Source organism: Molothrus aeneus, chromosome 2 (genome assembly GCF_037042795.1).
Source record: "Molothrus aeneus isolate 106 chromosome 2, BPBGC_Maene_1.0, whole genome shotgun sequence".
NCBI classification, from domain to species: domain Eukaryota; kingdom Metazoa; phylum Chordata; class Aves; order Passeriformes; family Icteridae; genus Molothrus; species Molothrus aeneus.
The window spans coordinates 98,803,126-98,868,978 of record NC_089647.1 but is presented as its reverse complement, the minus strand read 5'-3'; the positions used below and the strand labels follow the sequence as shown (position 1 = coordinate 98,868,978).

General features: G+C 38.9%; 1 protein-coding gene across 1 annotated transcript; it reads right to left on the bottom strand.

The window, feature by feature from the left end:
- Positions 1–5,740: 5,740 nt before the first annotated feature.
- Positions 5,741–32,212, bottom strand: EGFL6 (EGF like domain multiple 6). The gene is made up of 10 exons (XM_066571794.1): positions 32,041–32,212; positions 29,747–29,839; positions 26,843–26,962; positions 25,886–26,005; positions 25,071–25,205; positions 23,228–23,350; positions 16,331–16,657; positions 8,779–8,865; positions 7,131–7,396; positions 5,741–5,965 (listed from the first exon to the last, which is right to left on the bottom strand). The coding sequence occupies exons 1-10, from the start codon at positions 32,210–32,212 to the stop codon at positions 5,870–5,872; spliced, it is 1,539 nt and encodes a 512-aa protein (XP_066427891.1). The 3' UTR covers positions 5,741–5,869.
- Positions 32,213–65,853: the final 33,641 nt, after the last annotated feature.

Below are 65,853 nucleotides of genomic sequence, written 5' to 3'. Positions count from 1 at the left end.
AAGTAGATTGATTATTTTTTCTAATTCCATTACTTGTGGTGACCCACAGTTAATTTCCATTTCCCATTTGCTTGCACAGTCACTCAGTATCACAAGATTCTTTGCAGCCACCTTTCAATTTAACTCTCTTGAACCGTAAAGGCAAACATTATTATCTTGCTATTCACACCTTCACATGCATTTTCAATAGTGCACATACTTGAGCCAGTCTACAAGTGCCCCCTTGCCTCTACAAAGGGTGACTATTCTAAAATCCTGGCAATTTCAAAGAAGACAAAGAAAATTAGGACTCCCGTATATTTACATCCTGGGCAGGAAGGTGATGCTAATGATTAACTCACTGTAAGTGAGCATGTGCCTTTCTTGAGTATTTCTACAGTATCTGTTCTAGCATTTTTAAAATCAGCTGTTAACATTACTTAGTTTAGAATAAAATTAATGCTTGAGGGGAGGATAGTTTTTTTCTGTGTGATTTTGAAATGTATTGTTTCTGATTATTTTATGGGATCTATTTCTAAAAGTTTTTATCATTATTTTGTACCATTTTATCCTGTTTATGATTTTTGGTTTTTTATTGTATTGTATAATTGTAAATTGAGTCATTTTTTCAAGGGGGAAGGCAAATCCTTGTGCAGTACACAAAAATACCATGAATTAAGATATCAAATATAGCAAGAAAATATAATACTGCAGTGAGTCAAAGCATGGAGATTACAACAACTGTAATAACCTGCAGTGAATCAAACCCCAGGGATTTAACATTAAACTGCTATCAACATGAAATCAAAGCCAGACTCTCGCTGATTGCTTTATCCACCATCAGTCAGATTTACTGAGTGCTCCCCAGAGGTATCCAGTTCAGCAAACAGATTTTGGGCATCAAAGTTAAGCACTGTACAGCAGCAGAAAGCAATGGAGCAGGGTGATCTGCTCTGGACAAAGAGTTCAAGTGGCTGAATGAGCTGCTAACTTTGCTACTGTCTTTCTGAAGAGCAAACAGCAGAAAAATAAACATGTCACCTCCTCTGCACAACAAAAAAGTGGCACTTCTGCATGTGAACTGCCTCCAGGGAGTGATTCTTGGAGCATTTTGACTCCCAAGCTCTTCATGGGAATCATTTGAGAGAGAGCTGGAGCTTGGGCCCTGTCAGAACATACCTGAGGAGCTATTTAGTGCTCCTGCAAACCATCCTAGGTGTTGGAGAAGCACCATCTTTTTATGGAAGTAAAAGGAAGCATATGAAACAAAAGAATTAAATGCTGTTTTAGAGCGTGTCTAGAGACATGCTGTTTCCTTTAACTCAGACCTTATTTCTATCAGAATTAAATACAATAATTGTTTATCATATATTGTATTATTTTACATAATATTTAACATTTACATAATGTTTAACTTTGAAGTATTTCCCTTTCATTTTAGATGAATTAATCAAACACTCTAAATGTGTGATTGAAGTTAGCTTTTATCTGAGGACCTCAAAGGATCACTTTTTAAATGATTTCTCAAATCTGTTGAAAGAGAAGTTTCTGCTCAGGAGTATATCTGAAATAGAAATTGCTATAAGGCAATACAGAAATATTGAGAAATTGAGAGCTTTTCAGAGTATCAGGCTATTAAAAAAAATCACTGAATCACAGAAGGCTGAATATTCCCCAGCTTAGTATTTCCCAAATAAAAAATTAATAATCAGTTTTCTCAACAGTTGTATAATATATCCTTCCTGAAGATCAGGGGAGGGTCCAAGAGACTGTATGTCTAATTTTGTTGAACCTTTAAAGTCAGGTATTTGAGAGGCGATTAATTATTCAAATTAGAAATTATTTTCTATTAAAAATCTTTCACTGCAATGAGCTTTAGTGTAACATGTGACCAAGTTAATTACTCACACTTCATTGCTATTTACCTTTTCATTAATATATTGTCATGAGTTACAATACCTCCAATACAGGCAGTTGTATGAATCTATCATTAACAATATACCAATTATGAAGTAAATATGAGCAGCAGTTATTGAAAACCTCTCTTCATTATCTTGATCTTTTTGATCCTGAAAAATTGCATTTGGGAATAATTTTTTAATATATAAAATAACATCTAATAGCTGGAAAATGTTTTAAGTTCCTTTCAACTGCAGGTTAAAAGATAACCATCTTTTGGGAACATGCCTCAGCATTTCCATGTATTCACCGTGGTCAAAATGAAATGCCTCTGTTAGTTCTTTTGGCAGATGAAGAAAAGTGATTCAAACCTTTTGTTACAACATTCAAGATTAAGTGATCACATCTGTTGAGTAGCTTTTGAAGGATGCAGTATAGATTTGGGCAATTAGCTAGAAGCTCTTTTTTTTCATTAACTTGCAAGCAGGGTAGTCTCTAAAGTGTGTTATCAGACTTGACAGTTACAAATGATATTATCAAAGTTCAAGCCACTTGATTACAGCATAACTTTAACTTGCTCAAATACTCCCAGTGCAGTTTCCTTGCTGTCTAAAATAATCAAGCAGATAATGGATTTCACAGTAATGGAAAACTGTCAGGAACATTTTGAGGCATTAATGACTATAGGCATAATATCTCCTTTTACTGTTTTCATCTGAAGGAGAAATATGTAGGTTTTGCCCTTAGCAGTTCCATCTTCAGGATGAATGTTGCAAACAGTACCAGTTAATTTGCTGATGCACTGATGTGGTTTATATGACTGTCTGAACAGAATGGATTTATTTTGTTGCTTCCGCAGAAGCTATATTTGAATTTATCCACAACAAAAAAAAGCTTTCAGTTTTTCTATTCAGATCTTATTATGCTAGAATTATGCTAAGATGCAAGCTATCTTGTGAATGATAATCCATTGCAAACAAATGGAAAACCACTTCTGCATCTACTACAGAAAGCCTTATGGCAGTTATTGTAGTTAGTTGGTACTGATCTGTGCAAATAATATTCTTATTCCATGAAATACAAAATCTTTTTGACTTGACTTTTGGATGGAATTCTACCACTAAATTATTGGTCCCAGTGATAATTCATGGTGGGCTACGATTCAACAAACAACAAATAAATATTAACTCCATATTCATTGTGTTAACTCTCTGTTGTTTGTGTATTGAGCAAATACCCTTTAGATATCATGCCTTCCACAGGCAGTGTTTATCTTTCTATGCCCAGTAACTGCCCATGCAAGAAATGCCCAGATGCTCTTTTTTAGGTGGACTCAGTTGCTCCACATATATGCATCATTTGCACTTCAAACACTGCAACACTCAAGACTGTAATGATTCTTAGGCTTCTTAGTATTTAGAGGTGCTACATAAGTTATTGCTGTTTGAAGCTAGACACAGAATTTTACTTCAGTAAAATTGAACCTTCATTTTTTTCATCTTCAGTAAGAATAGTTCAACTTCAGTCAGACAAGGAGGAGTGAATCCAGAAAAATATTTGTTTCACTTTTCTGCCTCAGTGTGACCAGGATATTCAGGCATCCTGACATAATCACAGTCAGCATTCAATACGATATTGAAGGAACTTTGCCCTCATTTTGAAGTTACCAGTCTTTGCTCTTAAAATAAATAGAGTTTGCTTTACCCAAGTCCTTTTTCTGCAATTTCCACAGCAAGTCCAAAGACACGAGGAAACAGATTCTCATGTCAAAGCTGAAGTCCGTGTACACTTCCAAGAGCATCTGTTTTGTAACACAAACCAGTTCTCACAAAAAGCTGCATTTCCTGGTTGCATAGCCATTGTAAACTTTCCAGTTATTTCAGTTCTGCCTATCCTTTCCTCAGCTGTGTGCACAGCACAAAAATACTGTATTTCAACAAGAAATCTCTCAAGCATACCTTGCTTCATGTGTGTAATTCAAGGTATTCGAACTGGCGTAGTGTTTTTGTTAAGAAAACTCAGGTTCATAAAGGCTGAATTCTTCAAAATTCTTCAGTGTTAGTGTACAAAATTCTATTCAGTCATTTTGGATGTACCCTTCTTCATACAAAAACTAAAATAAGAGGGTCACTAATAATACGCAGTGAGCAGTCAGCCTGGAAGGGGATACACAGAAATAATCAAGAGGAAAATGTATGCACGTGTATTGAACCAGGGCTTTTCCATGGGCTTCTCTGTTCCCTTAGAATCCAGACCATTAGGTACATTCCACAGAGATGACAAGACAAAAATAATGTTCTTATCTTTCACAGTATTGTCATTTGACTTCTTTTCAGAAAAAATGTAACCTGGATTCTGGTCCTTCAAATGTGTATGTGTCCATTGACATGCACTTGTGAGCATGGACAAGCATGGCAGTGGGTGGCAGTTCCTGCTCTGTGGGAGAAAGTTCTGCTCACCTTCCTGCTCCTGGGGATAGTGGATAATCCCCATCCTTTTTGTTGATGTTTAAAGGGTCATGAAGGAACTCAAACAAAGATTATGTTTTTCAGTTGTGTAAGAGGAGACTTAGTATGTGGCCACTAGGTCATACTGTCTCCTGGACAATGAAAATCATTCTTTCTCACCTCTAATGGGGTAAAGTAGGCCTGCAATCCAGCAGGAGCCTTTTGTTCAGTACATAATGTGAAGCTTCCTAAACATTAATAATGGGCCATTCTTTTTGCTCTTGTATTTCTGTGCCAATTGGTAACATCATCTGTTAATGGTGAACATTAAATGCTTATAAACTATAAAGGGATCATTTCTTTTCACTGATTTGTGTGACTCAAAGACATTGATGACAATCAAGGTATTTTACATACTTTATTGGTAATGAAAATAAATCTCAAAGACATGAATCCACTTACAACTTTCTTAGCTCAGAACGGAAATGAAGGTCTTCACTTTCTTCCTAGTTGTTCAATAGATTGAATATTTACCTCAAGCCTAATATAAATTATTTGTCAATAGAATTACTTTTTTAAAGTTTGGGGCTCAACATGCTCCAAAGATCACTGGGAACTGGTGTAAGCAGCCTGCAGGATCTGTAGGACCCACTGGTCACTACTGCAGCAACTTCTGCAACATTTCTGTGTCACAAGGAAAGAGAGAACCTTTCAAACAAACTCATCCAGACTCAGATGGGTAACAAAATTTGGGAGGAAGGGTGTGCTACTGCAGGACATCCAAGATAAGAAGAAAACAAAGCCAGCTCAGCACAGCTCAGCAATAATACAATAGTAAACACTTAAGGCCACCAGGCTGCCCAAGATAAGAAGCCAGCTCAGCACAAGTCAGCAATAGTGGAGTATTAAACACTGAATATATACTAGACAAGTAGAATATATCAAGATTAGCAACATATAAATACTGGTCATCATTTCTGCTTGTTGTCCTGACTTGTGGATTTACCTAGCACTCATCTTTGCACAAGTATTTAAATAAACAAACACCCTGGCTCTGTGTGTGATTGCCTTACTGCACACAGGGTGAGGCATACTGATTTTTAGAACAACATACCCACTAAGAAGTTAATTATGTCACCAGAAGCAGTAACATGTTCTTAAACACTGCTTTATGTTCTTACGGAGTAGATGAAATGAAACAGAAGAGTAATGAATAGCCTCAAGAAGATTTTGAAGAAAAAACAGCATGTAGAATTGTAAAAAAGCTTGACAAATAATACTTCAGAAACCCTGACCTTGAATTATAAAATACAGTAGTATTACACTCAATGCATGTATTAAAATTAGAAGAACTCACAAAAAAGTGTGATCTGCATCTTGCACATCAGTTTTTTTGTTTGCATTGTTGCATTAGATTCAAGGCACAAATTGATAGGTTTGTTTTGGTTTTGTTTCTGTTTTTTAATTAAAAAAGAATACAAAAAATACACTACTAATAAAGTGTGAAAAATAGGATTAAATCTGATATACTTCAATGTCCATTATCAGGCATCTTCTGGGCATGGACCAGAAATTAGTATAACATTGTCCACTCCAATTTCTCCAGTTTTACCCTTCCCACGTTCTGATTCAAAAGTGACCTGTCATAAGAAAATATATTTATTAAGGGTGGAAATGTAGTTTATTCAACCATTTAGCAACTCCTAATTAGTTATAATGCTATAAATGAAGAATATTTTATTACAACACAGGACTTAATTACTCGAATCTTTGCCATTTTTAAAGCTTTTGTACATTATTTGAACTAGATTAAAATCCACTGCACAGATTTACAATGCCAGATGGATTACTTTAATAAGATTATTTACTTTTATTGTAAAAAAATGCAAATTGAGTGAAATCCTCTTATAATAATGTAGTTTTATCACAGCATGTGATGTTCATGCATTTCATTTATTCAAGATATTACAACTGCTCATTTTTGATCTATTTGGATCCTCAGGTTTTGTGTGCATAGTCTATATATATTTACACACTCTTGTATGTATTGAATATAGTATGTATACTATATATAAAGAGGAGGGTTGTTTTTATGAATAGAATGTTTGGGTTTTTTATTTTATATTCTGATTCTCATTTATTTAAGAGCTTTTCTACATCATTCCAGCTGTGCAAAGGACCTTGAAAAGGGCTTGCATTTCCTTTATGTTCCCTGTATTCAATTATACAGTAGAAGCCTTTACACAGCACTGAAAATGTTCCATTACACAAATGCAAAGCAGGCCCCAGAATTTCGAGGAGGAAGTCCTGATTGAGGCAGTTTCTGGCATATATCAGTGCACAGTGTTCCCTGTTGGTACTCCCTGCTCCTATGGTGATGGCCCCCCTTTGATTATACATGATGTCTCCTTTTGCTAGAATGGTCTGATTTAGTGTGGTTTGAGAGCAACCTCTTCTATGAAATGAAAAATTTTCATTTTTCTAGGCATGCATGTAGGCTTCTGTTGAATGAGATATTAAGGGCAGATTTTGATTACTTGTGTTAATTTATGACGTGATGCAGTATTTTTACAAAATGACAGAATTACTGGCATCAGTATTCTAACCAATTGGGGTGATTCAGTTCTGAAATTACAATCAGGTGATAACTTTAATGCCCCCTAAAATGTGGGCTCCTGTTTCCTATTTCAGATAAGCCTTTTGGTTGCTGATGCCTATAAAACAGTTAGTGGAACATTTGAGAATTAGGAAATCAAACCAGCATGTTGGTTATGGTAATTGGCTAATAAACTGTGGTATACTTACACTGTTGGTTGTTTCAGCCCCCTGAAATATCTCTATTTTTCCAGTTCTCCACTTTTCATCTTTTCCTTTGTTCTCTTCCCAGACAGGAGCACTTTTTTTGTTTGCCAGGAACACTCGAAGCTTTCCTACTTTCTCACCAGCAAGCCGATAACTGAAAATCAGGCAGTAGCTGCTCTTTGGTCTGAGGTCAGTGAGGAGAAGATTTAAACGCCCCATATCATTCTTGTGCCCCACAAAAGCTGGAACTGCCATGTAGTAGCCATCACCTTGTAAAAAGAAAATAATTTTTAAAAAATTATCTTTAATGCACTAGTGTTATTTATTAGCAATTTGAATACATTTGCTAAGAAAATAAGGGGAAGCTGAAAGTAGTTTACTTGAATAATTTAAAATCACATTGGAGAAAAGCAGCAGGAAGTGTACTTAGCAAGAAATAAACTTCTAGGTTTGGAAGTCAGATCAGTTTACAGAGGAGATGAGTTCATATTTCACTGGCAATTACAGTCATTCTTCCTTGCACTATCCTCTGAAGGCAAAACCATCTGTTTTCCAAATGCAAGTCTGAAACATGCTGCTGTGCCTCTGTGGTCAGATTATTTCAGTACTTGAGCTAGCTCAATGTTCTCTCCACTGTCCTCTGCATTAATGACAAATTCACAAGGGAACTGACAGCTTATTTCCAAGTCCTGAAAGACCAATGAAGTGACAAACACACACAAAGTCTTAAAGGAATAAAACATCTGGGGCCATAAATGAAGTCACAATCAGTATATGTTAAGTTCAGGGAGACAGGATAAGGCCAGGGTAAGGTTTACTTGGGAGTGACAGCACAGAGAAGGGATTTAGGGAATTATGTGGAGCAGGAGAGGAAGGTTTAGTGAAGAAAGACTTAACATGGAAAGACTCTTAAAGAAGAGGAAGAGAATGTGTGTGTGGTAACTGTAAGCAGCCTGCAGGATCTGTAGGATCCACTGGTCACTACTGCAGCAACTTCTGCAACATTTCTGTGTCACAGGGAAAGACAGATCCTTTCAAACAAACTCATCCAGCCCCACCTTTTTATGTGCACCCACTCAGCAGTCCCACATTGCTCTCATGGTGCTGTTTCTGAGGTTTCAGCAGGCTCCCATTGGTATCTGTTCATGTATTGGTTGTTCAATAGGCCCCTTGCCCTTGGCTTATTCTGAGTTTGTCTTGCAGAGTTTGAGATTTCTGAGCAGTTATCCAAGTGATATTTAAGCCATGTGGGTGACTACATTGCCACATCCATCTAAATGACAGATGTGTGATTAAATGTCCTACCAATCTTGGAGAGACACAACAAGTAGTTAATAAGGTTTGCATTGCCTTGTAGTTTGCAATTCTGAACAGTAATGTTCTAATAATTTCTCTTAATTAATTTTTCTCAATAATTTTCTTACTATTTTGATTTATTTGTGTTGAAATATATTGCTGATTACTATTTTCAGTTGGACATTTCAAAGAAACAATATCCACTCCTAGCATCCTCTGCCTCTTTTCTTCTATTCTAAAGATAACCCACTGATAGAAAAGAAAAATCCTGGATTCTGTTTCCCCTCACCCCTTTTTTTTTGGATGGGGTAGTCCATCAAATCAAAGCCTGTCTAGATGGCAGCTATCTGAATACCTCTGTCTCGATCAGCAGGATTCCAGTCAAAGTCATCATCAGCATCTTGTTTCCAGTCACAAACTCCTCGACTGAAGCTGCAATCAACTGAAAAAAAAAAATGGCAGAGATAATAGGAGCACTTAGGGGCATATCCTAAGTACTGTTAAAACATTTTGCTCTTTATTCATACAGTTATTAATGTACAGATCATTCTAAAATTATAATCTGAATTCAGATAGTGTTGACCGAGATGCAACTGCAAAAAATCAAAACATTATGTAGTAATTATTTCTTTAGCTCAGTGTCTTTTTACTCACACCTGCACATGAGTTTATATGCTGTGACTTCTGTTTATCAATGGCCTGCAAATCCCCAAGTATAGGTGGAGCTGTTAGTGTTGAACTCGAGCATCAGGAATTGTTTGAGATCTGCCAGCTTTAGAGCTCTCCATTCTCCATTTGTTACACTGCTATAGTTGCAATCAGCTCAAGTTCCAGTTCTATGCTTTGAGAGAAACTGGTTTCCTATGAGAAGAATCCCTTACATCAGCACCTGATAATCCAACTACATGGAGCTGGGAATAGCCCAGATCAGTTGACCTTCAGAAAAGGGTGAAAAGGGTGTCAGCCAGAGCACACTACAGCCTTCATGACTGTGCAGATGAAAATCATCACACACACAAAGGGACACTGTGCAATGCAAGCATGACAGATCAGATTAAGAGTAATACATCAGCCTCTGAATTTCCTCAGAAAGAAGCATCCTTCTTGTTATTTTAATGTATTTTATCATGAGACAGAGACATGCAGTACATGGCATTTAGAGAGCTTTGTTGTCTAAATCCATTGTTTCTGAGACTACTGCTTTCTAAATTGGAAAAAAATGTCAACCAGCACATGTGTATATTGTTTGTGTGCTATGCAACATGTTTTCATTTTACAGACAATAGGAGCTACTTTATTTTTTCATGACTATGAAATTATTCAAGTGAAATTCAATTGCAAGTCAAGTTCTAATGCAGGGAAACTTTCTATGCATGGGTTATAAACAGTAAAATATGCTTGGAAAAGGACACGTTGGAACTGGTAGCATAGTTTGGCCAGATACTGTCTCTAATGTGTTGACAAAATCTTTGGTTTATATTAAAGGCTTTTAAACTAGTTCTGGCTTGGCTAACACAGGTTGTCACAAATAGATACAATACACAGGAAAATAAATACTGTATGATAAAAGTAAGCCACCTTCTTGCTCTGGTCTCGACACTGGAATTTTCCTCTGTGCCAGATGAGGGCCAAAGGCAGCTGCTTCTTTTACCTTGGGAGCTAGGGAAAACAACTTGTCAAGTACTGAGTCATCACAGGAACAGAAAATGGAACTTTATTCCTTTATACCAGATGACATAATTTATTTAAATAAGTCAATATATGTATTTTCCACTCCACCACCAAAGCCATATTCCTAACAGCAATTAGATACTCAGAATTTAAAAAAAATTGCTTAAATTGCTGTTTTCCACAGCACTGAGCCTTCTAACCCATAAGCACTGGAGCTACAGCTCCACTGAATTACAGATTCACAAGGTCATAAAATGGTGATCTTTCCTCAGAAGCCTGATCTGCTTTCTTGCTATAATGATCAAATGAAACTGAACTCTACCAGACAGCAGAGACAGAGACAGTGACTTGGCAGCAGTTTGCCAACAGCTGTAAAAGTTAGTAAAAGTTAGGGCATCAAAGGCCCACAGATCTGCAGTCAGGGCAGTGATAGCTAGTGCTGACTGGAAGAGTTGGTAAAGCAGCACCAATGAATGTTAGGGGTGTTCTCTAAGACACTGGCCTGAAAGAGGTGGTTACTCAGGAAGCATTATTTCTCAGCCTCAGAGACCAAGGGAAATGCTCTCCTGTCTGGTGAGATAGAAGATTCCATATTCTTGTTTATGCCAAGTAATCTCTAGATTATTATAAGTCTTTTAAAATTCTATTATTATGTTTGTTTTATTTTAAGTGATTAATAGATAAGTGTACTCACTAAAAAAACAATCATGAGTCTCAACTTCTTTATGCATACCCTGTGTAAGTAACTAATCACATGAAATAAGGGAAGGATCTGCTTTCACTGGTATTCTGTCATTTGCAAACACATAAGCAGGTGATACCTGTGATATATTCATGACCACCTATGAAAACAGGAGGAGTTTGAAAGTGCTATTTTAGAGGAGTGAGGGAGAAGCCTTTGGATTACTGCTTACAGAATGTATTAGCCTGAAACAACTGAAGTTCACTTTTCAGCCCCATCCTGTGGGCAGCTGTGCTAAGAAAAGCTATGAAAATTACTTTTCCCTACTCAGCATTGCATCACATATGCATATGCCAAAAATTTTAAAAGTCATTATTTTCACATGGATGCACATTTGTTCAGAGGGGAGGTTTGTTTCCCATGAGTTTGACTGAGCCAGGGCTTTCCATTTAAATACTCCAATATGCTCACACATACTCAGTTTTAAGAATATACTCAGAAGCAACTGTAATCCAGAGGGTCCTAGCACCATAAAGGCTATGCCATCCACTGTCACTCTGGTTTTTTAAGATTTTCTAAGCCTTGTGATGTTGACATTCTTGTAGTGAACTTTCTCACACACTTTCTGTAAATAACTCATTGTTTTGCATTCCTTTATGGAGGAAGAAAAAGTTGATAGACTGCTAGTTTGACCAGTGTCATTGGAGAGGTGTCACTGTCACCCTCCAATCTGCTGTCACTTTTAGAAAACTATAAATGTTAGAGGCAGAAAATTAACTTCCCTTTCTTCCTTCACCTTGAGAACGGTGGTGAGCTTGTGTTCTTTTGTGTCCTATAGCGACAATCCACTTAACCTTTCTTCTTCTCCAAAACTGTCAAAAATTGCTCTGTGTACACCTGTGACAACACACACTAACAAAGAGGCCCAGAGGCACTTCCAGAAGTGCTGAATTGGAGAAGATTCATGCAATCTCATGAGTTTCTGATGAATTGCCAGGAGCATGTCGTCTCTTGTTGTCCTTGCAGCTTCCCCCTAACCCAGTCCATTGCTTAGATCACCTGGATAATATTCATACTTAGGCAAGGATTAATATACATATTTCTCCAAATTAATTTTTGTTTACATATACACATTTAGGAGTAGGCACATCCAGATTGGTGTTAAGTTCACTCTCAAGCCATAAACTTGGCCTTGTACTTGGTGAAAGAGGCTTAGGCTGTGAAAACCTTTGCCAAAACGAAGACAGCTATTAAAATATGATCAGTTCTGGAAAGAGTGATTTAACAGAAGACAACAGCTGCCAGAATGATTTATTTGTTAAGTTATTGAATTACACTTGAATTCACTTGAGAGAGATATGTGCAGGTGTAGCCATGTGCTATGAAGAACTGTTATGGACAGAAAAAGAGTCCAGTTTTGTTTCCAAATCTATTTTTGTTTTCAGTCAGGCATTACAATCAGGTTTGCACTCGCTGAAAGATATCAGCTGCATATTATGAGAAACTGCAAGCTTCAGCTTACAGAAAGGTTTCAAATAAACCTTACTGCTTGGAAAGTGCCTATATTTTAAACAGATCATCCTCATGCACAGCCAGGATCCAAAGTTTACTCCCTCATAAGTAATAGGCAGGAGTCATAATTAGTCTTTTTAGCTCTTCTGCTATCAAGTGGTCTTGTAGAAAGGCAGGTCTCCTCTCATGGTCCCTAAGAACAAGATCTCACCAACAAAAGCACACATATGTCCCACTCTAGGCACAGCAGAGTCCATCCTTCCTTCTGTACTGCAGATGCCCTCCCATCAACTTATATGCAGCAACAGTTGATATGTAATCTCTACATACAAACCCCTTCATATCATGGTGCCACATGTTCTTAACCACTGATGTCATCAAACCCATTAAAAACATCAAAAACCAGAAAAACAGAGTGAGCACTGTGAAAAAAAATCAAGCAGAATAAAAGACGTAGTAAATTTAAGATGAGCTTTCTATATATATGGTATACCACTAGGTTGGACTCACAGGAATATCCCATTTCTCTGCTACCACATCCTGCTCTGAAAGAATTACATTTGCCAGAAATCTGACATGTATAGCTATGAACTAAGCTGTGGTCTGAGCATTAATAGCTCACAGAGTGGTGTAATTACCAGAAAAGAATGAGAGCAAACATCATGATTAACTGAGGGAATTCTCTTGTTCAGCATCAAGAGCTGTGAAGCCATAAGGGAAAGAGTCCACTTTTAGTATTGCCAAATACTAATCCCTCTTTATCATTCTTGATGCTACCAAAGGAAGTGTCTCTGTATAATAAAATGGCTACATGATACTACAGGAGCTCTAAGCATGATGTGAATTTCATAAACTGATGAAGTACAGAATCTAGAATTTAGTTGCAGTTGGCAATATCATTCTGAATTACCAATGACAGCCAAAAAGCAATAAAATGTTAGAAACTGTCAGAATTAAGGTTGTGCTTAATTATTTCAGTGGAGCTTGAGTGTAGCATCTCTGCAATCCTTGCTTATATAACCAAGTACTTTGGCCCAGCTCTCTGTGTTATCTCCCATATGCAGAAAGCGCACTTCTCATGTAATAAAGAGCTTTCCAACACTATGTTTACTCTCATTTTTATGATTAATTTTGATAATAATGAATAAATAATTAATGATGAATATTCACATCAATAAATAATTAATCTATCAATAAATAAATACTCTTATTTATTAGACTGCACCTTTCACAAGAGGACAGATCCTTCCTTCACACTGGACAAGGCAAGAATCCCATAGAAAATAGTAATTTGAAGTAATTTCAAACTGTATCATAAGATACAAAAATATAAGAAAAAATCTAACTTTTCATTGATGACCTTAATTTTGACATTTCTTACATGTTGTGGGCTTCACTTTGCTGTCTTTAACTATTGTGTGGGTTTTTAAAAAAAAAATTGGTAAATACCAATTCTCACGAAGGTTCAGTATTTTGGTAGTTGGGGCTATTTTAATAATTTCCATGTTGATATATTTCCCTTTTTTCCTACAATATTTTTCTATGGCTCCCTGTGTATGTAGCATGTAGTATAGTTACTATGATAAAATAATACATCAATTTAAAGAGACTTTTCTATTTTTTCCTAATTAACTACTCTTCCTGGAAGACAAACAATACCAATATTAATAATGCAAAAGGCAGATGCTATGTGAATACTTGAGGGGATTATATGGAGGAATTTAATGTTGTAGTGAAGGAATCTGCTGAATAGACATCAGCAAAGAAAGGAAAAAATGTACAAATTTATGAGCTGTAAATTTGAGCTAACGATGTTCTCTGAAGGATCACTCAATATCATTAAAATTGAAAGTGTTTTTAAAGCCAAATATTAAAGCAATTAAGCGCCTGAATCATGACTGAATTTTTATGATAACAAGGATGAAGTACAGCACATGGAAATTTAAAAGGAAGGAAAACACACTTAAGCAATGTAGCCTTAAATGAAAATGGCACAATTCTTTAAGTCCTTGAATCACAGCTGGTGTCAAACAAGAAAGCCACAGATAATACAGAGTTCAAAAACTTAATGAAACTACATCTTGGGCATGCTGCTATCTCTGCATGAAGTAGCACACCAACTTTCTGCCAGAATCCCTGTGCAAAATAAAATCTCTCTAACAAATTCAACATATTAATCTCTGAGATCTATAAGGCAAAATTCTGGCCAGGCCAGACGTGACTGGAACAAAGGCAGTATAGGCAAAAATACAGATAAAACACAGTGCTTTAATATTTTTAAGCAGTAATATTAATTGTTACTTCTGTCAGCTGTAGTGGTAATTTTTGTAGAAACAAGTAGACTCTGCCTCTCTGCCTAGCCCAGGTATATAGTGTTCAAATGTCTTGGTTTGGTTGGGAAGGTCTTTGGAAAAAATCTCACCAATCATCACAACAACAATATATAATTTGGATTTTCCTATAGACAGAGGATTTTTCCTGTGTGGCCTCACTCAAATTGAAATCTGGAAAATTAGTGCATTCCAGCTAGTAGCATAGAGTACTCAGCTGGAAGGTTGAATAATCCCCCCTTCACAATTGCATCAGGTCCCATAGCTTAGTACAGGAGACCAAGTTCTCCCTGCATCATCAGGCAGAGAGAGCAGAGCCCTTTGTCCTTCTAACCAAAACCCAGGGTGACCCTAGCCTAGGGGCAGTGTTCCTGGCACTCCTTCCTGACCTGTCCAAGCAGGCCAAAAAAGACACCCATTGACATGTCTGAGTTCCATCCATCCACCCATCCATCCATCCGTCCATCCGTCCATCCATCCGTCCATCCACCCATCCACCCATCCATCCATCCATCCATCCACCCATCCATCCATCCACCCATCCATCCATCCATCCATCCATCCATCCATCCATCCATCCATCCATCCATCCATCCATCCATCCATCCATCCATCCATCCACCCATCCATCCATCCATCCATCCATCTGTCCAGTGTGTCCTCGTTTGTCTTGTAATGGGAAGTGCAAAACTTGCCTTTTACTGCAAAGCATCTTCCTAAGCAGTCATCCCAAATCCATAATGTTGCATGGGGCTTTTCTGTCCCTTTCCATCTGCTTTTGTTGGACTTTATATTGTTCCTGTCAGTCTACCTTTACAGCCAGACACCTTTAATAGCAGTGCTGCCCTTCAATTAATGGGTCATTCTCCCCATTTTGGTATCTTCAGCAAACTTGAAAAATGCCATTAGCACTCACTGTTAATATTTGTAGGAAGGGAGGAGATTGGTGAACAAAGTCCTGATTGTCTTCTGTTTATCAGCTCTCTAGCATAATTTGAGGAAGCAATATTAGTCTATATCCTTAACTTAAACTGAAACAGGCCAATTTCCACTGAAAACAAAAAAAGAAGGCAATTTTAGGAGAATGCCTTTGGCAAGGAAGCTTGTATTCTCCACTGTATTAAGTGAATAATTACATTTTTTCCTGGCTGTCTTACAGAATTACAGTATTACAGACCATTTTTTCCAGAAGACTTTAAAATTATCCTTCCTTTAAAAAATATATACTTATCTCTCCTTCCAGGTTAAATAGCAATAAACTGCATGTTAATTTAATTTTCTCATTTTATTATCATAATTTTAATTGCTGTGGGATAGTATTTATTATTTTGCTATACTTTGGAAAGAGAAAAATGTAATGAATTAAATACTGACAGTGTGTGTTCTTCATTGTAATTATTTTTGCCACTACCTTGAAGAATGTTTGACTGAGACAACTGTACCAAAAACCGGTTATAATAATAGAATTGCTTGGGTTGGAAGGGACCTTAAAGATCATCTAGTTCCAATATGCTGTACAATTCCTTGCTGTGTTTTTCAATCTTCAAATGTATTTTCAAAAGCATTAACTAGAACCTAACCATCCTATGATTCTATGATTCATTTTCTACAAGTAAATTCTGATAAAGTGTCTGTCAGGTTTTGTGATGATTTTTTAGTGTTTAGACATATTTACATTGAAGTCAGACATTTTAAAAAACAAACAAACTTACAAAAGACATCCCCTCTAAGGCTTCGCTCATCAATTTGATTTTCAAAATCTTCCTTCTCCTCTTCATCTGACTCTTCAGCCTCCTCTTCTGCAGCAGCTGCAGTTTCTTTCTCTTCCTCGCTGTAGCTCCCACCAAGATCAATACCACCTTCATAGTCCAGCAACTGCAAGTGGATCTGAGAAGGTGGGGTCACAGCTGCTTCTGGGATTGCATTCTTGATTGTTTTATGCTTTTTCACACTGCTTTTTTGTGCAAGAAGTTTCTTAATTGTGTCCTTAGCTGTTCCAGGGCTTCTTGCAATTTCCTTCACTGACTTTTCAGGGATAACTAGAACCAAGAAGAAAATATTCATCTAAGGAATCATCCAGCAATGACAACGTTTTTAAATGGGACTGTGGTGTCCTTTACAAGTTCCAGAGAGCCTCAGAATTAGATTCTCTACTACGAGATGTAAGTTCAGTTCTGCACAGAACTGAACACACATGCACATGCTCAGCTCTGCACTACTGACAGCTCTGAGTTACAGTGAAAAGACCAAAGCAACCCTCAGTAATGATCTCTTTGGACTACTGTGTAACACAGGCCATAGAGCCCCTTACTCAAATTATTTTTACACTGGAGCTCAGGCAAAAAAAAACCCCAGAAATCCTTCTTCAATTTTTTGACTGAAATTGTCCATGGAGATGGGATCCCCTCCACAAAAACAGCAGCCTAATAATAATGAGCATTTCTCTTGGCTGTCTTTTGTGAACTTTTCTGGTCTAATTTTCCTTCCATGACAGGCTAAAAGCTACTGAAATGGAGGATATTTTGAGAAGACATACATCAAGCTCCTCTGTCATATTTCTTTTTGCTCTTATTTAATTGTAAGGGTTAAACACCAAAATTCAGGGAAGAATACAAAAATGCCAAATTGTTATCATATTGCAATCCCAAGATGGACTAGAACATAAATGTGACATTTACCATTTTATGACTCCTCTTGGACATGAAATACTGTATCTTACAATTTTGGATAAAGTGGTGTTATTTTAATTGTTCTGGAATTATCCTTTTGGATACTACTATCAAATGTTGTGCACAACCGTGTCATAAATGACTGAGGGTTTGAGTCTCTAATGTGAACTACCTAGAAAACAATGAAAGCTGAGCAGTTCCAGTGTGCTATAAAAAAGCTCTTTCATAAAGAGAAACTATTTTCATCAGCAGATCAGAATAACCCCATATACTGCTTCCCATCTTTGATTCTCAATCAGTATTGATGCTGCAGTGCCTACAGTCTCTTAGGATTAAAGATGATGGTGGAAGAAAGCTATTTTTATTTCCCTCTGCTTCTGCTGTCTAATGATTATATTATCAGGTCAAGAATATGTTCCTATTTTGCTCCTCACTTTGTATTCATGAAAATTTTACAGTAGTTCTTTGAGACAGAGGGACTGGACTTGGAACCTTGAGTAGTACTATTTTTCTGTGCCTCTTTTCATGGAGACACAGCAGCAGAAAAACACCAGTAAATAAAATAGAACTGCAATTTAGTATGAAAAGAGGAAAGTTCCCTGGATTTATATTAACTTCTGGAAAATACAATCCTATCACTGTGAATCTGTCACATTTTATTTATGGCAAGTGCAGCTACATGCTATTTGGTATGTCAGGAAATAATCAGACTCTTGGTGTGCTCACTGTAGCATTTAGGTGTTTTTGAGATTGCTGTTGGAGTAAACAGATGCCAATAAAATGAAAGTCAAACCTGAGGATTTGTTCTTCCTTTTTTTGGATAAAACTTATAGGCTTGCTTGTCAAATACTTGGAAATAAGCTCTTTACTAATATTCCACTGAGTATCCTCTGGAGGATGATGTCATGAAGGATGTAAGGTTCCCTAGGTCTGAACTCAGAATTCAGCAATAAAAATTAACAGGAAAGCTTAATTCCAAACAAATTTCCTCATGACTATCAGTAACAAGAAACTTTTAACAGAGAGGCTATGGGGATTTTCAAGGCTACAGGATTGACTGCTCAGCAAACCTGAACATCTGCTTTTAGTTTCTGCTTTGAAGTTTTCCTCATGAAACGGAAAATTCTTACAGTTCAACATAATAACCTCTGTGGTGTCAGAAAACCAATCTCCTTGTGTGTGCAAAATTTAGCAGAGTGGAAAATCAACTGACAGGAGTGACAAAAATAGGGGGATGAAAAGGTATAAATTCCCATGTGCCTGCAGACTCCAATTTGCTGCTGCACTATGAAAATCTCCATGCTTGTGGAGACAGAGGCTCTAGACACTAAGCATATCTTAGGACATAGCACTAGTCTCCTTCCAACTTGCATTCATCTTTAGAGTAGCCAGAGGTGTAGATTTAAGGCTTTTTACATCTAGCCTTAAATTGCAGGAGGACTAATGCCACGTAAGGATACACCACCTTAAACTCAGTCTGTTCTTTTGAATCCATGGCTCTCCGAATGAGCAGCCCACCTTCTCTGGTGCTCTGGGGTGCTCCACCTGAGGCAGTGATTTTTCAGGACCCTTTGTCTCAAAATACGTAGATAAATGCAGGCATGTTGGTCACAAATATTTGTGTACTTATCTGTCTATGTGACTGCAGAGAATTTTGAGCATTCCACCTCAGTTCAGCTCTTCCTCATCTACCTTTGATCAGGAAACAGGCAGTTTCTGTTTATTGCCCTAATTTGAAAAGATCTCATTTTCAAAGGTATTTTCTTACTTTGAATTAGAGAGAATTAAGGCAAGAAGTAGAAAAAACAAAGGGAAACAGTGGCCCAAGTGCTAAAAGTAAAACTTTTCTGTCATCAGAAAAACTCGCAGAAATTATACAAAATTATAAACCTGCAGAAATGGATTGGTGTAGGATGTCTAATGACCAAGTTGTGAAAGTTGAGTTGAAAAAAATTACATAAAGAGTATATGCCAACACATTGACTCTGTGCTGCATTGTGTAAAGGGAAGTACTCAGGGGATGATACAGGAGAGGGACAGACAAGGGTCTGTTTTCCTTCCACACACCCTGTGACTGCAGCTGCTGCTGGCCCTGATCGTCCAGGGGATGCAGTAGGAGACAGCTTGCTCTGCACTCCAGCAGGCACCCCCCTGCTTCCACCCTCACACATCACAGAGCATTTAAAAACCTGGTGAGAGACAAACCTGGGAGACTGGCTTACAAATCCCTTCATAGCTCCCTTTATAGCTTCTCTATATAGGAGTTGAAGAAGTGTTGAGGGAGACAGACAACAATCTACCACGTGTAGGTGGAGTCTGTAGATGTGAGTAAAGATTAGATCAGTGTGACATACTTCCAGAAATCATTCTTAAAATTATCAACTTCTTTTAGATATTCTTAAGCATGTCTGAAAGCTTTCACAGATAGGTTAAAAGATTCTGGGCTATTATTTTCTTCTAAGCACCATGGAACATTATCTACCAATATGTGATGCTACCCTATTTATCATTTCTAAAATTTTTACTGTCTTATTTAGGGAAGGATACTTTGAGAACTCAGGGCAAGTTTGTTACACTGGACTGTGCTTCATACATGACTACACCAGCCAGCAGGAAATGTGTGGTAACAAAAGCCTAAGTGTTACTCACTGAAGAGTGACAGCAGTATTTGACTCCATACTGAATTAAATTTTAAGAATATCACCAGCGACATGGCAATCATAGAAGCTTTGAAACTTTATTATGTCAAACCAACCTTTCTCAGGATTGGCAAGTTAATAAGAAAGAAAAGTTATATATAGGGTCTAAGGATTACCCTATCAGCAAAAAATGAATGAGTAATACAAGAGGCAGAGAGAGAGCCAACATGAATTTTTATTGATACTTAGATACCCAGCAAAGCATAATGAAGAAAAGTAACCTCTGCCTCTAGCTGAGCAATAACAGGAGTGTCGTTGTTGAGCTCATTAGAGTGATACCTGTAGACTTAAAGATAGTAATCCTTTTTCCTGTTATTTTGTCGGACCAAAAACAGTGAATCAAAAGTAGGCTATTTTTTTCCCCCAGGAATCTTAATTGCTTATGGAACCTTGTGAGACTCTATTCTTAAAGAAAAGCTGAAATACACATAAAAGCATGTGGCAGGGGAAATGTGGGTTTTCAATGCACAATAGGAAATCAGGAAACACATGAACCTGAGAACAGCAACAGATTGCAACAAGATAGGGGCCAGATGTGGAAATTACTAGGACCCTTTTAGAGATTGTTCAAATTGATCCATCTCTATGGATTCTCAAATGTGTGCTACAGACAGTTCAGAAATGGTCTCCAATGTTTCATAGATATAGGAGTGTTAAATGGCAAAAGGGCAACTTAATAATCACAGGTCATATCCATACCAGCAGCAGTGTTTGCAGCCTCATGTTTCAGCAGCTTTCTCCAAGTCAGTATATTGACATACAAATTGAATGAAAGAATTTCCAACACCTTCTTTGAAAAGGTGAATTATATATTATGTCACTTATTAGGTTATTTGATAGCATGAGATATAGCCACAGGAATTTCATTATAAGCAATGTGCTTAATTGCTCTCCTTTCATAATCCAAAAATTAAGTTATATATTAAAATAGCCATTTTTTTATACTAGAGACAATTGCTGTTAAGAACTAATGCTTCCCTGTGAAAACAGGATTCCATCTCTGTGGGAATAATTATGTGGAGTATTGGAGGCTTATTTAAGGGGTTTTTGTTCAGCTGCAGCACAAGCCCTGTTGGGAACTGGAATGGGCCACAGGAACTGTAGCCATTGTCACCAAAAGAAGTGTGAAGCCACAGCCTTCAGCTTCTAAATGCCCAAGATGGTGTCCTCATTCCATCAAACCCCATAGCAAATCTTCTTTTGGCTGCAGTGAAGGCAAAGCTTTTCTACAATTGCCATATGGCATGGAGAACACTTAGTGTTTCACTGCTGGCTGGTACATCCAATTGTTTGTGTCACTGTTTGAAAAAAACATTTTCCCGAGTAGCAAGACACGTCCTGCCCCCATGAGTTACACTGGTCAGATATTCCTGCAGTAAAAGTCAACTATTGAAACATTCAGAGCTAAAAGAATCTCCTCCGCTTCCCTTTAAAAGAGAAGGTATATGTGGGAGAATTACCACTAGAGAAACCACTCTCTATTTAGCATCTCTCCATTTCAGGGTTCACCTACCACTGATTGTCTTTTAATTTTCCTCTATTGTTGTTTACCACTTTCTAGATGGACCCTCAACTTTTGACCCGCCTGTAGCTCTGATTGCTCTCATTACTGTATGTTATTCTTCTATCCTGTCTTGTAATAAATCTCTTTTCCATTTAGTATGTTCTATTCACTTTATGAATCATGGATCCTTCCTCTGCTAAACAACAAATGGATTTTGATAATTGGAAATATGACAGGAAGAAGTAGGCAGAGGGCAAACTATGTAAGAAAAACACCTGTGAGGAGATAGGAGTCATCTGAAATCAGAACTGATTTGTTACAGGGCTAGCCCTCAAAAAAATTCTTCCCATAAGTGAAAAAATTTTTGTTATTTATATTTGAGCAATCATTCTCGTTGAATTGTTTCTGCTTGACGAAAAATATTTTATACATAGAATTAGTCAAAAAGAACATTTCCCTGGAATTTTACCTTCTCATTAAAAGGAAAAAGGCAAGTAAATGAAAAAAAAACCAAAACCCAAAACCAACAGACTATTTGTCTCAGAGATGTATTTGTTTAACATTTCACCTGTGCTACATTTTGTTTTAACAAAACCATACCAAGATGTGTCATGTCAGTTTGCTTTGATATCTAGTCAAATGCATCATTTCAGTGAGCTGCAGTGACATATCACAAGAGATGTGGTCTAGCAAGGAACCTGGCTCGTAAATTGAATTTGAGTAGAAGAATGCTCTAAACAGCTCTGTTGTCATAATATATATCCATATCAAACCGTTCAGTAACGGTCAGATTTTTGAGTATTTTTGCATGTCAAAAGTCAACATTTCTATACTGAAAGTTGAAACTTAACAAAATGCTGCTCTCCTGTGCAGGGCCAGGAGTTGGACTCGTGGATCCCTTGCAATTCAAAATATTCTGTGAAAATATTAATTTATCAATGTGTATTGTAAGTTTCAATTGCTACCATAACGGGAGGAGGAACATGAACAAGAGAGGGACTCAAGAGAACATCTGTGACCATGAAATATAATCATAAGACATATCTGATCAAGCATTACATGAAAAGATTTATATATTATGTAGACTTCATCTGCTACAGACAAAAACTTTTTAAATGTTTGAGCAGAGGTCAAGTGTCCTCTTGAGGAAAACATCTTTAATGATGTTGCAGGAGAAATATCTGCCAGGATTAATAAAGGTATGAATTAAAAGGTTCATTTTAAATATAAAGACAAGGACAGCCTTTCTTTCTTCTTGAAGGGTCATATTCAGTTAAAGTGGGGAAAGACATCTTTATAGGATGTTTCCCATATTCAATAGACAAACAAAGTGAAAACAATTTAACAGAGAAATCATAGCTTTTCTCCCTTTTCTCTTTTTTTGTTAAGTTAGCATTCTGGGAGAGACTGCACATCCCTCCAAGGAGCTAACCTTGGGAATTAATAGAGAAATCACAGTAGATTTTTTTTAAACTATTTTCTCTGTTTCTTCAAGACAAATTCATTTCTCTGATCTACTTGCAATTCCTAGAGATGAGACTTGAAGACTTACATGCAAAATTAATTTGTATTGACTATGCTATGAGTCATGCAGTTAATATATTATTTAGTGGAGAGGTCTTGCTTTGCTGGTATTGCAGCGCTGTTCAGCATGACTTTTCTCAGAACATGCCTTGTAATGATCAATTATTGGAGAAAAACAATACAGCTCTATTCCTGCCATCCAGTGGTACTCACCAGCACAATCAAATCCACTTCCTCGGTAGCCCTGTTTGCATTTGCACTGGAAAGATCCTTGGGTGTTGAGGCACTCTGCATGGAGGTTGCACCTGTGTGTATTTGTCACACATTCATTTACATCTGGGGGAAGACATAAATGCCTCAGTGAAAACTGTGTTGAACCCCAAGGCTCCTGACAGCCTGTTTGTGCCACTCATCTCATCCAGGTACTGTGAGCACTGATGTTAGACCAAGCCAGTGCAGAGACCACCAGAGGCAGAAGGATCCACACTAGGACAGAATCCTTGGTGTCAGCTCCAAACACACAGATGCTGGCATATGCATCCATGGAAAACATCCATCCCAGTAAAGACAAGGTGAATGCAGTGATTTTCTGACTGAGGACAGGATTCAAACTGCAGGTTGCACACACTCTTCTATTAACAAAATGCATAAAGCACCAAGAGAATGGGTGACAACATTTAAAAGAGAGCTCACCAAAGCATTCTCATTCTTTCATTCACTGTAGAAAGAATGCAATGGAAAGTAACCCTGACCGTGCCAAGATGTCAAGATCTTTAAACTACCTCTCACATTCCAGCATATATATGATGCTGCATGCAAAAAAGTTATAATAAGGAAAATTCAGTAGAAAAACTACATTCAACTCACACCAATATGTACAGGCACCAAGAGTATTTGATTTTGTTTATCCCACATGAGGGAGTCATGTTGGTGCACAAATGTTTGTACCATCACATTTTATCCAGATTGCATCATTTTTAGCAGCTGACAGGTCCTCTCATAATGTAAGTCAGCAAACAAACAAGTAGCAGGAAGACTGACTCAAAAGTCTGGTGTGTCTGAAAGTGAGATTTAGGTTTGCAAATAAAATCCGCACTACTGAGGAAACATTCCAATTTTTCTCCTGTGCACACATATTGTATGAGAAAAGAAAATATTTTTCCACTTGAAGTCTCTCAGGGTTTGCAGACATGAAATGCAAGCCTAAGTCTCCAGACCTGCCTTATGATCCTTCCCCCACTCCTCACTTCCAATATCAATTAAATATAAACAAATTCCATTAATTCTCTTTTTTATGCATGTGTAGTAGTTCCAACACTTCCAGGTCCTTGTGTAGTCAACAGCTTGAACAATACTCCTGCAGAACCTGTTGCAGTAACTTGTATTTTGCTGTTCTTCCAGCATTCAGTCAATGGATTGAAACAGGAGTTAAGCATGCTTTGACATTTTTTTTAACACCTGAGAATGTCAAGATTAACTTTTTGCCTCTATTTATTTATGTTAGGGAGAAACTTGGTCATGCAACAGAAACCTGAAAAGTAATTGAAACCTACTGTTTTCAATCTTTTTTTTTCCCCAAGTTCTGTCCAAACCATCCAAATAACTGGTTTACAGTCATGAAGGCATTTACTTCACTTTCCTCAATAATGACATGAAAAAAGGAAAAAAATATAGTGAGACTGCTTATTTATCACAGTTTGTAACCAAGACAACAAAAAATGGTTCTTTAATTAAACCTTTACCAGAAGTAGCATTTTTTTAGTCAACAGTTGCCAACTGAGAACAAGCTCTTGCACACCTTGACTTGGCACAATGAGGCAATTTAAATTGTAAGTGCCAGTGATTTGGTTTTTCATAAGGCTACAGAAAAAAAAAAAAAAAACAAAACAGAGAAAAATTCCAAGTCCCATCAAGAATATTCTTAGTGTGACATCTTCTACCCATTTCTGAGGCAGCATCTCCAGGACAGGACAAGGTGCTGGGGGCAACCACAGGGAAGATGTGCTCTGTGGGAATAAGAAGAATGAAGAAGGAACATGCATGGGCTGGCTCCTACCTGCACAGCTGTAGCGGCCACTGGTGTATTTCAGCTCATATCCCTGCTGGCACTTGCAGTAGAAGCTCCCAAATGTGTTGACACATCTGCGGTTGTACGAGCAGACAGCTTTGCCAGTGGAGCATTCATCAATGTCTACAGCAGGAGAAGGGACGCTGGTCAGATCCAGGTAAAATAGGAAAAAACTCACTGGGATTTGCATGAGAATGGTTTGTTCTTGGCTATCACAAATAAACTCAATAAATAAATCTTATGATTTCATATTTGGTGGTGGCTTTCGCACATGTTCTTATGAGTGAAGCAGTAAAATGTGAACTAACTTTATGGAAGAACACAGTACCAAGTATTATAAGCAGTGCTTTCTTCATCACAGGAAACTCACAGGCAATGTTGAGGCTTCTGGAGAAAAATTAAGAAGTTTGTATTGTGGGTCACCACAATAAAAGAAAGCCCCATCCAAACAAAATGCCCAAATCCTACAATACATTATGTCAGCAGGGCAGCTTCCTGCAGGTAAAGCACAGTAATTAATGGCCTCATACCAATAGGGAGAAACCAAATCTGTTGATGACTCTAAATCATGTCAAAACATTGAATTATTTACTGGGGATGAGAGTTATCCAAAGAATTACATGGCCAATAGTTCAAGAAAAATTATTTTTTAAAAAAATATTAAAATTTTACATCACACTGAGAGTAACAAGAAGCATTATTTAAACCAGCGAGGAGGGTTAACAACTTCCTAACCTTTCCCCAGAATCTTATGGCTTCAGGTATCCTGCAGAAAAGAAGCTGAGTGAGCTCTCTAACCATACCAATGCATGTCCTTCCATTTGGTCCCAGCTGAAGGCCACCTGATGGACAGAGACAGTGCACCTGGCCTTTGACTTCTTCACATCCATATTGGCAATTCACCATGTCACATGTCCTAGAACCTGAAAACAGTATTTAAAATAACAAAAAAAGCAAAATTCTACGCAGGAATCACACAATTTTAATTTAGATATGTATGAACACAGAAATTAATAAGAACAACAAAAATCCATTCATTATAAAGAAAGCTGTTTATAAATTAACATATAAAAAATTGAGGAGTCCATGAGATATTTTCTACAAACAAAACTCTGTCACCAATAAACTAGAAGCTTCCCCAGGTCTGAAAATCAGGTTGGCTAAAAAAGAAGAATGCTTTCCATTTCATGCTGGCTTAAAGACAAAAAAGATGGGTAGAAATACCTATTTTCATAAGTTTAGATAAGCCTTAGATCAAATGTTTGCAAGAACAGTTTTCACCAACTGTTGAAAGCATATTAACACAGATAAAATAAATCAGTGGTGGAGCACAGAAAAGTAAAGCAAGGAATAATGGCATGAAATTCAGTAAAAAGTTATTTGTGTTGGTGCTTTGCTTGAATACATTTGGTCATCCTTATTCACCAGATGAACTGGCAGGATTGTACACTGAGATTGTACTAGCTGTTCTTCATCTGAAGCAACAAATCAAGAGACTGTTGCTTCATATGAAGAAGACTTTTACTTCTATTAGGACCAAAACACCTCTGAAGACCAAACTATAAGTAAGACCTAGTTTACTTCACCCAGGAACTACCAAACAGGAAGCAAGCCTCTTTCAGCTGTGACAGTACCAGAGAGCAGGGGCAAAGACCCTATCCTGAATAAGCTAAATCAGTTCATCCCAAGAAGAAAATCTGCTGGGATTAGATGTGATTAGATGACCTTGGTGTGCCTGTTCCATCAGCTCTGGTACTTACTTGCACATGTGCCATCTGGCATGAGCATGTACCCGTTGAGGCAATAGCACTTGTAGCTGCCGTGTGTGTTCATACATCTGTGCTCACAGGGACGTGGCTTCAGTCCACATTCATTCACATCTGCAGAAGTCATTGGAATGAGTGAGTGCTGGGCTTTTATACATATATTCATCCATATCGGTGGATAATATTGCCTAATGTGTGGAGTTCCCCAGAGTGAAATCATCTGGATGGAAAATAAGCCAGCCCTTGCAAGATGAGAGTCGAGCAGACCATCTGGCTGAAAGACTGCTAGTAAAACCAACACACACAGACCTCTTGAAAAAATAATGCAAACTCTGGCCACATCTGGCAGCTAGTTAGGAAGAAGTGGAGGGGTGGAGAGAATTGTAGCTAATCTTTTTTGGGAGTTTTTAAAATGGATTTTTTCTGGTTCTAGCCCTCCAGTTGACCTCTGTATTAGAAAGGCAAAAACATGAGACTAAGAACAGCAAAACAGTTTGAGATAAAGTGAAACAAAGATTTTTACTTTAATTTTTCTGAGCTACACACTGGCCCCAAGGTTATCAGTAGCAGAAATGAAATACAAATTATGATAATAATTATGTGACTTTAAAAGGATCTCAAAAATATCAAAATCCTGAGAATCAAACATCCTAAATCCTTCTCAAAATCCAGAATTTAAAGGCTTTTCAGAAACTAAATCAATTTCAAATTCCCAACATCTATCCTTCACAGAGAGAAAATGATAATTCTAAAAAGTTTATTTGTTTATTTGTGGTATAGGCTGAGCAGTGCTGACAATGATATTTTGCCTATGACAGGGGGACAACATCTGTGTTTTTTACTTCCAGGACCTGACACCTCTACCTCTTTTAATGATTAGTAAATAGATGGAACTCATTTACAGAATGCACCAGCATATGCAGCCCATTCAATATGTGTTTAACAGCACATATGACTGATAACAATGTCAGCAAAGATGCAGCTCTCCAGTCAAGCACTGAGCTTGTGCAACTCCACTTCCAATGGGAGAAGCATCTGTTCTTGTGTCACACCCTGCAAACCACAGGAACAAAACCTCAAGGCCATTCAAAGCATAAACTTTGTGGAGGTGCACAAGTGCTTGTTACAGCTCAGTCCAGGAAAGAGAGAGGGTTGCATTCTATTATTCCCACAGTGTCTGTTTGAAAAATGACAACCTGTCTGCTTGCAAATCACACTGGATTTTTGTGCTACTGTGACTCCGCTAAATAACTAAGACTCTCTTAACAAAGAAACTACAGAGCACACTAGAGAACAAAAGTTATTCTACTTAGACCATACATTTTCAAAAGTGCTTATCTGTACCTATCTCTCACAATGCACAGGTAGCATACACAGCTCTAAAAAAGAACCTATGGAGATAAGGCTAATTTAGCTCAGACTTGGTGGCAGACTAATACAGTCCCCTTATCTCTGTTATTTTAGTTAGCTCATGTTGAGCTTGCTCAGCAGGACATTCTGCTGTAAGGACAGACCAAGGCTACATCTGCCAGTGAATTAGAAGTGGGTATGAACACGCCTGGCTGATGGAACATGACCACCTATACAGCAATACTGTTGAAACAAACAGCTCTTGGACACTTCTGGCCTGTACCAGCCACCACCCCATTGAAAAAATCCTGCTCCTGCTTCAGGAGGTAGAAAAGCCCAGGAGCTAACAGGGAGTCTGTGCAGTGCTTCCTGCAGGCCTCAGTCTGGGAACCTGCTGAAGTGCACAGAACTGATCAGGTTGCCTGTGGAGAGCATGTCAAATGCACATGGAATTACTGCACAGAAAGCACCCAAAAGCTGAGGGCTTCTCTGTTGCCTTTTAGCAACATTTCAGCTGCCAAATAATTTTTGAGGTTAAACTTCAGTGTTTAGAGGGTGAAGTTGTAAGTGGTACTTATATATCTGTTACATTTAACCACAGGTGATGTTTCCCTTTCCTCTCTAGTGGTACTGAGGAGTTAACTTCTTTCCCTGTGAGAAACAGCAAAAGATGGATTATTCTAAAATACTTAATAGCACATCTTTAGGGCATATTGCTTGAAAGACACTGTGTAATAAAGGAACTGGTTTGACTATAAAAAATGTGTGTTTAGCATGTCAATGCAATATATTCAAGCAAAGTCTGCAGGAGCTCAGGAAGGTAGCAAGGACAGACCTAGTCATTTGTGTGGCCTTTATGTCATGTTTCCATCATAGCACCTACAGTTCTCTCATCTGCCTCTCTTTGCACAGTGTCCTGCTCCTTTCATCTGATCCAAGACAGGGCTCTCATATTTTGGAACAGAAAAAAAAAAAGCTGAGTTCTTACCAATGTGTTAGCTGAAATATTTCTATGTCAAATTCCAAATTTATGGGGGGAAAAATGGTGCTTTTAAAGTTTCTGAAAATGCAATTTTAAGGACTCCCAATGATGGTTCTCAGAAATACCATCAGCATATACAAACAGCCAGGCAGATTGATAAATTACATGTCTACCATATAATTGCAAGTCTTTCTGAGTAGAAGATTAACTTAAAAAGAAACATGGACTGCTAGTTAAGAAAATAACATGGGTCCTGGAATTGGCTTCCATCTCTTCTGATATCTTCCTATATAATCTCTCCATGCCGTAATCCTCTGACTATAAACATGAGTTTGCCCTTGTCATCAGCCCATAGAACATATACAATATAGGTTCAAACTTTTGTCTGCTGAAGAAGGCTTAGAGCTTGCCTGGGATGCTGCAGATGCAAAAGCCTTAAATTCTTAAGTTCTTCTACATAAGCAAGAAAACATCCTGGTTTACTGCTTTGGAAGATTACAAAAACCATAGTGCAAGATAAGGAAAGAGCAAACAAACAGTCTCCTTTCTGGTGCATATGAACAAACCTTGATTACAGGTTTTCCCTGTAAATCCAGGGAAACATTTGCATTTGTTTGGTCCCATGCACTCGCCATACTTGCAACCATGTCCACAGGTAGCTGGTGGAGTCAGGCAGAGAGGAGAGAGAAAAAGAAAAAGTTAGGAATATTCTATTTGAGAACTTTCACCCTGCTTAGCTGCCTAAAAGGTTTTGCACAAGTTCAGCATCTTCCACACGTCTCCCTCCAGTGTGAGCACAGTAACTACTCATTAACACTTTATCTGGGCCTCAGAATAGTGGCACTAACATTAATTACAAGAATTTGGTTTTTTCCAGGTTTGTAAAGACAAAAGGTGTCTCTTTTTTTTTTCTCTTTCTTTTTTTTTTTTTCTGCAGCAATGGTTACAAGCCACATTTAGTTTTGTACTTTTGCCTTTTTCCTTTCTTTAGGAAGCCTATGTGAGAAGCAGCTGGCCAGCAGCTTGAATTGCCATGCTTGGCATCTGGAGCAGGAAAGAGGCAACAGCATTCTCCTAGAGCCAAAGGACACACATAATCCTATAGCAGTTTACAGTCTTGGATCTCCTCAGTTACAGCTGAGGAACGTGTCTATCCCGTGGTGAACATCCAGAGCACACCTGTCATCAGGCAACTGTCCTTAGCATACATCCCAGGGAGTATATTGGCATCATGTTTACAATAATTTGAGAGGGCTACATTTAACCTGGATGCATTAAACGCAACTCTAAATCCTCTGGATCATCAATCAGAAATTAAATGCTGACTTTTATAAGCCTTAAGTCTCCTGAAATCACTTTAATTGTCAGCATGGAGGTTATTCAGGAAGAGCAAACCAAACATGCATTTATATCAGGACTGCCTCTGAGGAAACAGTGAAAGAGTGTGCACCAGGGTGTGAATCTCGATTCCTTATGTAGTTAAGATGATCTGCAAACTATAGGAAAGTTTAGTTACTATATAGTAAAATTATAATTAAAATTAATTTTTCTGAATCCAAGTATCTTCTCTCCATTAACAGATAACACATTCAGATGTAGTGAAGGTACTAACTCTGCAGACAGAGGCATTTTCAACAATTCTTCCAGCCCTGAATGCAATGTGACGCACTGCAAGACCAGCTTGTTCCCCTGGGATCCAAAGCATCCCTGCTTGGGATGTTCTCCCATGGGATGGACACATTTCTCTTCTGTAACTGAGGGGGTGCAAGATTGCAAAAGACCAGCTTGCAGTGTTAGCAATGAAGCAGAGAAAAACACCATTTCGGGATTTACAATGCAGAATTACATTATAGGTGGCTTAAAGAGATTTGCCAAAGAACAGTCTTCAAATTTTATGAAAACCTATTGCTTTAAAACAAGACAACCTACTTCACTGGCTGATCAAAAATTACATTTTCCAGTTATCTCTCCTAGTATTAATTTGCATCAAAACTAAAGTGCAATTAAGCAATGCAAGAAATACTACAATGTTCCCTTTTTCTTTTGTTAAAATGGCATATCATATATACAGAGCAGAGACATTTTAGCATTTTTCCCTTTTAATATATGGATTTTCAGCAATGAATAATCTTAAGCCTCTATACAAATTCACTAGATGTAAAAGGCCAAACTCTCTGGGACAACAAGTGCAACATCTGAAAAAGATCTAAAACATATTTATATTTTATTGTGTTTTGCCCAAGTACAATTGGAGAGAGAGAGTCCATACTGCATTTTCTTTGGGATATGTAGACCTTTCACAAATTAGAAGTGTCCTAAGAGTCATTGTCTCGTCATTAAGCAAACGAACCACAGACCAGAACACTGGCTGGCTACCCAAGCTCAAGTCAGGGCCACTTATTGCTTGAGTTTTATTTATATTTTTAGAAAGTTAAAATCCTCTGCTTCCCAGAGGCTGTGTAATCTGAAGATAAAGGATACCAACTAATATGAAATCATTTTAGGGGTCCTTAATATAGCATTAGAAAACACTGCATTTATGGCACGTACTCCACAGCTGTAACAGTGTAGCCACTGACCAGGGCTGTGCAGGAGGTTTAGAACAGATGGTGCCTTCTGGATGTAAGAATTTTTGAATGTGCAAGTTATGGTTTGGTGTCATTTACCCAAAGCTCTGCTTTTTTTGAGGACATGGTCTCTCAAGCCATGTCTTTCATGTTTTATTTGCTCTCTCACAGATTTGGAGATTTCACTCCTCAGGAGTTTTCCTTCTGTAATTTCTGCCAGATATGTAAGAAACGTCCTTATTAGTACCAAGTAGGCAGCAGCAGAGAAGAAACAAGCAGAAAGTTAATGTTACCTTCACAGTGGCCCTTGTTCTTTCTCCAGCCAGGACAGCAATCCCACCTGGAGCCATAGCGACACACCCCAGGCTGGCTCACAGCCCCCAGCTGCCCACGAGCTCTCGAGCTGTGTGAGGAAGGACAAACACTAGCTCCAGCAGGAAAATGCTCTAGTCCATTCCTCTGCATACCCCTTTGTACAATTCTCTTCTGTTTTATCCACTGTCAGGCATTTTCATTTCACCAAACCTAGAGCAGTATTCCTAGACAGGAATGCAAGCTTCCATTTGATCAGAGAAACTGGGATGATGGGAATGTTTCACCTGCAATAAATTAACTGTGCAAGGTAAACCCTTTCTAATGAGAAACACAGGCAAAAAAACCACAGCCAGCTCCTTGCTAGAATGAGTCATCTTAATGTCAGTGAAGTCAATAGGGCTGCCTCAGTTTGTGTCACATGAACAACTGGATCAAATACATGATGCCATAACTGACAGCACTATTGCCTCAGATGATGAAAGACTGATTCTACAGAAAAGCATGTTGAGAACATCAGTCAGCCCCATAAAAGCTAGTGAATTACAGGCTCATACCCAAGGCATACATGCAAAGTGCTTGCATAAGTCCTGACAGTTCCAGGCACTCTGGTTGCATGAGACTGACTCCCTGACCATACAAATTAATGTTAATTTCACCTGCCAATGAGCCCAGGGGGTTCAAAGTCATTGAGGAGATCAACAGCTGCAAGAGTTGGAAAACCTGCCATATTAATTGCAAAAATTATAAATCTGATGGAAATTCACAACTGTGTAAGTCTTCTAGACCTCCTCTGTGCTTTTATGAGTGCTGTGGCTTTAGTTCTCTTCTCCCTCTGCTTGCTGTTACTTAAGTTGTCCACCACATGCCTGTCCCCTTTATGAAATTCTTTCCTTTATCCAAAATCCTCTGTCCTCATTGCTTTATCCAAGTCATAATTTAAAATGCATTTTCTTCAGTGTTGGTTTTGACCCAGAAAATTCCTGTTTGGTGAGAGCTTTGTAGTAAGTGATTTGGGGTCCTGAGGGGGGACAATACACTGCAACAGAAATCTCATGATGGAAAAAAAAATGATGGAGAAAAGCTGTCAGACATGAACTTTCGCATTTTTTAGTCTGAGGCACAAAAAAGGTAATATTTTATCACATTACAGGAGTACTTTGCATGTATCCTCCTGCACTTATCTGTAATGGTTGCACTCCCATCAAAACAGTTCCTGCAAACATCACTGAGGCAAACTAGTAGAACAAATATATGCATACACTTCAAAGACACAAGGTGTTACTCCAGAGTTTTCTTTATTAGCTGAACTGTTGGAACTAGAAGGGAGTTCAGAGGAAATGCATAAGCTCATGCATCTGAGATACTCTAAATAAAGAGATGGTCTTCATGTCACCTAACAAGTAAAAAAGCTTCAGTGCTGGAATAAATTGTTCTGAAGCCACCCAACCTTTGCCATCAACAGTGATGCAGTTTACAGGAGTACATGTTCTTGTGCATGAACATCTTCAGACAGGTGAAAAGGTGTGTTGAACAGCTCTAACTCCTCTGTGTCTGTGACAAATCAGTACCCTGCCTCTGCATCCTATAGACAATAAAATAACTTTTATCCATTTTGTTATCCACATGCTGCTGCCTTACATCACTTGCAAGTATACAAGTTAAAGAACATATGTTCTGCCTGCAGACTGGAAAGTGGCCTAGAATTCACCTGGATAGTAAATGTACATTCTGCTTGCATCTCAGAAAATCCCTCTGAATGCATCTGGGTAGTGTTATCACTCCCCTGAAAGGTTAAAATGCCTAAAGCCTGGAGGAAGAAGGATCTCATTCCTTTCCAAAACATGCTCATTTTCACAGGAAAAATTGATTCAGCAATGTTTTATTTAATAATTTATTTCAAAATTTTAAAAAATAATGTCATTATAAAGTGTACAATATCTCTCAAGATTTCAGAACAAACTTTCCTTAAAACTGGGAAGTGTTCCATAAAGCTGCAAATTAAATTAATATAGCTGAACTCTATAGATATTGCCCTGGAGAAGGTCTAAAGACTTGTTCTGACTTCCACAACAAGCATCAAGATAAAACTTACCTTTGGCAGAGGGAAAGATCAACTAGATCCCAAAATCTGGGAAGAAAACCAGTTTTGCCAGGTTAGTCCCTCTCACCCATGAAGAATCAACACCCATCAGCTTAGGTATTTCTATCAGGAGTTCAGCACTTTAATAAAATTAGAAAGAGGAGATTCTTTCAGGTAGGCAGACCCTTTCTGGGAGATTGTCACGTGAACTTTCCTGGATATTGGGGAAGAAGTAATGTAGACTGGAGGCACAGGGCACTTCTGATCCCTCCTTGTCAGATATTCCTGTCAGATTTCAGAGGAACTACCTAAAGTATCTGAGTGAGATGGCTGGACTTATCACAGTCTGCTCAGTGTGCAAAAAATTCCTGGCCTTGAAGAATCTGCAGCCAAAAAAAAAAAAGTGAATGAAAAAGAAAGGCAAGAGAAGGCACACTGTGCAGGTCAGATCACAGTGCAGGTCAGTGGAAGAGTGCTGTCTGAAGAACTCTGTCCTCTGAGAGGCAGCACTGGTGCTAAAGGTAACAAGTGGCTACTCAGCAGTCCAGGGCGCCCGGGGAGGAGAGAAGTAACTGATGTTGTGTGGCTGTGGCACTGCTGACAGCACTATGAGACATTTAGCAAAGAACAGTGAGGATAAATAGTAACCACAACAACCCAGGACCGCCTGAGTTGAGGAGACTGAAATAAAGAGCTGGCTGCATTGGCTGTCACAGGATTTCTGTGATCCATAGCACCATTTCCAACTAAGTGGGACTAAGTTGCACTGCTGCTGTAACCTGTATTGCTGTTATGGTTTAGGAATGGTATTCCCCAAATCAGTCCACCCATCAACTCTCTCCACAGCCACATGGCACCATCTCTTGCTCCCCCAATTTCCCCTCACCCTTCCCCTTGCAGCAGGATGGAGATGAGAATTGGAGGCACAATAGGCAAAGATTGCAGGCTGAGGTAAGAACAATTTGCTGGAAACAACAGTGAGATAAGGAAATGAAAAGTAACAGCAACAATACTAATGACAGAAGGTAGAAGAAAAGAAACATTTCACACAAAAATACCCCAATAATAGACCAGACAGGCTCCCTCCACCACGTTTTGTTGACTGGAAGGAGCCCCTTCTTCCTGGAGGTCAGTTCTTTTCCCTCACGCTCGACAATGGTGTGAGGTGGTACAGAATAACAAATGTTCTTTCTCTAAGACATAAGAGCAGGTCTGGAGCTCATGAACTTCCAGTTCCCAAGGACCTGGCCACTCAACAGCCTCGCACGTGCTGGAACAGCACACTGCCACTTGTTGATGACAAATGTTTCCATTCACAAATCTAATATTAAAGAAATAAACCAAAAAACATCTTGAAGGCTTCACATGCAGTTGCTGCAAATTCTCCCTTTACGAGCCATTCCCTTGCTTCAGCACTTCTGCTTCTGGAGAACTGGGAGAGGGAACACTGGAATGGCTTGGTCTGCAGTAAGTGATTTTATTGATCCTCTCTCAAAATCTCGTTAAATACCTGCCTCCATAGAACCCAACACCTGTGATGACAGGCTGCTGGTGAAGGGACAGACCTTGGCAGACCAAGAACTGGGGGTGCTCTCACCTTCCCACAGATGGTGCAGCTATTCCCCCATCGGGACCGCAATTTAAGCTGCCGCTTTTCCCAGAGCACGCGTCCCCAGCTCCGCTGTGAGCACCTCGGTGGAGCGGCTCGCCCGCCCGCTGGAGCGCACCAGCCGGGCGGGCGCCGTTCAGCACCACGGCCCCGGACCGGCCGCAGCCGGGGCGAGCCCCGCGGACACCCCGCGCCCGGAGGGAGCCCCCGACCCCCGCGGGGCCGCCGGGGAGCAGCGGAGCAGCCCCGGACCCGCCGGCAGCGGGGCTGCCGTGCCCGGGCCCCTCCCGCCCGCGTCCCCCTCACCTGCCCGCGGCGGCCAGCCCGGCGGCGAGCAGCGCGGCCAGCAGGGCGCTCCCGGGCGCCGCCACCATCGCCCGGGCACGGGCGGCACCCCGGCGCTGGCTGGCTGTCTGTCTGGCTGTCTGTCTGTCTGGCTGTCTGTCTGTCTGGCTGTCTGTCCGTCCCTCGGCGGCAGCGCCGGAGCGCGGGCGGGCGCGGGCCGGGGCCGTATAACCGGGCGGGGCGGGGCGGGCCCGCCTGCAGCCGGGGCGGGCAGAGCCCGGAGAGGGGCGGGTGGTCCCGGCCGGAGCAGCGCAGGCTGCCCCGGAGCCGGCCACGGAGCCGCCGTGATGCTGCCCCGGGGAAAGCCGCTCCGGCGGGCGCTACGAGCCCCGCTACGAGCCCCGGCCCGGCGTGGGACCGGCCGCTGGCAAATGGGTAAATCGGTAAATCACCATTTAGCAGTGCCGCAGCCGGCCTGTCCGCGGCCTCTGCCTCCGCACGCACCCGCCGGGCCAGCGCTGAGATGGGTTTCCATCCCCGGAAAATGCATTCGCACCGAAAGCTTTCCAGGCTTTGCCTTGCAGGACCATCCCTGAACAAACTTTGTCAAATCTGCTAAGTACTTGGATATTAGGAAAAAATTTCTTTAGAAAAAAACTTCTGCCGAGTTGTTGACATCTACTGCTGATTTCTTCAGACTTCTGAAAGTACAAATGTTCCTCCAAAGTACATTTAAGTCACCTTGTGGAGAGGAGCAGTGTGAAGTAAGAGGTACCAAAAGATGGCAAATTTAGCCCCAGGATTCAAATGACGTGATTAAAATTCAATCTATTTAAAAGAAACAAACTTGTTCAATACTGTTTATGTGTTGCAGAGGATGGTAAAGACTTTTTTTGTCCTGGATGCTGGACACAAAAGCCATTGTTGGTTTGCAGCTGTGCTGCTGTAGTTTTGAAATGCAGCAGTACCTTGAGACTCCCCAGCTCCATTCATTAGACTTGTCTTCCTGTATGGGAGGAGTAGTCTTTTGATTTTAGTTAAATCAGCACCATGTAGAAAACGTACTAATTACTTGAAACTCAATTCAAAGACTCATGGTTTTTATTATGCACATTTATTCCAACAAATAGATATGAGTGTATCAGTTGAGTCTGATCTTGCCACTAAAATGTTGATTGGTGTTCAAGATGAATTTTTTTGGTCAGAAGAAAAATAATTTCTGAACTGTGATGCAGGTAGTTTGTTATGAGCTATAATTATTTCCTCAAATATAGATATATATATATATATATTTTTTTTTTTTTTTTACAGAGTGACTTGTGGATAGGTCTGTCTGCCCTGGTGGTCCCTAAGTAGTATTTCACATTGCCTGCTGGAATGGGACTGGCCCTGGGTCTCCCCCATTCCCTGTGATTTATTAGGGAAATGTTTATTGAGGCTGTAGTCATGGCTGTCTCTCAAGTGAAAGCTGATGGGCAGTTTCTGGACTATCCTCCCAACCTTGCTCTGAGCTCTCACAGGAGCCCTTTCATGCCAAGATGATATAGGAGGGGCCTGTGGCTTCTAGGGTCATATATAACATGTCTTACAGGAATGTCCCTCAGCTTTTAGGAAAACCTTTTTGTACTTCGTACAATCCTGATCCCAAAGCACACCTCATGGCTGCTGTTGTTCATATATTTTCTTGATATCTAGAATGCAAAATGGGAAATTAGTGGGATGACAATTATAAATCCTATTTCTAGACTGAACACAGTTCTTGTTATTGTTTCATGAAATGCTGTCCCTAGTTTTTGGGTCTTAGCTATGTGTTGTACTCCAGTTTTTCATCTCTGCACCAAAGTGAGCCCCATGATAAGACTGTTTTGCCCACTGAAGATGCCATTTCCCATTTGGGGTGAATGGACAGAAAAGCTCTGGATTTTTGTGTGTGTGGGAGTCCTGCTCATCCCCCCTCATTTCCTCCTTTGCCTGACAAGCTGGGTTGTACCAACAAGAGCATCACCAGCAAGCAAAGATGAAGAATTAATTGGCCCTCTCTATTTATCTCCTGTCAGGGCATACCTGGAACACTCTGCTCTCTGTAGGTTTTTCCTACTTGTCTCACTTGGTACTTTCTGAAAGTTACTGTGGAACAGCTCCTTAGAGTCGTGGACCCTGGAGCATCCATGCAGGGGAGGAGATTCAGTCTCCAGAGCTTGCTGAAAGTACATGAAGGACAGCCCCTGACACAGCTCTGGCTGTACCATGATTTAATATGCTTTTTTCCTCTGAGGCAGTAGCTCTAATACTCAAAGAGATGAAAGGGTGGACTGGAAGATGGTCTACAAGGCTATGGAAGAGAACTGGATTTGCCCTTCTTTTCCATGCTTTGAGTGTCCCTTCCCATGGAAAGGAAGGGGTTACATTTTCAAATTAAGCCTTGAACTCTGGAAAGTTCTGCAAGTCCCCTGTGAAGAGCCCAACACCAAGTATCTAATACATAATGCCCCATATATGGGCCCTTTTCCCCACCTGAGCTATCTTAATTGATACCTACACAATCCATGTGTGCCTCAAGGATTGCCATTTCCAGCAGCTTTATGAACGAATGTAATAGGAGACAACTGTGTGGTTTTCAGGGATGAATTTTATAGGTATAGCTTCCTGGCTTTTGATGTGATTTTCTTTAGTTTCAGGTCTCCTGCCAAAAAAATTAGATTTTTTTTTTCCTCCTCATATAATTTCTCTACATGCTAACACACAAATCTTTCATTGCTTGACTGCATTAGCCTATAACCAAAATAATTCAGTCACTGGTGATCTTCTTTATATATAATACTTTCCATATGGTAGCCCAATAATATGGTGCCTCTTAGTAGCTTTTGGGTTTATTTCTCACAGAAAAAACCACAGTGATTTTATAGTCTGTTCAGCTATACTATGTTTAAAAAATTTGAAGCTTGTGTAATCCATACTTTTATTTTGTCATAGTAATAAATATTAAATGTTAATTGACTGTCCTGTAATTCAGCATGTTAGAGTTTTAACTTTGATGGTTTGTCCTTTTTATTTGAATTATCAGAATGTAACAGTTGGCAGGTGGCAAAAGAATCAAAAAAATTAGGGATTAAACCAGGGGACCTATCATGCACTTATTATGGGTCCATAGTTGCTACTTTTCAGCTTTATTTGCTGCTGCCTTTAAAGATCCCTGTATGGAAAATGGCAGCAGATTTCTGTTTTACTTGGATCCCAGGTTCTATCCTCATTTGTTCCCCTTGAGCAGCTGAGTGCTGGCATGCTCAGAAACAAAGCAGAAACCTTAGCCCAGTGGGGAGGCACACACATGGTGTGACTTTATGGGATCAATAGGAGGATCTTTGTGGTTTCACATCACAAAGGTATTTGGTCCTGAATTCTCAGATTATACTTCTGCTATCATGAGTTCAGGTTCTCCCTGTGTCTTGATATTTGGAGTAGGTGTTGGTGTAAGACTCTAAATTTTCTTATGCTGTAAATATTAATTATTCAATCTCTATTTAGGAATCACAAAGGACTGATGAAGTTGAAATAGAAATACTTCAGCTAAAACATTTATATTAAGCATAGATAGAGTAAAAAATAACTCAGAGCATTAAGGATTGCAATATTGCTATAATAGCAATCATAGCTATATCCCTTTTTTTAAGTGAAGTTCCATTTATACTGCTAAGTAGTTTCACATCAAGTTATTTTATAAGTTTTTCATGGAGTAGAATAAATAGAGAAATAAAAGCAAACCATTCATTTTTTTCTCATTAATAATTTTATAAGCTTTAACAGACTATTTTGAAACATTAAGAAGTCATGAATGGGGTTTCTGAATTGGAATTTCTGAATAGAATCATGATTATGAAATCAATTGAGCTTATTTTTTGGTTTGGTTTGCTGAGTATTGCTTCAGGATATCTTGAGGAAAAAAAATCATGTTCAAAGTTGAAATTCTTGCAATTATTAAACTACAATTTGAACGTTTAAGAAAACTATCAAATATCCAGAGATTTATGAGACCTAGTAATATTGCTTCACTGAGATTAGGCATGTGAGGAAAAGTTGGCAGACTAGATTGTTAAAGGCAGAGCACCAGGATTAACAGACCTTTGCTACTAGGAAAATTTAGCTGTAACCTCAACCTACTTTTTAGCTGACACTATAAAATACTCTCAGAAGTGGTGTGTTTACATTCCTTTGATATTTGATAACATTTTTCAGATTTCTACCATGGTTAAACCCAGCCCAGTTGTTCCTGGGGCAAAGCTTGCTGTCCTTTGTGTAGCAGAGAGTAGGAATCCATTGACAGGGTCAGCCTGGGTCCCAGATATCCCTAATAAGGGCTCAGTATATATCTAACCAAGTTATGGTTTCTGTGAGGGAATCCTTATTTCTGCTCAAAAGTAACTGCAAGCATAAAAGCCCAGTGTTTTTAAAATGCTTTGTATTGTATTATGTTTAAATAATTAAAAATCACACACTCAGGATGGTGGGTGGCCTAACACAGCATGAACAAGAGCCTGTAAAAATTATACAATTGGGCTGGAGATCACTTTTCTAAACATATAAGTAAGAGGTTTCACATGTTGGTTTTATACTCCACAGCCTGGAGTTCCAAGCAAGGTTATAAATTTATTTGGCAGAAGCAACTGAACTGAAGGATGTTTGTGCCTGTTTGATGACTGGTTCAGGAGAATATGAGGAACTCAGCAAAAGCTGATGAAGTTTATTTTGGTTGCTAAGACAAAAGTCATTAAATGAAAGGAAGACAACATGGAACTAATGAAAAATCTGAGGGCATCATAGATGAGTATATGCATGGAAATGTCTGCTCAAGGTTTTCTTTGCTGTCATTTGGTTCTCTGGCATGGATATTTATCACTGGTTCAGTTGCGTCAGGTCTGCTTTTGAAGGACATCTTAAGGTTTCAGCTAAAATCCACAAGTCCATTTCACATGGTCCATGAACCTAAGAATGTTGAACAGTCAGTCACAAGATTTACTTCCAAAGTGCAATTCTGATTTGAACTAGAAGGTGGATGTAGAAACACCACCTGTGTCTGCATTATGGACAGTACCAGTATTATAACAAATAAATATTGGCTTTTTGGAGAAAAATCTTTCCAAAGAGACTCAAGGTTTTTATCTGACTGTCTGCACTTATTTTTATTTTTCATGAGCTCTTTTCCCTAGACCTTAATCTTCAGTGCTTAAAAATGTGGCTGTATAATTTTTCTGAAAATACTCCCCACGTATCTCTGCTCCTAAAAGAACCACCTTGCCTCATGCATGTGTCAAAAGTGTTTTTCACATCTCGATATCCTCTAGATGAACATTTTAGTCTATTTTCATTTTTGTCAAAAAACAGTGCCTTTTACCATATGAGAAATTATTTTGTTCTTTGGTTGCTTCTCTTCTTGGCCAAAGTAATCTAGATATGGCTTTTATTTTATTACAATCTTTTATTGTAGTGATCATCTGCTCTTTCCACTACCTAGCAGCCATACAGGAATCATCTGGGAATCTGGAGTTCAGTCAAATACGGTATTGAAATGCCAAATGAAAGTTTTGGAGGACATGTTCTTACTCTTCAGCTGAACTGTCTGAATTTCAACTTCCCCGAATTCATTTGGTCAGTGTCCTTTACTTCTTTATCTCATAAAAGTTATGAATACTCTTGCCCTCATACAAATCTTAAGAGAATCCAGAGAAGTTTTGACCAAAAAATAGAAGTAATGCAGAATTAAGTCAAACGAAAAAATTACAAAATATGCAATATTTTATAAAACTTAGTTTGTTTTTCAGTATTGACTGTTCACATAAACATTTGGTGGATACAGTTTCATATTTACAAGTGCACACATTTCATTTTTTTTTTGTGTTGGTGCTTTTAAAACTGTTAGCATTGGTTTTGGTCCCAGTCTGAGATCCGGGCAGATTTTTGAGCTGTGTTTTTTGCATAATCAGAACTGTCCTCTTGAAACTGATCTGCTGTTTTGTTTCAAGGGCTAGAAATCTTTGCAGGCTTTTGGAGTTGAGCACTGTTACTTTCCTTGGGTGATGCAGGTGTCTTTCACCACCCAGCACTTTTGTTTCATGTCCCTCTCTTTTCCAGGTGGCACTTAAATCTCATTTCTGTGTTTGAGGGGAGGCTCCCAATGAAGCTCATTGGGGTTTTCCAATACTCAAAGGGGGATCCTAAAAAAAGAGGGAGAGTGATGCTCTACGTGGACAGATAGTGAAAGGAAAAGGGGGAGCAGTTGAAAACTAGGAGAGGTGGGATTTAACTTGGATATTAGGAGCACAGCACCCTTTGCTGTGAGAGTGGTGAGGCACAGGAAAAGATTGCCCAGAGAGGTTATGGATGCCCCATTCCTGGAACTGTTCAAGGCCAGGTTGGATGGAGCTCTGAGCAACCTGATCTAGTGGGAAGTGTTCCTGCCTGGGGCAGAGGGGTTTGAACTAGAGGACCTTTAAGGTCCTTTCCAACCCAAACCATTCTGTGATTTGGTGATTTGCCTTTCTGATTAGACATCTGTCTTTTTGGTTTTAACCACTCTGTCTTGGAAACTTTTCCTTCAACGTGCATTCCTCTCCTTTAAATTTTGCACATGACCATTTATTTTCTAAGCTTATATGTGGAGATGTATTATTACAGATATTGTATGGAGAGGTATTATTACAGATATTTTTAAAAATAAACATCTGTTTAACATCTATCTGCTGCTAATACACAGTGTAAAGTTAAGTGTATGCCTTAAGTCCCTCCTGGAAAATAAATTGGCTGCTTTTCTTCCCCCTTAGCAGCTGTGTACTGTACATATTGTAAATAAATTAGTACTCTGAAGCCATAGTGTTTATTTCCAAATGCCCTTTCCTTTCCTTTCCTTTCCTTTCCTTTCCTTTCCTTTCCTTTCCTTTCCTTTCCTTTCCTTTCCTTTCCTTTCCTTTCCTTTCCTTTCCTTTCCTTTCCTTTCCTTTCCTTTCCTTTCCTTTCCTTTCCTTTCCTTTCCTTTCCTTTCCTTTCCTTTCCTTTCCTTTCCTTTCCTTTCCTTTCCTTTTTTCTTTTCCTTTCCTTCAGAAACATCTGCTTTCTGTTATCCTCTGTGTCCAGCAGAAAACAATAACAGTGCTCATTAGGAAGTTTCCATGTTTAACTTTTGCATGGCAACATTCAGAGAAAGAAGACCTCCCATTTTTTTTCTTGAAGAGCTTTGTTATTTTCTCGCCATAAACTCTCCAGAAGGCTTTTGGCAGCTCTGACATGATGCTCAGTTTCTTGCCTGGAAGCCTGACCTCCTGAAATATCCCATTCTTACACTCTTCAGTCTTCCATCACATGGGGTGGTGTGCTTACCACAGTAACTGGAAAATGACTGCTCTTAAAATAATAGCTGTTGTTTCAAAACATATAAAATATTTCAGAACCTCCTTGCTGACACCCCTAACAAACAGTTTGTTCCCATGAATGCACAGCCTGGCTCTCAACTAGTCCAGGCAGATAATGTAAGCTCAAAAGCAATCAGTGTTTCAGCCTGCTTGGTGTTCATTCATTTCATCTGCAGTTGCCTGTGGGCTGAGTTCAGGAGGATGGAAAAGCTCTGTTTTTTCCTGTTACCCAAGAAATGTGGAATGTATATGTATTATAAGAAAAAAATCCTGAATGGGAAAGAAAGTTAATAATGTTATCTTGATATATATTAATTTTTAGATTATTTTATTATCTGGTTAAAAGTCTTTTGAGACCTCATAAGACAGGTCACCCTTATGGATGTGGCTGTATGGTGTTAGAATATCTGTTATACAGCTAAATTTGTTGGTAAGTGATATAGCAAAACAGATCAGGTCTAAAAGGAAAAGAAAGGTGAAAGTCACTTGCAAAAGCTCCGAGTAAGTTGATTTTACTGACACTCATTCTTACTTCCACTTACCATGAGCACTAAGTGTGCCTGAGTGGTCTGACACCATGTGGGATGCAAAGGACCAGAGAAAATACTGAGCCTTTGTCACAGCTCTGGGGTCCTTCATTGGGGCTGGCGGTGAGGAATTACTTTTTAAAGAAATATTTCATGTCCATTTAGGAATAGTGTTTATTCTCCTGTTGTGATAAGAGGAGAGAATGGTGTGTATGATGTTCTGCAGCCTTGTTGCCATCCATTCCTGTGTTCTCAAAATGTCCTACATTAATGAGTAATTTCTGCTGAGTTCTTATCACAGTGTTGTTGAGTTCTTATCACAGTGTGTTGTCTGGGGTGACACATTCCTCGGCGTGATTGACTGGGAACTGCCTTGTTCATTGCATGATTTTTTTAACCCTTGTTCTGCTGCTTTTTTCTAGTGCTGTCTCTTTTTCTCACACACATTTCCATTCATAATCAATTATTAGCAACTCAAAATCTTGGTTACAAGTCTTTCCAGCCTGGTTACAGTTCTAGGAAAACCCTGGAATGACAACTGTGCGGGACTTAGGCAGTGGGAATAACTGGTGCTTTCCCCAGGAAAAGACAAGAGTTGTGTGTGGTTCATTATAAGAACATAATTGGGCAAACCACACAACTCTGGAAGAGGAATAACTCTAAAGCTTATAGGAAAGCAGAATGTAACAAAACCCACACACCTTCTCCTATGCATAGTTGCATAAAATTCATTAAGGAGAGGCCATGTCTCTGTCCCATTCAAATACTGCCAGGCTATGTGTCATAATGCCAAGACTGAGAAAGCTTTTAATCTTAGCTTGAGGATTATCTTTTTTTTGAAGAGAAAAATAAGGAAATAATTATCCCTGGAGTATATTGATTATTTTTTTTAACATATTTATCACTGGCCCATGTCAGAATTCTTATTCTGGAAAAAAAAAATTATTTTTTTAACTAAGTGTTTCCTATATATCTTCATTTATATGACCTGTCAATAAACTCTGGGATCTTGATGCCATTGTGTTTGAGGAAGCAAGGACCCCATAACATAGATTTAAAGAAAATAGATATTGTAGGATAACAGTGCAAGACAACATGATTGATGGTAGGATTGAGTAGACAAATGTATACCTGCTGGTTTTGTTTAGAAATGTTGTATCCAGCTGGTATCTGCTGTGCTTGAACATGTAAGAGTGTTCAGCTTTCCTTTTTCAACTGTGGACTGAATTCCCTGTTTCTCTAAATGGGAGTGTTTCCATTTTGAAATCTAAAGTACTTCTCCATGGCACAGCATTTCATATTAACTTTCTGTATTCAGTGCAGATGGATTTAATGCTGCCTGGCGCTTTTTTTTTTTTTTTCCCCATTACTGGTTTGGCTAAGCAGACAGGTGGAGGTGGATAAGTACAAGTGCAGGTTGAATGGGTGCCAGGTGTAGAAACCATCTGCATGATGTAATCTGCAGAGTTCCACAGTGCTGGTAACAAAACCAGACCCATACTAGCAGTTGCAACCATTGTCTTGAGGTGCTTTTACTGGGCACCATGTGTTTTGTGTATCATCATTCTGACCATGTCTAGTAACTTCAGATGTTTTATAAGAATGAGTGATGGCTATTCCTGCCTTGCTAAACAAAAGTCCAGTTTGGACTGGGTGAAATTGCAGACTCTTTGTCACTGCTCTGTAGTTGTGTTTGTGCAGTGTAAATGACCACCATGAGAGACTGGACACTGGGATATTCCTTAGCAAACAGATGCCTACAAACATTTTAGGTCCACGTGGGAATGTGTAGTGTAGGGTCAGTCTCATTGTAACAAGTGTTTTCTAAATGCCACCTCTTGCAGGCAGATGGTGAGAAATTGTTGCAAAAGCAGTGCATGGATTCCAGAAGCTTTCAAGATGAAACTGAGGACTGGAAAAGTTTATTTAGTCTTCAGCTTCCACTGTACTTCTTACATTATCAATTCTGCTTTCACACTAGGGTTCTGTGAGTATGTGAAGAGCAAATCTGAAGTACATTTATACATTTCCAAGTATTCTGTCCTTTATGACTGTGGTTCCCAACATTTCTGCACCTTAACCACTACCTGAGTTAAATAATCACCATTTTCCATGAAAAAACCCCAAAAGTAGGAGTTCTTTGTCTGTTAATCATATCTTGACAGAAGTGTTCTGATACGAGATGAAACAGGTGAACTGCTCCTTTCCAGAAAGCTGAATCAACCATCTACCTTGCTCAATAATTTGGATTTGAATATCTTTATCATTAATTTCAATCAGCACAATGGAAAAAATTGTGTCCTCTCACTAGAAATAGCAGAAATTGATATGCCATGGTTTGAAATTGCACTTGTAGCTAATGAATCCTTCTTTATGATTCTGAGTCTATCAGAAAGCTGTCTTCCCTTTTCAATACCATTACAGTAAATTAGACATGTTTATTAAGCTTAATAGACATAAATCACATAATGTGTAGTTTGTTAAAAAGGAGAGTCTGGCCTGTGGGAGGCATCCAGTGCATCAGTGGGGTAGTGCTGAGCCCTGGTGACAGTGGAAGCTGTGTGGACACTGTGGGCTATGCAAGCTGCAGAATGCTGTGAAAAGGAGGATTAAAAGTAAAAAGATGGGTTGTGACCCAGAAAATTCTGAGTGCCCAGTGCATCTTGCTGAGAAAAAGGAAGGAACAAGAGCTTTAGAGTGTTAAAAACATTTTGTTTCAGTGTTTAAAGAGGGCTGTCTTTCTCATTGACCTTTATGTAGGATATATACTTTCCTGTTCTTGAAATTAATGCTGTTTATGGTATAAGTCTGAGCAGTTAATAATATACAGAGAGGCAACTTTTGTTTGCATCTCTTGGAAGTGGAAACCAATGGGCAGTGCCCTGTCTCTCCACAGCAATCTGTTAAAGAGAGCAAAGTTACATCTCCTGCCTTGAACAATAGTGGTCTCTGGAGAAAATCTCTTCTTTAGAAACAATTGCATGGCTTTGTGTCACAGAGTGTTCATTGCTTTCTGGAGGCAGATTATAATACTGAATAAATGCCAGTATCTTTCTGTGTTTTAATGAGCATAATTGTGCTGGTTCTCTCCATTTAATTGAACCTTTATTTCACACATGTGCTGCTAATTGATAAAACAGCCCCATGTGAAGAAAAATGGCAGGAAATACAAAGTAGAGAAATCCCAGACATCTTTCAGCAAAATCTGTGCTCTTTTGTCGTGCACACAATGCATTCTTTTTTCTCTTTCATAACTCCATGTGTTTTATTTGCGTAGAATGGAGCTCTTGATTTAGAAGTGAGTAGGTCAGTTCCTGTGTGTTGGGGCATTTCTCAGAAACTTCAGCCTTTAAGCCCTAGTCTGTGACAGGAACTAAGTGGCTGAGCATGCATGTCATGACTCAGGTCCATACAGGAATGTTATGATGGATTTCTTGAACAACTAATTTACTGAAGAAGTGTCTCATCAGAAGAAATAATTTTTCATCTTTTCTCACTTATTTTTATTTTTGTTACTTTCCCTTTGAGGATTAAATTGACCTGTGCTTCTGGCTGAGAAGGATTTCTGCAGGGACTGAGAATATGAAATTCTCCTTGTCTCTTCTAACAAGCCTCATGTTCAACAAAACACAAAATTAAATCACTGATGACCTGCAGTACATGTTAAGTTTGGAAGTTTGATATTTAGGGAGTGTGCCATCAACTGTCAGCAGTCATCACTGTTCTGAGTATAAACATGGTGTGGGCAACCAGGATGGGAACAAGTTGTTAGAGCTATGAAGACACCCTGAAGTTAGCATTTACTGTAGCAATTACTGTAGCACCTGAAGGTTTTTTCAGACAGGCCAGCAGCAGAAATCTCACCATGACCAATCCTCGAGTTAGCTGCTTGTGCTAGTCTGGAATTTGACATGTGAAAAGGTGGCAGCACCATAGTGCCAAGATGAAGTAATTGATGACAAACACATCCACAAGCTGGGAATGATGATACACAGTTTGTGCAGAGGCTGGATTCCCCTCTTGGGTTGGTACTGCCTGATCATGGTGTTTAGATACTCAGGGTTGGGATGGCAGCACAAACCAGCAGATGCAGGCTGTACTACCTTCTCATTTGTTTCTGGAAAAGGTATTGATTTTGACTTACAGGTTGTGGTCACAGATATATCAAAGATAAACAAGAAGTGATCCATTGCCTTCAGTAGGCAACTTAACCCAGCATTTACAGTCATGGTGACACCAAACAATCTCTCTGCATCACACTGTCAAATGACATTCCTTGCTGAAAGATGAAGAAATTGCCTTGCATTGTATGTCTTAATGTTACTTTTTTTTCTCTACCTTCTCTGATTTAGCATAACTTAACTTGGTGATTTTTTGGTATAATTCTGAAAAACTTGCATTCTTTTCCTGCTGGGACAGTGGCTTTGTTAGTAGTGACTTGAGAAGAAGTGGAAATAAGTTTTGGTTACTTGGAAAAATTCTCCTCTGAAAAATAAAACATTTGTTTATATTTTTGAATTTATTTCTCTCAAAAGATGGCACAGCACATAGAACAGTGAGGACTAAATGGCTTAAATAAAACTGGCATAAATCCCAGTGCATGTAAATAACTTTAATAAAGAAATTGCATTGTGTCTGGCACTCCACAGCTCAGGAGGGCACTGTCCTCTACTACATGTTTCAGAATCCCCAGATAGGTCACCCTGAAGATTATCTTCTTCTCCATTGCTGTGAAAGCTCTGGGTTATTATTTCTCTTGTCTCATTCTTTCATAAGAAACACAGCAATAAAACTCACTAATCTGTCCTCCCACAACACCCTGCTGATAAGATGTGTAAATCATAAATGATTCCTTTCAATTACAGTAGATTTATTTCAGAGAAAGAAGGAAAAATTAAAATGAGAACCTAGGGAACAACTGAATATCGCTTTTGCACATCTTCAGAGAAAATATTTATTACTAGTACTAATAATAATCCCCAAATTTTATTCTGGAAGAAATCTACTTCTTCTCATGCCATCCTTTCTCAGACCTTGGATATAAGGTGTGTGTTTCTGTAGATAGATAGATAGATAGATAGATAGATAGATAGATAGATAGATAGATAGATAGATAGATGATAGAGAGATAGATAGACAGACAGACAGATAGATGGATGGATGGATGGATGGGAGGGATGCCACTGGTTACTGCCTGCCAGTGGGACTGTGCACTACTCATCACAACTCCTTGAGACACCTCTCTGTCCAACCTCCTACCTGCCTTGCTGGCCACTGGTTTGTTGATCAGGGGTTGTGGCAAAGGCTGGGCTTTCAAAGGTCACTTGCCTTGTCACAGGGGACAATCAGCTTGCTTCAGCTCTCTGCTGTTCTGTCACCTGTTCCAAGACAAGCCTCCATGCACTCCAGCCACTCTTTTACATATATTTAGATATATGGATATATGGATGTAAAGAGATAACTCAATGCACATAAACACAAATGAGTTTGCATTTGATATGCCATGTCATGGCATGGTTCATTCTAGACCACAAGAAATCCAAGGTGTTCAAACCTAGCAAAAATTTTTTCTGTCCAAATCTTTTCAGTCAAATGCTCTTCTTAAAGGATACGGAAATCCAAAAGTTGGCAGGATTTTGGAATTGGGCTTTAGTTCACTAAATGATGTAAACACTGGAGGCAGGTCATATTCTCTTTTCACCCTGCTTGCATTCATGTTGTAGGACTTAAGAATGCCCCAAATCCTGACCAGAACCCCTTCAGGGTTATAGGAGGTTTCAAACCTTTGGAGAACTTTTGGACTGTAATTTGATATGCATTTTTCTGTTTGCAGCTTTGGATTGAGCACTTTCCATCTCCATCTGCTCATTTTTCACCTCAGAACCGCTCTATTGTGCCGTTGTTTTACAGGAATCTTGAATGCTTTTTTCCTGTGAGGTATTGATACAGAGAGCCAGGTCTGAGAGGGAAAGTTTTGTTTGCAAAGTTTTGTTTTGTTTATTTTGAATTGGGACTCCCTCTGCTCCATTAGTAAATGATTCAAAGAAGACTGCCAGAAGCATAAGGAAAACTGTGTACTTTTACACTTTCTTGGCTTCCATAGTACCAAAATTGGACAAAAAATTCTCATGGTGTAGAAAAATAGAAAGTCCTAATTAACCACAACTACAGTTTTAAATGTATTTATTTATTTATCTGGGTTTTTTTTCCTGTGGCTCCCTTAGTGAGCAAAAAGGTGGATGTGCATGTATTTTTGTCAATACACTAGCTTCATTTTGTGGGTTTACAAACTTTAAATTGATATAACTTTGTTATTAATTTCATTTTGGAGAGGCACTAGGGGGTAGCTTAGATGTAATAGAGACTGAGAAAAGGTGGAAAACCATTTTTTCATTATTGCTAAAGGGGGAAATATTATTATTATATGATTTCTTCTACATCACTCTCAAAAATGCATCTTTAGGGTTTTCCTAAAGGTGCCAGCTGTAATAAAATACTCTTGAAATTGAGAGATGCTAATCTAAATACTTTTTTTCCTTTTAAAAATCTTTTGTTCAAATTAACAGTAAAAAGAATAAAGAGTGCGGTTTCTTCAGCTTTGAAAATTACCATTAAATCTGTCAAGAGGATTATTACCACTACAAAGCTATTCCTTGCAAAATGAGTTTGTATAGTAAATGTTGCCATTGTAAACTTGGAGGCTTTTTATAGCATCGAAGTGATAACATTACAATTCTCAAATTGAGATAATCTTTCTACTAAATTTGGATTACGTATGTTGAATATATGCTGCACATTTTGAAAGTGTGTTTGTAAATGTGCTCCTACATTATTGCTTATCTTTGAGTGGATTATTTCTTGAAAGACCTGAAGGGCTGGAAAAAGGAAACAAAGGGTGGGAAAAGATTTTACAGCTCAACAGGCTAGCTTCCAGATTTGTAGACAGATCTTAAAAATAACTTTTTCTTCATATTGGAATTGCCTCTCACAGCAGAACTGAGTCTATGCTATCATATTATAAACAGAAATCAAAATTTGAAATTATGACCAGGCAGCTTATGAAAATGGACATTGAATCTGGTCTGAATTCAGAGCAAGGAGATGTTCAGACCCATATCTAGTCTACTAAAAGGAAGTACACCATTTTTCTCAAGCTGAAACTTGGACTGAAACTTTGAAATTTTGTGGGTTTAGAACTTGGTTGTAGCATTTGTTTCTTATATGGTGGCAGATACACTACATGAGAAAATTACCCGTGTTATGTGGTAACAAAAGTCCATACTTTGGTCTAAGAGAAGTTAATGGTGTGGTTGCTAAAATGCTGTTCTATTATGTCTAAATTCTGTACACACTGATATTTACATGATTTTATTCCTCTTATGGTGCTATAAAAATGTTATCTCTGCTTTTTTAAAACTGAAATCAACTCGTCTTTTTTAGATTACAATTCTTAGCATCTAAATTATTTTTATAGTAAGAAAATACTATGGCTAGCAAATGGTGAATCATGCCAAACGTGTCAAAAACTGAGGTTGTAACAGAGCTTTAGATTAATTTTCCTTTCTGAACAATGACAGCAGAGTAGATCTATTTTGCTTTTAAAGATGTGCCAATAAAATGCTGTGTTTGAGTATGGTTGTTCTAAAGCCTACAAGGCTGTCAGTCTCCTTGTTTCCCAGTAAAAGCAAACACAAACCCTACCTTTCCTCCAGGATACATGGGGACAGTGTGTCCAGAGCACAGGGGAATGCCCTGCAGGTGATGAACTAAACCAGGACCCAGTGTCCTGTGCTCTGCTAGGCTGGATGGTGGACATTTGGCCACAGTACCTGTGTGTAATCAGCTCAGTGACACAGTCAGGCTGCACCTGACCCTAATCCCATTAGCTGTAGACAGAATTGCTTTGCACACACTGAGCTTGCTGAGGAGGAGCCAACATCAGATGTGAAACTGTGTGCAGTGAAATACATAAAACTGGATATATGGCTGTGTTAATCCTGGCTTCTCCCTGCTCTGTTGGGCCACACTCAGCCTGTCACAGTCAGAGCTCTGAGTGGGCTTTGTGATTGCAGCAGAGGGGGATGCTGCTCCCCTCAGCCATGGATAACCATATTCCATGGTAATTCTGAGCACTTGAGCACATGTTTCATATCACAAATGTCTCTGTTTCTGTGCCTCTGCAGTAAAATACAGGTCTCAAGGTAGCATTTACCCTCTCTCAGACACCAGAACAGGAAGGAGTGTGTTCATAGCATTACTGAGCTGGGGATATAAAAATTAATGGAAACCAGTTCAAATACATTAAAGCTTTTGTGCAATGCTCATTTCTTGAGATACTGTGTTATGATATGATGTTTGTTAAGGATGCCTATGTATTTGTATCTTTTGTGCACTTACTTCAGCAAATTAGGAGTTAATTTGTAGTTTAATTGTTAAATTAAACTTTTAAAGAGAAATGAAATTTTATCATTGAAATGTATTAATTCCACATAAGTTTGGCATGTAAGTAGGGAACTTTGACAAGTAGTAAATGGTGTTCTGGTTGTAGTCCACCCATTAATAGCAACCAGGAAACCAGAGAACAGAAAAGGATCAGATTCTACTCTGGGATGTATTATGGCTTGTCTTCTCAATGGGAATTAAGTATGTGCATCTCAGGGAGAAACTTGGCCTTACTGCATGGTTTTTCAGACCTGGCTGTATGGCCAACCTCTGGAGACAAAAACATAAACTATACTGTGTCTGCTGTGAGACTACACTTCTTGGAAAAAAACAAACCAAAAAACGCTGTATTATTCTGAAACATAAAACTGTATTTCCTTTAGCCCTTGCAGGTTCCTGAATATGTTCCTGAATATTTGTTTTCTATGTGTTGCCAGGCCTTGTTTGTTGGGTATTCCAGAAATGTTAGTGGGACTTGCATACTCTAAATGCTGTTAAAAGGAGCCTAACAGACCATTCTTCCTTCCTTAAAAATATTGGGTTTAGATATATCATGCACACCAGTTACCCTAATTGAAAGAACTTGTAGGCAGGGAGCTCATGACCATTGCAAAGCCATTGTATGAGGAGACCTTTCTTTAATATGTAGAAGTTTTTCTGAGAAGAGGTGAGTGAAAGTTGCTACCTGATACTTGGTTTTATCTGGTGATGGCTCCACATGCTTTGGGTTGTGGGTTTGACTCTGTTAGATTTGTGTTGACTAACAACATTTAGCTGTGGCTAAAAAAGAAGCTGGAGTAAGTGAATCACTGTCAAGGTGATTGCTGCAGGGTGGCCTCTGCTAAAATCATAGCTCTAAATTCATCAAGCCTTTTCTGGACAATAAGTAGAAGTGACTATTGGCAGCACTGAAGTACTTTCTTGATCTCAAATCCTGCAATACTTTGTCAGAATGTGTCTTGAACTTTAGTGCTGTGGGTAAAGAGAAAAGGTAATTGGTGTAAGTGTAATAAGCCTGTGAGGTATTATAAAAAAATCTACTGCCAAGGAAAGAGAGCTGAAGCTTGTTAGTCACCATGGGCAATATAGGTCCTACCCTTGGTTTTGGTGATAAAACCCTGTTGAAATTCTGTCGTTGAAAAGTTCAATTTATGTAAAACCCTGGAGCAGGATAGGAATTACTTTCTTCTGTTGAAATGCAAATTAAGAAAACACATTGAGATTTCCAGTCACATCATTTTGGCTTTGAGGTTAAATTAAGCAAATTAGTTATGCAGAGTCAAGCACTTAAGTAATGCACTTAAAGACAAGATTATGCAGTCAGCAATGGCACAGCTGAAGGAAATCACTTCATAAGTCCACTGTACAATAAAGGCTGAAAGTAGAGATGCACAGTCTGAAGAACTTTGAATTTGCTTGTACTGCAGCAAGAAGGAGCCTTCTGAAAGGGGCCTCCTGAGGATTTATTTCCCAAGTATTTGGAAGTTGCTGACTGAGGTAAGAGCTGAATGAACAGATAATCACTCAGATAATCATCTGGCATTAGTTATTGAACTCCCACACATGTTCTGTTAAATAAGCCCCTACTTCTGCATGATGGGTGGTGGTTTGGTTGTTATGAAGTTATATGGAAACATATATTTGCTGGGAAAAGGGAGATTCACCTTATCTAACTCTATCTGACCAGTCTCAGGCTGGGACATGTGGTTCTCTGAAGATGACTAGGTCTTTGCTGGAAAGTGAAGGAAGGATGACTTCCTGGTGCACAGGCTTTCAGGCACCCCAGCTTCGGCAGATAACTCTCAGCTGCCACTTTCCTTCACTGTTCTACAGAAAATGTTCAAAACACCTCCTTACACATACCAGTTACCTCTGACTTTCTGGTAGAATCGAATCATCAAAAACCAGATCACTAGTAAATGAAGTAGTCTCATCTAGCCCTTTGGGCAATGTCTGTCCAAAACCCACAGAAGAAAGCAGGCTTCTAGCATATTTCCAAATATACCTTAACTGGTAAAATACAACAAACTTGTACTGATGAAGAACTTCTGTCTTCCCAAAGAACAGCAGTTTTCCAGGCACCAGAAACTTTCACTGAATTTGTGATAGAGTTAATTGGGATTTAGGATTTTCAGTAGCTCAAAATACAGCTTTTAACTTATGTAAACTTAAAACAAGTGGCAAATGAAGTGACTATGCTCAAAATAGTCCTTAGTGACCATGTCAGAAGTGGTATTTTCTTATTTTGCTGAAAGAAATGTCTTTATACTAGTGTCACTATTTTTGGTCATATGTAAAGTGTCAGTGTGTTTTGATTTGATTATAGTAAAATATGCAAAAATTCTATATTTTTCATGTACCTGCTATTTAATTTTGTTTTCATGTCACCCATATGAACTTCTATCGAGGCCATTTTTTTACACTGTTGTGGACCTAAAAGAGATACCTTAGGATAGGCGGATATACGTGAGATAAATCTTCTTGAACATTGTGGGAAGCACCAAATAGGTGCAGCAGCCTTTGCAGTGAAAGGAGATGGTGATGTAAAACTCAGAGGGAACTTCTGGATCTGAGCTGGGCTGTGGAAGTGTAAACCCAGTTATTTGAACTGTAGTGTTATGTGGTAACATAACTAGAGAAATTATTGTCTTGTCAGTGCAATGCTCTTTGGTGGCTGTAAGAACAAGTCTTGGTTTTAACACTTCCTCAATTCCCACTGATTAGCTAAGGAATGTTAATATTTCTACCAAAGCTTTCACATGTAATTTATATGCTGCTGAAAAGTACTTTGACACTATACCTTTATGAGCAAGAATATATGATCATGCACATAATATCTGAGGATATTTGTGAGGTGTTTTCCAGATAAGAAGCCCTCCTGTCCGTACAGAGCCAATTATTCTTTACTGCTAGCTGTTCGACAGGCGGAGTATCATGAAATTTAAGAACAAATAGACTTTTTAAAAACTGAGAAGAACCCAGAACCTCAGGATGACCTGCAATTGTATGCCTTCAGCTCATTATTTCAGCAGTAATATTTTGTTAAAGATTGGATGTGAGCATATCTCATCTCTTATTGTAAATGCAGGAAAATTTATAAAATATCTGAAAAAATATGATTCTCAAGAGCAAACCCACACGAGTATATAACACACGAGTGGACAGTGAGTGAGTCCAGGTTAGCTTGCAAGTAAAAGCTTGTGAAAGGGGAGCAGGAAAATAAAAAAATTTAAAGAAGGAACACAAAAAGTCCAAAAGACTTTGCAAAAAGCATTTTGTCTAGGAGCAGGATAAAGAAAAGAAGGGACATTTGAACTGACTACTGTCCAGGAAATGGTGCTTGAAACAGTCAACAAACCTTGAGTTTTCCTGAGCTTGGGAAACCAAAACTTTTGAAATTATTTGAAAATACTTTTACACAGTTGCATGGCAGCAACATCTGTACTGGTATATTCTATCTACCTGACACTGAATACTTTTTTTTGGCTAGTTGTCCTTGCCTGAAAACAGCTTGGGCAGTGGGAAATTGTCAGTTGAATTTACCAGAGAAAACTAGTTCAAACAACATTTGAAAGACAAACGTTTACTGAGTGTGCAGAAATCTAAAGAAACATGTTATCACAGTTCATAACAAATGCTTTGAGAAGATGTCCATAGTGATGAGCATTTTTAACAAAGAAAATATTATGATCTGCATTGTGGAAAAAATAGTCTGGCTATAATCATAAAAAGTGACTGTACAGCATGGAGAATATGTTTCCCTTACTGAATTTGGGAGTGTGCTTCATTTGTGAACCATATCAATCTCTGAAATGTGTCTTTGATCCTGCTTAGCACTTTTAGCAAACAAAATATTGATAAAATATTTTTGTCCTGCTTATAAAACAACTAGTAATATTTTAGAATTAGTGGACTGAAAAATCAGTCTTAGCTTTGAGGCTCCTTCACTGGTGTGAAATATATGTAAACATCTGCACATCTCTTCTGAAGTTAAATACTTTCACCCTTCCCTTTCCCATTTGCCTTTCCCACTAGCTTGCTGAGCTAGTGTGTGATGGATATTATCAAGAATTAGGCATTTTGGTGCCTGTTTCCAGTCCGAGTGCAGCAGTCTGATTTCAGAGAGGTCACTCAAATGACCTGATAAGACCAAACAACTTTTCTCTTTTACAGCTGTAGGCACCTGATAAATTATTGGAGATAGCTGCACGTTACAACATGTATCCCCTTACTGTGTAAATGTAAGAAACACACATATTGTGAAATAACTGGGCTGAGTGAGACTTTATTAGAATATTTCTTATTATGGTGGTGCCCATCAAGATGGAGACTGAATACTGTGCAAACACATAAAACTGAATACTTTTAGTTTCTTGGACCAGCTGACTGTCATCAGATCTGGAAAGATGAATTTTATACTTTTTTAAGGCTTGTTCCTAACACAAAGATCCTTAAAGCCAGAGGAATGACTCCTTTGTAAATTTTGTTGTTTTTGATTCAAGTTTATAATGAAACTGTAGCTTTGCTGTGCATGCCCTGAGTATAGAACTGCACACATGAAGAATGTGAATGTCTTCAGTGAATGTCTTCTCCCAACCACCTCCACACTGCTCCTCTTTGGCTTTCAGCACTGCAGAAAGTAGCTCACAGGTCATGGGACTGGAAGGGACAGATGTGGCAATTTAGGAACTTCCAAACAGTGACCTCTGTGGCATTCAAACCATCTCCTGCTTAGTAATTCTTGTCAGATACCTTGGCAGTCTGCTCATTCAGAGCCGTGCTCAGAGGCAAGGATACCAATAACCCCATGAGATGCTATGTCATTATCACTGGAATCCAGAGAAGAATTCCTGGCATAAAGTGGACAAGCTAAATCTAAAAATGGTCCTGGAATTGTGCATGTAACTAGAAAGATCATTGATAGTTTAGCTAGAAAAATGTAATGTAATTTAATTTCCCCACAGCAATCTGTGAATGTCTCATCTTTCCTTTATACTGTTGCCTAACGATCTCTGGATCCTGGAGAGGGGTGAGAATGGACTGGGAAATTTTTCACATGTGGGAATATATGGCATATATTTCAATTCTGTGTTCATGTTTGTATGTTCATGTGTCTCTTGCAGGTGTAAGGTTAGTAGTTGTCAGTTACTCACAGATGCATTCTTATCTTTTATCACTGTTCACATCATCTTGAAATTTAAAGCCTGGAAAGAATGCATTTTGGAACAGCAAATACCTTCCAGCTCCAGGTGCAGAGCAGAGTGTCCAGGGATGCTCAAGGCTAAGCTGAAACTGCAGTTTTGTTGCCTTGGAAAAAAAAGAACTGGCCATTGTTTGAGGAAGCAGAGAAGAAGTTGCCTTTGGTTCTTACTCTGCTGAAAGATGTGCTGTGACTCTGGATATATCACTGGGAATCTGTGTACCATGTACAGGATGAGAAAGAGAAGGAAAGTCATGCAGTGGATTTGTATGGCTTCACTTGGTACTAGACCTGGATAATATTTAAATTTTTTCACAATTTAAAAACAATTTTACAATTGACACTGCTCAAGGCTGTTTCCTCAGCTGGTCTGTAGTTCCAGAGTCTGCCAAAAATGCTGTAGGTGTGCTGAAGAATCAGACTGAGAGGAATTACACATTCATAACACTCAGATGATGTTAGAGGATTTATTTTTTCTGAGTAGTCAGCCAGTTTCCCTGCAATTATCTTGCATACCATCTTAGCCTTGAAGAAATGCTGTGGAATAAATGAAGTAAGAGCCATTGGGTATTTATCCCTTTATTTGTTCATTCTTTAAGGAAGACAGTAGTGATTTTTTTTGGTATTTTTTATTTCATTTTCCTGAAACAGAAACAACATTCATAGTGATTTTATCTGAGGGTGTTCTTTCCTATTCTTAAAGTCATTACATCGATATGTAGAGATAACAACTTACTGAAATGTTCTGACATTTACAATGGTCATTTGCATTAAGTTCTCTCTTTGAGTATCGTTCTGCATTTTGCTTTGCAGTCATGGTGACTTTGTAGGTCTCTTTTACATAATTTCTGTATTCCATTGCTCTAAAAATTTTGAATAGAAAGAGCTGGAATCGTAGCAGCTATCTATAGTTGAAACAACAGGGCTATTTAGAAATTATATATGTTAAAACTAGAGTTATATCTGTTGAAACCTGAAATATTCCGTGGTCCTTGTTCCATTCTCCTTTTAGAAAGAATATTGCTGAAACCCACAGTATCTCCATCAGAGTTCTGAAATACCTTGGGTTTGGAATTTCTACCCCCAAACCTACTCTCCTTAGAGAATATAGGTATATGCTTGGAAAGAGTCTGTACTTGACCAGATCTACTTAGCATAGTACAGTAGTTTTTATTTATAAATATCTTTCCTTTAGAAAGCCTTTTGTCTCAGGAGAACTGCATATTGTTCCATTAACAACCTTCTGCACTTCTGATGTATTTTTGTGGGAAAAAGAAAGAACATGGTTTAAGTTTTCTGGCTTATCTATGGTAAATTCCTGAAGATGATGGACCATTTTCTGCTGTAGAAGACAGCACTGACAACACTGCTTATCAAAAGTAGAATAGCATAGAAATTAGCACCAACCCAAATTGAGAAAAGGAAAGAGAATCAGTCTGTTAGCAATAATAAATGAAGGCTTGCATGCGGCCTGCTCTGTCAGTTGTAGCATCATCTGGAATACTGCTCATTCATCAGGTACTTTTTCATGACCTTGGCAGAAAAAGTAATAAATGGAAATGAGGAGTCTGTGTGCCTCTATCCAGTAATGATTTCATGTACCTACATGCAGTGCTGATATGCTGATGGCTTGGATCCTACAGCAGCCACAGCAGGTCAGAGCAAACCCTGCAACCTATTTTCTGAGCCTTATTGCTCATTTTTCAGACTGCTGGTAGCTCTTACTACATGGAAAGGAAATTGCTGATAATCTATTTTTGGTATGATTAACTTTTGGGACTTATTTCAGATTCCTTTTTGCAGGCCATAATTTGTCTGCTCTCAGTATGTCCTCAGGAATTCTTAAATTAAGGAGCCCAAAGTTTATATGAGCCTGTCTGCAATATTGTCAGATGTTACCTTTTTGCCCAATAATGTCTTTTGAAGCTCTTGATTTCTAGCCAAATATCTGACAGTAAAATCAGGATGATGCTTCTACCCCATTTTTGCAAATAAATTAATTAGACTCCCTTAGGGCCCTGAAAAAAAGCCTCTTATCTTATGTCAGTTTAATTTCTGCTGTATCCATTTGTGCTAGAGCTATGTGAAAGAATACTTTTATTCTATTGCTTGTTTAGTTTACCTTTTTCTTAATTTTTGGTTGCTCTTCACAGACTTCAGAATTTATCTTAAGACCAGTAATCTGGAAATTAGAAAACAAGATCTAAAAACTCATTTATCTTAATCTTGCATCTTGTCAAAGCACAAACCACAACTATTTCAGTGAGTTAAGCTTATGTCAGAGGCAATTTTAAGAGGAAAATTGTGCAAGAATCAAAAAGAATGGGAAGGAGAGAAGAAGCTTCTGAGTGTTAGCACTTGTTGTCATCTGCAAGGATGTGCAATTCAGCTTTCAGAAAAGTAATTTTTCTTTCTTTTATTTGTACAGCTTCTTTCAGTTTAGATAAAATGGTGATTTGCTGAAAATTGATACTGATAAAAGTATAATGATTTAAAAGGTCTATGAAAGGCAAGTTAATGAAACTGGGCTGTTTAGTTTCTTCATTCTGGTCACTCTGTACTCAAATGTAAAATATTTATCTCTAGCTCTGTCTTATCTAGGAAATGTGTGCATTATTGCATTCAAAGATGGCTATTTGTCAATCAGATACACTCTTCATTATAGCTGCAGTTATTTATCATGCATATTACAATGATGAATAAAGGAACATACAGTTAAGGAATTAATAAAGGAACTCCAGTTACATAATGGAGTTACTGGTTATAGTGGAGTTCAGGAAAACTTATACCAAGAATCATGGGTAGTAAATCCTGAATCCTCTTGAGTTCAGCCTCAATTTTTACAAGGCAAGCCTAGTGCTGCCCTCCTTCCAGAATTGTGGGAAGAGAAGAATTGAGTTTCATGAATTCTAGAATCTCAAGCAATAGTAGCCTTCTAGCCAGGACTATAATTATCTGGGAGAAATATCAAAGGTGTTTTTCACTTCCTACAGTTACCTTCCAAGCAAGTGACTGCTTCCACTAAAAGCTTGTGGTAACACAAGAGCCCTGCTCAGCCCCTCTGAGAAGGGATTGAAACTTACACAGGGAAGAGGGAAAGGGCAAATTGTGTTTGCTGCTCCTGACTCTGAGCAGGAATCCTGGGGGCACAGACTGAGCACAGGACCCCTGGCAGGGGGAATGTGGTGGGTTCAGGAGTGGGTGAAAAGAAACTGAGATTCTCACAAAACTGTCTGCTTGTAGCAAAAGGAGAACAGGGAAGAGCAGGCAACGAGGAAGATCAGAGACAGGGAACAGAACAGACCCAGTGTCTGACACTCAGAGCATCACCCTTTACACAGAGACAGTGGGGTGCTGCCAGGGAGCTCCTGCAGTGGGGGGCTGAAGGTGTGCACAGAGTGATGTATGCAGAGTGAAGGTGTGCACAGAGTGATGTACACACAGAGTGAAGGTGTGCAAAGAGTGATGTACACACAGAGTGAAGGTGTGCAAAGAGTGAAGGTGTGCAGAGTGATGTACACACAGAGTGAAGGTTTGCACAGAGTGAAGGTGTGCACAGAGTGAAGGTGTACACAGAGTGAAGGTGTACACAGAGTGATGTACACACATAGTGAAGGTTTGCACAGAGTGAAGGTGTGCACAGAGTGATGTACACACAGAGTGAAGGTGTGCACAGAGTGAAGGTGTGCACAGAGTGATGTACACACAGAGTGATGTAGGCACAGAGTGAAGGTGTGCACAGAGTGAAGGTGTGCACAGAGTGATGTACACACAGAGTGAAGGTGTGCACAGAGTGATGTACACACAGAGTGAAGGTGTGCACAGAGTGAAGGTGTGCACAGAGTGATGTACACACAGAGTGATGTAGGCACAGAGTGAAGGTGTGCACAGAGTGAAGGTGTGCACAGAGTGATGTACACACATAGTGAAGGTTTGCACAGAGTGAAGGTGTGCACAGAGTGAAGGTGTGCACAGAGTGATGTACACACAGAGTGAAGGTGTGCACAGAGTGATGTACACACAGAGTGAAGGTGTGCACAGAGTGAAGGTGTGCACAGAGTGATGTACACACATAGTGAAGGTTTGCACAGAGTGAAGGTGTGCACAGAGTGAAGGTGTGCACAGAGTGATGTACACACAGAGTGAAGGTGTGCACAGAGTGATGTACACACAGAGTGATGTAGGCACAGAGTGAAGGTGTGCACAGAGTGAAGGTATGCACAGAGTGAAGGTTTGCACAGAGTGAAGGTGTACACAGAGTGAAGGTTTGCACAGAGTGATGTACACACAGAGTGAAGGTGTGCACAGAGTGAAGGTGTGCACAGAGTGATGTAGGCACAGAGTGAAGGTGTGCAGAGTGAAGGTATGCACAGAGTGAAGGTGTGCACAGAGCAGGTTCTTAGCAAGCCAAGAAGTGTGAATGCATTTTGCTTCATGTCAGCATGAAGGGAGGGCTGTAGCTGAGGTTGTGTTGCCATGGAAGCACAGAAAAAAACAGAGCAAGGCAGCTCTCCTATGAGATTGGCTGTTCTTTATTTGAGGTGCTGGCCAGCAGACTCTGCTCTGTTGCACTCACACAGCAGTGCAGCTGCTAGCACTGCATTTCAGGAATACTCAGAACTCCATAAGGACCTCCTGGGTCCTTCTCAGTCCAGTTTACACTACTCGTAAGTGTGGGAGATGTTATGGTTTTGGATCTTATTATTTGCCTAACATCTGGAAATTGATTTATTGACTTACTGTGCCTATTTAAAGCAATTGTGGCAATTGAATGCACTTTGAGAACTCTTGAGAGTTTTCACTTTTGAAAAGCCATATACAAAGCTCCTCACTGGAAGAAAGTCACATTTTGGCAGAGTTATCAATTGATTAATGGCTTTGTTTCATCATAGAAAATGGGGCCAGAGACCTGAGATATAAAGGAAGTCTTTTAATAGCAGAGCAAAATGAAAGCTGAGAATTGCTTCAACCCACTAGTGTGAGAACTGCAATTTGTTTTACAGTGCAATCAAACATAGCAAGTTCTATGCTTCTATTCCTTACTACATTTTCTTTTATTCACTTTCTTTTCAGTTACTTCAAGGCCCATTAGTTTATTTTCCTCTCAGATTAATTTGTTTTAGCTCTATGTCCTTCTTAGCTAGACACAGGGTATTTTTAAACATCACTTTTGGTGACTCCTAATCTTTGCATTGCTGTGGATGAACCCATTTAAAGATGGACAAACAAACCCCTACCACTAGAGGAATCCTCTAAACACATTTCCACTTGTGCTATTTCTTTCACTTTCATACATATCTATGGCCCATTACTGCTCCTGACAAGGGAAATGCATCCACTACCACACCAAAAGGCTATGATATGCATATCTGTAGATTATTATTTTATTTTCTTATATAAAAAAGGAAGTTACTGGCATTACTGGTTATAGTGGAGTTCAGGAAAACTTATACCAAGAATCATGGGTGGTAAATCCTAAATCCTCTTGAGTTCAGCCTCAATTTTTACAAGGCAAGCCTAGTGCTGCCCTCCTTCCAGAATTGTGGGAAGAGAAGAATTCAGCTTTAGAGAAGATTTTGGGGATATCATGTGATTGCATAATGACGATGACCTCTCATGTGAGGCTGATGCCCTAAGCCCTCTTCTTCGAGGTGGCCACAAGACAGAGTCCCTGATTAGTGTGAGACATCAGGACACTTAATGCTTTCATGTTCTTTCCATTGCTTCTCTTAAAGATGCAAATTTTACTCAAATAAAAAAAGAAAAAAAGACCAAATGAAGATGAGGAAAGACCAAAGGAAAATGAGGAAGTTTCCAGGGTGGTCTCAGTTTCCTTTCTGCTCCTGATTTCACCAAAAGTTGCATGACTGTTGAAGTACCCATGAAACATTTTTAATTCATTACTAGTGTAGCAAAATACATTCCTCTCACCCTACAGACTACCTGAATACCTTTTGGAATATGATATTCTTAATGAAAATATTTTCTTAAGAAAAATATCCTTAGCTTAAAATCTTTCCCATAATGTAATATTCTACGATTCAATTTTTGATGCATTGCATAACAGATTTATACAATTAAGTTTCCTATTAAACATGAAAAGCCAAAAAGCATTCCTTCCTCATCATATACTACTATCCTCCTTCATGTCTGTCTTCCTTGTTTGTGTAAGAAGCTGCCCTTTGGGATGTCAGGAGCATTTTTGAGTATCAAGAGGAGTCTGGGACTCTTGTGCTGGAATTCTTTCTTTGAGAAGCACCATCAACATTCCTTGTGTTTCCTTGTGAAGGTCCAGCACTGCAGCTTCTGAAGGAGCTGCTGAGAATTTGTTTTAAATACTGCAAAATAACAGCGTGGGGATACAATGGGAATGGGATTTGGACTAGCAGTATGATTACCTGTTCTAAAGCAGCTGTTATGGACTTTCTACAAATCACAACTGCTTCCAGATAGGGAAGTGTTTGCTCAATTAGTATTACACACAGCTTGTTCTGCTTTGCTTTTGATGGGTTCTGCTATGGTCATCTGATAAAGCTTTTACATTTTAAATATGCTAAAGTTCATATCATGCTCTATGAGTTCTTGTATTATTTCTGGTTTTTGGCCTCAAGGATGAGAATTTTGGGGTAGACTAGGTTTTTTAATGTGAGGATTAAGCTTTCAGAGCTCCAAAACATGACAATTGTAACGAGTAATTAATATTAAGTGTGATTTTTCTCCTAGTCGCCACAGTCAACATGACTTAAGCACACTAAAGCAGAGTTTTTAATAATTCAAATCACCAGATTAAAGAAGAGAATTTTTTTTTTACAGCTAGCTAAAACATTCACCATAGATTAATCTACAGTACAGTTTTTTCTACAGTATCAGTTTTTTAATCTAATGTCTAAAAATTAGAAGCACTTTCACTTTCTGACACTGAAAATTCTTGCCTATGACTTGAACACGACATCAGTCTAGATGAAAAATAGCTGCAGTATATGAGCTGAAATCGTGGGGGAAAATGGAATGATCCTGTTTTTATTTGCTTTTATTATCTTGTCCTCAAATATGAGAATTTTCCCTTATATATTCAATGTTATTTCACTTAATACATCACATCACTGTTTCCAGAGATAATAAATTTTTCATTGCTTTTTAGGGCTCTTCTCTAGGCACTTCATGAAAGTCAAAGATATGATCTTTGCACTGAAGAGTCTGAGGGAATGTGAGGGTTTGTGTTAACAGATAAGCTTTTTTATCTGTTTAATTTAAATCATCCTTGACAACATCAAACATCCAGGTGCAACAAAATCTGATATGGCAAATTGAAATTGATGTATGAATAGAAGTATCATATATTCAGGTTTTCCTAGTTTGCTTTTTTTTCCTTACCCAGAAACCTTTTGAAGCTTTTTTTGAAGTCTGGATGTGTGCTGTGAGTCCATTCATCCTTTGACACAGAACTGCCTGGTCAGAGGGATCCTGCATAGATTGCAAAGTCAGCAGTTTTAAAGCTGTACCATTTTTATTGCAATGGTGCAACTATACAGGCAGAAGAAGCTGCAAGGGGCAGATGTAAGCTGAGAACAAGTTAAGGTATGAATGGACAAGAGAGAAGGAAAGCACCAGCTGCTGTCTGTGTTCTTGATCCCACACAGCAAACACAGAGCTGCTTTTCCTTGCTGGCCATATTCATGCAGGCCCTGCTGATGGTATTTCACAGCTTACTCTTAGGCAGCTGCTGAAGTGTCCAGGTGCCCTGTAAGAACCTCTCCCCAGCCATGGATGCTGCTTTGCAGAGTGTCACCAGCTTGCCCAGTGGAAGTTCAGACCTGAGGATAAGCTGCAGCCTCCTAACATCATTAAGTTCACTCTCCTCAGATACATTTGCAGAGCTATTTTCTGATTTCACAGACCACACATTGAAAGCCTCTGCCATAACTTAACTTGCCTAAGCTGTATTGAACTTTTCTGAATATTTCCAGAGCTATTCCCCTTTCCCCAAAGGGGAAATGAGGAAGCAGATGCCATAGGACATAACAACATGTGCATTTCTGTGCCTGGTGCCAATGCTGCTTAGTGCTGAGAACCAGGGCAACTTTCTCCGTCTTGCATTAGTTGTAAATTTCTCTTTTGCCCCTTTCCATTGCTTTCCAGTTCCCTGGTAAGGGAGAAGCCTTTGATTTGCTTGTTAGGGATCATTTGCATTTCACAGAGCTTCAAAGAATTAGATCAGGGAATCTTTTTGCCTTTGTTTATGGCACTG

Excerpts from the sequence above, each read along its gene's own strand:
- EGFL6 (XM_066571794.1), bottom strand. The coding sequence starts at position 32,212 with ATGCAGAGGAATGGACTAGAGCATTTTCCTGCTGGAGCTAGTGTTTGT. Across the intron at positions 25,206-25,885 it reads AAATGGAAGGACATGCATTG|ACATTGATGAATGCTCCACT; the intron begins GTATGGTTAGAG and ends CTCCTGCTGTAG. Across the intron at positions 8,866-16,330 it reads CCTTAGAGGGGATGTCTTTT|TTGATTGCAGCTTCAGTCGA; the intron begins GTAAGTTTGTTT and ends TTTTTTTTTCAG.